Raw genomic sequence first — 71292 nt, 5'->3', positions numbered from 1 at the left:
GGTCGTGGTTTATTAGTCCCCCATTGAATTTGACTGGAGATTTAACTAACAAAATGTTAGTGCATGTCAACAAAAATTATATCGTTGGATTCGTATTTGAACATAGTTTTTGAATGATATAATTTTAGGTGACATGCATCAGCATTTATCGTACTATATATAATGTTAGTTCAATTTTTGGTCGTACTAATCTATAGTAGTAAGGTGCCCATGCGTTGCATCGAAGAGTGAAATGCGTTGATCGGGGAGTTGTTTATTTTGACAAAGGATGTGGGGGTCATCTCATGTGTAACGGGTATCGATAGGTTTCTTCGGATATTATTTCATCTCTAGAGCTCACAAACATCCAGGTGAAATAGATAAAAAGGTATCTTTTGCAAACAAAAGCGTTCAACTGTTCAACCTGCATCCAAAACTTGTGAAGAAATAACACTTATTGTGCTTTGCAAGAAATGATCTTTAAGAATTAGTTTTTGAGTATCGATTGTTATACATGTTGGCTACAGATGACATGGCACTTTCTTATAGTCAACAGTTGTCTATACTATTAAGTAATATTAACCATGCCCTTATACACCTAGACGGAGGGATTAAATCAGGATGACTTGCAAGCGGGCAAAGGAGATGTAAGAAATGGTTCATCGTAAGTCTTTCACCAGTACTGTAGTAAAAATTCATACATGGAAGATTCTAGACTAAACCATAAACAGATACACTTTTATTCATGCGCGATACTCCAATAGAGCAAGATCCTGCATGGAAGTCTCCACATGCTTAGATAGCGGATTACATTGAGTGAAGACTAATGATCAACATTTAACTTGATAATGTGTATGTCCAGGTGAACCTCCTTGGAGTCCCCGTGCACCGCATCGGCGGGTAAAGGATGCCATGGGTTTTCCAAGTCCACATTGGCGGGATAGTCCCAGCTCCCCAGAGTCCAAGTCCGTTCGATGAGGCCGGTGTCGCTGCCCACGTGACCCGGAGGGGTAGTAACACTGACCATGCACCCGTACATCGACCTCGTGTCAGTGTCAGCATCAGTGGCATCGCCCCTGACGCACATTACAGAGACGGGGCGGCAGCCTGCACGGGCCTCACCGGTGCCCACGATCAAGAGGAAGACACTGCCATCCTCCTCCGAGACTAGCACGCGGCGGTGATCCTCCAGCGACTCCGGCATGGTGAACGGGTAGCACGTCTCGTACTTGATGTTCTCCGCCAAGGGTCAACAGTGACCGCTGCACGCATCCGTGAGGTGATGCACCATGTCCGCCGACGAGCCAGAAAACGGCATTGGGCACTCATAGCAGTGGACGAAGGGCTCCTTGGAGGCATCGACCAGGCCATCCATGAAGCGGGAGTGGCTGTAGGGGACGTTGCGCCAGTTGAATATATGAGCAAGTTACTACGAGATTTAATCCGAATAAGCACAAAATAAATCATGAATTCTACCACGATTTCGAACAGGAAGGACAGAAACACATACGGTGCAACGGGAGCAGCACCGTTGGCGTTGAGGTTGTCGCCCATGTCCAAACACCACGTAGACACGGTCTTTGAGCATGGTTCGTAGTCGTTCCATGCTCGGGCATTGAAGTTTGTAACTATTTTCGATTAGAATATACTACTCCTCTGGTGCTAGTAGTAGAGCAGAGTCCTACTCTACTACTCTACTCAAGCAAGTTAGGGCATAGCACTGTAGGGAGTACCAGTACTGTGATCACTCAAGCAAGTTGTCTGGCATCGACATGACCCTACGCTGCTGGTATGTGTCTCGTAAGTCAAGCGGCATGCTGTAGTCATCATCACCTATCCACTTCCCGCAGCACATATTCGCTTCTCCATCTTTGTCCGCACATAATCTTGTCCAATATTCCATCCCCGCTAAGGCGCCTCCCCCCTCGTCTGAAACCCAAGCACTAACAATGGCAGAGCCGAGCAGCGTCCATCGAAAGAGTGGCTGGAATTCGCTCCCCACAGAGGTAATCAAGCTCATTGTTTCGCGTGTGGACAATCTCAGTACCATGCCGCTCGCCGCGTGCTCGTCGAGGTTGTACCATTTACTCAAAGCCCTCAGGCCGGAGCTTTTTAAGCCAGCTCCTTGCTTGCTGATGCCGCCTGATCTTCAGAAACGGCGTGTCACGCAGCATAACAATCATAGGGTGGCGAGCATCAACCCCCTTGACTACGATCCGATCCCCGTCAGCCTCAACTACATTAACGGTATGTACTAGGTCGGCATGAACACGTCTTGGATGGTGCTCGTCGATGGTCGTGGCAGCTGGATGCTCGTGGAGGTCTACACCCGGTGATTGATCCCCCTTCCTTCGATTAACACTGCACTGCTTTGGCACCGTGACCCAGAATACTCGGAATCTTGTAGTAGCCAACATGATACCAAGTTTAATTTGCTCAAGGTTGTAATCTGCATGTCCATCGCAGGATCATACATCCTCCATGGTTCTCTGATGCCATTGAACACAAGGGCTTCATTTACGCTGTTGACTCCTTCTATGGCTGGACGTATTGCTGGCCTACTCTAGTCATCGCTACAAACGGCTGTTACAGCAGTATGTTACTTTTCTATGATATCATGATGGCTTGCTTATATTACTGTCAACATTTGCTGAAAAAAATATTCATGCTCATAACATGATGTTCTTAAGGTTGACTAAATCAAGAGCCCTTTTTTATTTGACTCCAACTTGATATGATGTTGTAGGCCGCCTGGTGTCCCTACCCTTCCTAATCCCAGAACCTTTCAAAGAAAAGCGGTATGGCAGTTGCAGGTGGTTCCTGGCTCGATCAGACGACGGCGAAAGATTGATGATTGTTCGCACGTACCGGACGTGTTGTTTCACGGAATACAATCATAGTCACTGTAAGGTCTTTGAGCAGGATCCCAGCTTCTCTGGGCCTTCAGGAATTTTTGACTGGAGGCTGGTAAGTAGCCTTGGTACACGCTCTCTGTTTGTCGGACTGAATTATCCGATTAACCAGGAGATAACCGACGGCAAGGATCATGATGGCAGCGCGGTTTTGTTCATCAGGCAAAACTATGTGTACACAGCGTACCATGCGTCTTTGCATGCACCATACCCTGATATGTGCCGCCACGCTCTGCAGCCCAAAGTAGGAGAGAGGGTCACAAGTATCAGACTTCGACCTGCTGGCTGGAGTTTCCCCCGTCAGGCACCCATCTGGTTCAAGCCGTCAGCCAATCTCCACAGCTTAATAAATAATAACGTCTAACTGCGCCAGTTAGTTAGATGCATACACTTGGTGTAGTAGGATCTTTATTTAGTTTGATGCATACACTTGTTCTTTTTTGGTAGCCCTTTTGTAATGATGGCTGATGTTTGGTTTGGAAGAGAGAGCTGCGTCTTCACTCTTCTGGCCTGCTTACTGCTTCTGTTGCACCCCCAGCCCTGGTTGCTGCTGTTGTTTTCAATGTACAATCAGTAGTATATTTCGTTTGTTGGTTGAATAAATGTGTTGTTAGAACAGCAAACACAATGTTTTGGAAGTCGTTGCACGGTTCGATCCTTTAGTGCCCCGTACCATACGTAGCGCATACTATTTTTCATACGGAACATATTTTCCACTTGTTGATAACATGCAGCCCACTGATGAAGGCCCAGTAGAGAAGCCCATAATTAACTGGAAGGGAGGCTCTCACATGAATCCAGCCCAGGTACATGCACATGGTCCCCTAAACATAAATAAGTAAATAAATAAATAAAGCTAAATGCTCATGCACCAGTTCTTTGGGAAAATAGGTAGCCCAGTATTTCTTTTTGAAGAATACCCAAGCTAGGCCTATTTGTTTTCTCCGAATTACTGGGCTGCAAATCTTTCAAGACAAGGAGGGATGCATTCTGGCCTGGCTTAAGAGTATGGTCAATGTCTGTTAAAAATAATATCAAAAGGGGTTGAAAATTCCAAAAAAATATAGCAAATGGGATATAAGTTTCTTTTTTTGTTTTTGTTGTTCACTGATATCTTATACGTATTTCATTGGATTTAACATGGCATAGTACTAATTTATTTTTAAATTTGTTTTAGTATGTCTATTAATGTTTGGATTAAGAATACTTCGTTCCCCAGCAAAAATTGCGAATTTTCAAAATTTCCCACATATTTAGTTAATTTTTTGACCCTCGTACTGACGAGAAAATGGCCAGCAATTCTAAAAATGGAAAATGGGCTGCAATAAATTCCATATGAATTAAAAAATGAGTAAAAATTATAAAAATAATAGCAAATGGGCTGTACACGCCACAGATTTCGAGGCTGACTTGTTTACGCAAGGCTTTGTCAGTGAACACACGATTCTAGCAGCAGTGACTGTTGGATGTCCATCCAACGGCCGACGTGCTTCTTCAATCTCTGATCTTCCTGCTCCAGCCGCCTAAACTAGCGCCGGTGGGACTGCCTGCTCCTTCCTCTTGTGGCCCGTTGTGATGCCGCGCAGGCTTCCCCGGCCCACCCTACTCCCTCCGCTGGCCTGGCCGCACGCAATCAACTGCCTCCTTATTACGCGAAAAAATAATTCCTTCCACTGACATCTGGGGCGCACCGGTTGGGAGGTTGACCTGTGGGCCTAATAAGTTGACGCGTACGCAGGGCTTGTCAACTTAGTCAACAAACGATTCTAGCAGCAGTAACCGTTGGATTTGAATCGAACGGTCCTGGTGCTTCTTCAATCGCTGCTCTTCTTACACCAGCTGCCCAAACCAGCGCCGGGGAGACCGCCTGCTCCTGCCTCCGGTGGCCGGCTGTGCTACCGTTGAGGCCTCATCGCCCCCTACTACTCCCACCGCTAGCCAGGCCCTGCGGCGATGGCAACCTCACACCACAGCCGAACCAGTGAACCCTCGTACTCCTCTTCGCATGGGCATCCACTGTCGCGTCTTCCCCGGCTCCGCGTCGTCCCCTTCCTAGGCCTCGCCGTCGTCCACCGCCTTGGTGCTCTCGGTGCGGCGTGGTCAACGTGGTCAACGACATTCCATCGGAAGAGTACTGTACATGGAGAGGCTGGCAGCTGGGTCCACGACCACAACCCGGTTTTTTTGTGATTTGCCAAGTAAGTCGCTTTGTCAGGCCTGTTGGGCTGCAAATCTTTCAAGACGAGGAGAGCTTTCATTCGGCTGGCCGAGAAAATGGCCCATCAGTAATGAGAAATGGGATGTACATTTTTAAAACACATCAAACCGGCAATTAGTTTCAAATATCTTTTTTTTTCATTTTGAGATTTTAAATTACATTAATTGTTATGCGTGGAGAATTTGTTGGATTTTATATTGATATACATTTATTTTTAAAATCAGTTTGAATGTGAGTCGAAATTTCGGGATTAAAAACAGTTCGGACCGCACCGAAATATGCAAAATTTCGTATAATTTTTTAACCGTGGCCACAATATGGGCTGTAATGCTAACAAAAAGAATATGGGCTCCAAAAAACCTTAATAATTAGAAAATGGGCTATAAATTATTAGAAATAATGGCAGATGGGTTGTATGTTGTTTTCCACAGATTTGACGCTTTCCTAAAAAAAGGTTGACGCACAAGCAGTGACTGTTGGATGGCCATCCAACGGTCGTCGTGCTTCTTCAATCTCTGCTCTTCCTGCTCCAGCCGCTCAAACAAGCGCCGGCGAGACTGTCTGCTCCCTCCTCCCTGCGGCCGGCTCTGCTGCCGTGCAAGCCTCACCGCCCCACCGTACTCCCATCGCTGGCCTAGCCATCCCTCTACTCACCCACACCTGCTGTTATTCTCCGGCGACGGCAGAGGAACTAGTAAACCCTCGTACAGTTGTACTCCCCTCCGCGTGGGAAACAACTGCCGAGTCTTCCCTGCCTCTGTGTCATTCCCTTCCTAGGCCTCGCCGTCGTCCACCACCCTGGTGCTCTCGGCGCAGCCTGGTCAACATGGTCAACGACCGACATGCATCTGAAGTGGACTGTACGTGGAGAGGCCGACAGCTGGGTCCATGGCTGCACGCAAGGAAATGCCTCCTTATTACGCGCAAAATAATGATTCCTCCACCTGACATCAGGGACCCACCGAAAGGGCCTCTGTATTTCGTGAAAAAAATGTTACCGCCGCTGATAGCTTGGACCCACCAGCTATATCTTCGCACGCAAGGAAGTGTCTCCTTATTACGCACAAAAAAATGAATACTCCCCCTGTTAGCTGGGACCCAGTATAGTGGAAGGCTGACTTGTGGGCCTACTAAGTTGGCGGGGACGGAGGGCTTTGTCAACTTAGTCAATATGCACGATTCTAGCTCCAGTGACCGTACGATGTCCATCCAACCGTCGTAGTGCTTCTTCAACCTCTGGTCTTCTTGGTCCAGCCGCCCAAACTAGCGCCGGTCATGCCTCGTGCTCCTGCCTCCCGTGGCCGGCTGCGATGCGGCGGAGGCCTCACCGTCCCCTACTACTCCCACCGCTGGCCAGGCCATCCCTCTACTCACCCACACCCCCTGTTATTCTGCGGCGACAGCAGCCTCACACCATAGTGAACCAGTGAACCCTCATACTCCTCTACGCGTGGGCATCCACTGACGTGTCTTCCCCGGCTCCGCGTCGTCCCCTTCCTAGCCCTCGATGTCGTCCACCGCCCTGGTGCTCTCGGCGCGGCATGGTCAATGTGGTCAAGGAACGGCTTCCATCGGACGTGGACTGTACGTGGAGAGGCTGACAGCTGGGTCCACGTCCGCAGCAAGGAAGTGCCTCCTTATTACGTGCAAAATAACTATTCCTCCACCTAACAGCGGGGACCCACCGGACGGGCCACCGTATTTCACGAAAAAACGTTTCCCCCTGACTGCTGGGACCCACCTGGTCGAAGCGTACGTAGCGTTGTCATTCTGGTCGCGAACGTGTACGTACATATATACTGGTGGATGTAGAGGCGCGCACGTGTCGCAGGAGAGGCGCGCACGTAGCATGTACACGTACGTACAGCGGGCAGGGCGCAAGAAAGAAAATACGGCCACGTATGTGTACATACGGGTGGGGTCTCGAACGCCTACTCGCGCATACGTACGGCCAGGGCTCGTGTACATGGTTGGGTCGGAACGGAGAAACAGCGTCATCTCGTGTTCTGGGGAGGCAACGGAATGCGTCATGTTCATGGGGAGGCAACGAAATGCGTCGTGTTCATGGGGAGGCAACGGAATGCGTCGTGTTCATCGGGAGGCAACGGAACGCGTGGGAGCCAATCGGCTGGGTCGGAACGGAATGCGTGGTCGTGTTCATCGAGAGGGCTTGGATGGAACAGGCGATGGAAACGAGGCCTGGCGTACCGCAAAACGGAGGAAACGGACCTCCTATGTTCGGAATGGGGTCCTGTTGATCGGGAGGGGTGTGGCGTACCGCAAAACGGAGGAAACGGACTTCCTACGGTCGAAACGGGGGTCCTGTTGATCGGGAGGGGTGTGGCGTACTGCAAAACGGACGAAAAGGACCTCCTACGGTCGAAACAGGGGTCCTGTTGATCGGGAAGGGGTGTGGCGTACCACAAAACGGACGAAACGGACCTCCTACAGTCGAAACGGGGGTCTTGTTCATCGGGAAGGGTGTGGCGTACCGCAAAACAGGACTCCACGGGATACTGTTCATCTCCACCATCGACCTCCTCCAGCCTCCACGGGCTACCGTCGACCTCCTCCAGCCTCCATGAGCTCCTGTTCATCCAGCCTCCACCGTGGGCTACTCCACCGGCTACTGTTCAACCACCCCTCCACGGGCACCCCTCCACCGTCTATTGTTCATCCAGCCCTCCACACCACGGGGTTCTGTTCATCCAGAGGCAGCGCCACCGCTCACTGTTCATCCAACCCCCCCCCCCCCCCGCAACACTCACTGTTCATCCAATCGATCGGCTTCAGTTAGCAGTAGTAGCAAAGGAATCGCTCGATCGGGTTCAGTTAACAGCCATCGATTGATCTCTCGGGTTCAGTAACGCGTAGCCTGCAGTGCAATCGCTCGGGTTCAGTTAGAGCCCAACGCCTCGCTCGGGTTCAGTTAGAGCCAATGCCTCGCACACACACGCGTACGTGTACGAGAGAAACATGCATCGCTCGGCCCCCGACCTCCCACCGTAACCGAGAACTCCCCGAAATTTTCCTCCCCCTCGCTTCTACCATGGTTTTTTCCGTCATGGACGGCCCAAAGAATGTCATGCAGTTGCGTCTCCGGCCCGCCCAGGACGAAAAGCCCATTTTCTGTCATGATTTTTTGTCATAGAAGTAGGAGCCCACCAGATCTATGATGATACCGGGTTTTGTCACAATTATCGTCATAGAAGTGTCATATGTATGACAGGAAAAAAAATTCATTCAGCCCAAAATGTCATGGATGTGTCTTTTTTTGTAGTGTTCGTTTCTCCATGAATTTAATACACTAGATGCATGCTGGATAGCGGTCGGTGTGTGGAGTAATAGTAGTAGATGCAGGCAGGAGTCGGTCTACTAATCTTGGGCGTGATGCCTATATAATGATCATTGCCTGGATGTCGTCATGATTATTCGAAGTTCTATCAATTGCCCAACAGTAATTTTTTTACCCACCGTATGCTATTTTTCTCGAGAGAAGCCACTAGTGAAATCTACGCCCCCCGGGTCTCTTCTTTATTATATTTACCTTCGAGACCTATTTTTATTTGCTTTTATTTTTAGATATATTAATCTAAAAAATACCTTGCTAGAATTTATTGTTATTTATTTTATCTCATGTTCCCGCAAGATCTATTTATCCAATCTACTACAATTTTGCCTATCTTTTTACCCGTGAGGGATTGACAACCCCTTTCTTACGTCGGGTTGCAAGTATTTGTTCTTTGTGTGCTTGAGCCGTTCACGTGGTGTTGTGTGGTTCTTCTACTGGTTCGATAACCTTGGTCTCATCACCGAGGGAAATGCCTACCGTAGCAGTGTTGCATCATCCCTTCCTCTTTGGGGAAATACCGACGTAGCTCAAGCCGCATCAAAAGGAATTTCTTGCACCATTGCCGGGGAGACATCATCAACATCTATCAGGTTCCTAATCAAAAATCTCATATCCTTGCAATTTACATTATTTGCCATTTGCCTCTCTTTTTTATCTCCCCCACTTCACAAAAATTTGCCTTCTTTTTTGTTCGCCTTTTTCTCGTTAGATCTCTTGTTTGCTTGTGTTGGCATGTGTCTTCTATTTGCTTGCATCTTTGCTTGCTAAAAATTATTGATATGGATCCCCATCCACTTGCTAATATTTTCAAAAGATCCAATTATGATGAACCAATTGCTAGTGAATTGAGTTCACTAGATTATCTTTATGAAGTTTTGCTTGAGATTCATGAATCTGAAAATTGTGATGAAGTGTTAAACGGAGAAATTTATAAAGTGATTCATGATAGCTCCTTGAATGAAAAACATGATTGCAATGATGTTATTGTAAATTCTATTAGTGTCAATTTTGTTAGTGATATGCAAAACCCCAAGCTTGGGGATGCTTGTTTTGTTATGTCCACAACTTGTTGCAATGATCATAATTGCGGTGACAATGATTCTTATGATCTTGACAGTTTATTTAAGCCTCATGATGAATATGTTATTTTCAATAATATTAAAAGTGGGTTCCGAAGAGTGTCAACTTTAGGTAAAAATAACCCCACATATTTGGAGAGTGTTCAATCTTATGAAATTTTTGATGAAGGTGGGTTTGGAGAGGTCATGACTTTAGTTGATGTTAATCCCACTATCTTGGAAGATGATAAGACTTTTATGCATGTGGATCATGAGGAGAAATTTTCATATGATAGCTATATTGTTGAACTTGATTATATCATAGACGAAAATATGGTTGTAGAAATTTTCATGTTACTAAATTACCTCTCGTTATGTTGAGATTGCTATTGTTTCTTTCTTCTTCCTTGCATATGCTAGATATTTCTTGTCTTGATAATTTGTTTGCCTACAAAATGCCTATGCATAGAAAGTATGTTAGACTTAAATGTGTTGGTCACGCGTTTTATGATGCTCCCTTTGTGCTTCAATTCTTATCTTCTATGTGAGCATCAATAAAATCTTATGCCTAGCTAGGGGCATAAAACGATAGCGCTTGTTGGGAGGCAACCCAATGAATAAAATTTATTTTTGTATTTTTCTTTCTGTTCCTGAGTGTTTGCACAATTATGCTACTGTTATGATTGTTTTTTATGTTTTAGTTAGTGTTTGTGCGAAGCAAAGCCTTTGGGATCATGTTGGGTGATAGTTGATTTGATCTTGCTGAAAAACAGAAACTTTTGCGCTCACGGAAATAATTCTCATTTTTAACAGAAGAGCGATAAAATACTAATTATTTTTGCAGAATATTAATATACAAATTGCCCACGTTGTCCTAATTTTGTAGAATTGTTGGAGTTACAGAAGTATCGAAAGTTTTCAGATTGCTGCAAACTGTTATGTTTTTGACAGATTCTGTTTTCTTTGCGTTGTGTGCTTATTTCGATGAATCTATGGTTTGTATTGGAGGGTACAAGCTATAGCAAAGTTGGAATACAGTAGATATAATGCAAAAATAAAATATGAATGGGTTTTTAACATTACTTATAGTATTGATTTGCTTTCTTATACTAACAGATCTCACGAAGGTTTTGTTGAGTTTTGTGTGATTGAAGTTTTCAAGTATTGGGTGAGATCACGATGGATGAATGAATAAGGAGTAAGAAGAGCCTAAGATTAGGGATGCCCATGGCATCCCAAGCTATTATCTAAAAGAGAAGCAAGCAATTAAGCTTGGGGACGACCATCGGTATTTCACTTGGAGCTATATTTTTATTCGTCACATATCATGAGTTTTGCTTGGAGCGTCTTGTATGATATGAGTCTTTGCTTGTTTTGCTTTTTACTTTTAGTCATGAATCCTTTCTGGAAACACCTATTTGAGAGAGCCAAAATTATGCTATGACTTGTTAGAATTGCTCTCTATGCTTCACTTAAATCTTTTTGAGCTACGGAATTGCTATAGTGCTTCACTTATATCTTTTTGAGCACAATGTGCTTTAGTAGTTTTGAATGAATGCTCTCATGCTTCACTTAGATTTATTTGAGAGTTAGTAAATTTTTTAAGAAATTCTCTCTTGCTTCACTTCAATTATTTTGAGACAAGAAAATTTTTATGCTCATGTTCTTCACTTAGATTTGTTTGAGCTATCAAAAGCAACATGTGAAACTAGTCCCAAAGTGATAGATATTCAAGAGGGATATAATAAAAACTTTCATGAAGATCATTGGACAAAATAAACTTGATTCCTTGTAATAGTTTTGCGATATGATGATATAATATGTGAGTCATGTTGATGAGTAATTATGCTTTAGTAAGAATATTGATGTTAAGGTTTGTGATTCCCTATGCAAGCATGAAAGTCAATAGTTATTCTATGAAATTACATCCTACTTATGGTGCATTATTCGGTGTTAGTTATGCTTAATGCTCGCTTATGAGATTTTTTGTTTCCTGGTTGGATGCTTCTCAATCTTTTGCTAGCCTTCATTTGCACTAAGTATGATCACTACTTGTGCATCCAAAATCCTTAAGCCATTTTTGCCACATGAATCCATTATACCTACCTATATGCGGTATTCTTTTGCCATTCTAAGCAAATTTGTATGTGTCATCTCTAATTTTCAAAAGAAATTTCTCTTTTGTGTGCTCATCCCACTCATGAAACGGTAGGGGGTGGCTGATATATTTCCATGCTAGATGTGTTATTCTCAAGATGAGTGTTTATTCACTTGTCATTGCACGAGAGTACGGCAAAGGTATTAGGGATGCCCAGTCCCGAAATGAAAAATGAATTTACTTTATGTTGTCAAATAATAAATTCCTTGGAAAATGTTGGTATGGAAGGCACCCGTGGATACAGCTAGCCATGGAAAGTGAAAGTATGGTGGAAAAAGGAATAAACTTTATTTTCTGTTTGGGGACCGCCTATGATATATCTAGCATGGAAAGTACTGGGAACTACTCGATCGTTTTCGTTGACAAGAAAATCATGCCACCCAAAATGTTTTTATCTCGATCCTTTTCTCTTTGAGCTCCAGCACCTCTACAAATCCCTACTTCACTATACGAAGGGCCTTTCTTTTACTTTATGCTATTTTTATTTTTTACTTGAGTCTCCATCTTCTCCTATTAAGCACCAACTAAGGGGCACTATGATCATACTTGAGCATTGGGTATAGCTAATATGCGAGTGTGTTTCATGAATGGATTAATGATTGAGCATAATGGGCTAGGGATGATACGTCCATTTTGCATCATGCTTTTATATTGATATTTAATGCATTATGGGCTATTATTACACATTATGTCACAATACTTATGCCTATTCTCTCTTATTTTACAAGGTTTACATGAAGATGGAGAATGCCGGCAGCCGGAATTCTGGACTGGAAAAGGAGCAAATATTAGAGACCTATTTTGCATAACTCCAAAAATCCTGAAACTTCACGGAGATTATTTTTGGAATATATAAAAAATATTGGGTGAAGAAAGAACCAGAGGGGGGCACCAGCTAGCCACAAGGGTGGAGGGCGCGCCCCCTGGCAGGCCTCCGATGCCCATCTTTGGCTATATGGTGTCTTTTACCCTGAAAAATCATAGAGGAGTTTTTGGGGCGAAGCGCCACCGTCTTGAGGCGGAACTTGGGAAGAACCAATCTAGGGCTCCGATGGAGCTATTCTGCCAGGGAAACATCCCTCCGGGAGGGGGAAATCGTCACCATCGTCATCACCATCGATCCTCTCATCGAGGGAGGGTCAATCTCCATCAACATCTTCACCACCACCATCTCCTCTCAAACCCTAGTTCATCTCTTGTATTCGATCTTGGTCCCAAAACCTCAGATTGGTACCTGTGGGTTGCTAGTAGTGTTGATTACTCCTTGTAGTTGATTCTAGTTGGTTTATTTGGTGGAAGATCATATGTTTAGATCCTTAATGATAATTAATACTCCTCTGATTATGATTATGAATATGCTTTGTGAGTAGTTATGTTTGTTCCTGAGGACATGGGAGAAGTCTTGTTATAAGTAATCATGTGAATTTGGTATTCGTTCGATATTTTGATGAGATGTATGTTGTCTCTCCTCTCGTGGTGTTATGTGAACGTCGAGTACATGACACTTCACCATTATTTGGGCCTAGGGGAAGGCATTGGGAATTAATAAGTAGATTATGGGTTGCTAGAGTGACAGAAGCTTAAACCCTAGTTTATGTGTTACTTTGTAAGGGGCTGATTTGGATCCATATGTTTCATGCTATGGTTAGGTTTACCTTAATTCTTCTTTCGTAGTTGCGGATGCTTGCGAGAGGGGTTAATCATAAGTGTGAGGCTTGTACAAGGAAGGGTAGCACCCAAGCACCGGTCACATATCAAATTATCAAAGTAATGAACGCGATCATATGAGCATGATGAAAACTAGCTTGACAGTAATTCCCATGTGTCCTCGGGAGCGCTTTGCTTTATATAGGAGTTTGTCCAGGCTTGTCCTTTGCTACAAAAAGGATTGGGCCACCTAGCTGCACCTTGTTTACTTTATTTGCTTGTTACCCGTTACAATTTATTTTATCACAAAACTATCTGTTACCGATAATTTTAGTGCTTGCAAAGAATACTTTGCTGAAAACCACTTGTCATTTCGTTCTGCTCCTCGCTGGGTTCGACACTGACAACAGGGACCCACCGTACGGACCATCGTATTTCACGAAAAAACGTTTCCCCCTGACTACTAGGACCCACCAGCTACATCTTCGCACGCAAGGAAGTGCGTCCATATTACGGGGGAAAATGATTCCCTCCCTGACTGCTGGGACCCACCAGCTACATCTTCGCACGCAAGGAAGTGCCTGACAGTTGGGACCCACCTGGTCAAAGCGTACGTAGCGTTGTCATTCTGGTCGCGAATGTGTACGTACATACTGGTCGATCGGTCTGTCCGCAGGCTGCAGCAATGAACCGTGGCCGTGTAAGGAAGGGCACATGTCGTAGTAGAGGCGCGCACGTAGCATGTCACACAGTCCCGTTAATATTGTGTACATATACATACAGTGGCCAGGGTGCAAGAAAGTAAATACGGCCACGTACGTACATACGGGCGGGGTCTCGAACGCCTACTCGCGCATACGTACGGCCAGGGCTCATGTACATGGCTGGGTCGAAACCCCTCCACGGGCTACTGTTCATCCAGCCCTGCACCGGCTATTGTTCAACAAGCCCTCCACGGGGTCCTGTTCATCCAGCCCTCCATGGGGTCCTGTTCATCCACCCCAACCGGCTCGATCGGGGTCATGTTCATCCAGCGGCAACGGCCACTACTACCACGGGGTTCTGTTCATCCAACCCCCCACCCACCGGGAACTGTTCATCCAGTCCCCCCAACAACGCTCAATGTTCATCAAGAGGCGGCATCAATCGGCTTCAGTTAGCAGCAGTAGCGAATGAATCACTTGAGTTCAGTTAACAGCAAGGAATCGATCAGGGTTCAGTAACGTAGCTAGTGCAATCGCTCGGGTTCAGTTAGAGCCCAATGCCTCACTCGGTTTAGTTAGAGCACAACGCCTCGCACACACACGCGTACATGTATGAGAGAAATGTGCATCGCTTGGCCCCGACCACCCATCGTAACCGGGAACTCCTCGATATTTTCCTCGCCCTCGCTTCTACCACGGTTTTTTCCGTCATGGACGGCCCAAAGAATGTCATGCAGCCGCGTCTCCGGCCCGCCCAGGACAAAAAGGCCATTTTTTGTCATGATTTTTTTCATAGAAATAGGATCCCACCACATCTATGATGATACCGGGTTTTGTCACAATTATCGTCATAGAAGTGTCATAAGCATGACAGAAAAAAATTCGTTCGGCCCAAAATGTCACGGATGTGTCTTTTTTTTGTAGTGGCTCCCCGGGTGATTTTGGTAATTAATGCCAACATATCTTTTGTTGGACTAATATCTTTATCTAGCATATTTCAGAAAGTTCAACAATGGCGTGGCATGGACAAGAGGATGTGGAACCCCTTCAAAATGCTAAGGACAAAGATTGGCAAAGGCTCAAGACTCTTCATTTCTATTTTAGTGATCCAAGATCACATTGAGTCCATAGGAAAAGCCAATACTATTAAAAGGAGATGAGGTGTTGCTTAATGGTCTACTTGCTCAAAGTGCTTAGTGATATCCTCCAAAGCCCTCAACCACTTTCTCAATTCCAAATATGTCCAAAACCTGAAGTAAAACTTGGCCCCACCGATTTGATCTATCCGGCGCCATGGAGTTCCTTTGACATAGCCACTGCCAGAAACCCTAATCAATTCGGTCTCACCGATCGGGATCTCGGTCTCACCGAGATGGCAATGCAAACTCTTTGTTTCCCTTCGTAACGTTTCAGTCTTACCAAAATGAGCGAACGGTCCCACCAAGTTTGCCGGACTAACTCTCTGGTTTGCTCATTGCTGAAATCGGTTTCACCGAGTTCATGCAATCGGTCACACCGAGATGAGGTTTTGCCCTAACCCTAGCACATCGGTCCCATCGAGTTGATCATGTCGGTCCCATCGAGACTCCCAACGTTCACATTTTGAACTGAATCGGTCTCACCGAGTTCTTCTATTCGGTCTCACCGAGTTGGGTCAAATGTGTGTAACAGTTGCATTTTGTGTGGAGTCTATATATACCCTTCCACCCCCTTCTCTATTCAAGAGAGAGCCATCAGAACGTGCCTACACTTCCACTACTCTTTTTCTCAAAGAGAACCACCTACTCATGTGTTGAGACCAAGACATTCCAATCCAACCACAAGAATCTTGATCTCTAGCCTTCCCCAAATTGCTTTCCACTCAAATCATCTTTCCACCATAGCCAAATCTGTGTGAGATAGTTGAGTATTGGGGAGACTATCATTTGAAGCACAAGAGCAACGCGTTCATCATCATCACACCATCTATTACCTTTTGGAGAGTGGTGTCTCCTAGATTGGTTAGGTGCCACTTGGGAGCCTCCGACAAGATTGTGGAGTTGAACCAGGGAGTTTGTAAGGGCAAGGAGATCGCCTACTTCATGAAGATCTACCCAAGTGAGGCAAGTCCTTCGTGGGTGATGGCCATGGTGGGATAGACAAGGTTGCTTCTTCATGGACCCTTCATGGGTGGAGCCCTCCGTGGACTCGCGCAGCCGTTACCCTTCGTGGGTTGAAGTCTCCACCAACGTGAACGTACGATAACACCACCTATCAGAACCACGCCAAAAATCTTCGTGTCTTCATTACGTTTGCACACTCCAATCCCATCCCTTTACTTTCTTGCAAATAGCATGCTTTACTCTTTCTGTTGCTCATACTCTTATCATGCTTGCTTGAAATGTATTGTGAATGCTTAAACTTGTGCTAATACTCCACCTCAACTTGAAGAAATTAAAATCTGCTACTTTTGCTTGCTGAGGGTCTAATCACCCCCCTCTAGACACCTCTTCTCGATCCTTTCAAGTTGCTCCGACGCCAACAGAAGGCCACGTGGGGGATACGGTGCTGGATTTCATTGTCAAGTTGCACGATCCTCCCCGTAATCGCCTGCTGCTCCCTCGCCCCTTTGCCAAGGTGATGGAGGTAAACTATCCGCTCAGGCTGCGGCTGCGCATGAGCGGCTGCTATAATGGCGCTATGTGGGCGAACATCGAGTTCCCCGCACCTCGCGTCATGCTCCTCGGGCGTGGTTGGAAAACCTTCGCCCGTGCCCATTATCTGGTGGAAGGGCACGTCCTCTGCTTCAAGTTGATGGAGCCTGACATGCTCACCATCAGGGTATTTGGGCGCTCAGGTGCTTGCCTTGGGTGCTGCGTAGAAAGCTCGAGTGATGACGAAAGCTCCTCCTCGAGCGATAGTGACGATGAGGACACCGTTGGAGGACACAGTGATAGTGAGTCCCCGGTCGTCAAGCGCGAAGACGACGACTTGGACTCTGGCTGAACACCAGCCGCACCATCACCGTCAGCTAGGCGTTGGCAGCACCATCATCTGCAGCTAGACCCCGAAGAGCAATTTGCTGGGGGTGTTTGGCCAGGATGTCACAGCTTCCTCCAGCTGGACCCCGACAGGCTCGTAGAATCCGGCTTCGGAACAGATCTACATTGGGCATGACTCCAATAAAGTTCTCGCATAAATGTGCAAAAACTGCCATGCACGTTACGACATTTGGGGTGAAGTCAAGCAGCCGAAATCCATAAGTTGACATCAGCTCATAGAAGAAATCTGAGTATGGTGGCACCAATCTGCAATAAAAGTACGCACAGAAGAAGGGGGAGGAGTTGCTCAGGTCCATGGGGCCAAAAGGGGGAACCTTGGGGGCTCCATGACCATCAGTATCTTTCCCCCACATGTAGGCGTACATCTCGATCAAAGTATTGGCGGACAAGGTGGGCGGCGAGAAGACGACGTTCTCATTCCGCATTCTCTCCGGTTCCTCCAACTCCTTCTTCTTCTGCTCCACCTTGGGGTCAAGTGGCTTATCCGCCTTCTTCCCCTTCGCGGCGGCTGCCTTGGGCACCATCCAGGGCTCAGGAAGAAGGAGGGCTTTGAGGTCGAAGCAGATTGGTACGGGCGTCGGCGACGGCGGCGAAGGTGGTTTGTTCATGGCAAGAGGAAGGAGATGAAACAGGGGAGGGCAGAAGTGAATGAGCAATGCCCCTTCGCGGTTACCTTTTTATGGGGAAAACGCGAGGGGGCTAGCTCTTCTCCACCTACCCTAGCCGCTCCCGCCATAGACGCGCCTTGTTGGCTAACTACGACGGCGCCCATGCTCCCAGCCTCGCGATTAATGCGCGGAATGGACGTGCGATGACAAGAACTGTCATGATGACGGATCACAACAAGGGATCAAGTCAGTTTCTCTCCGCCACGTGTCTCCATGAACATTGTTGGGCCTAACCCAACGATGCCTTGGATGTGCATATGGTCTAGGCCCGGGGCTCCTGTTGGTGCACTAGGAACGGGGTCCCTAGTACTCCTGACTTGTGCACAGACAGTTGCAGCCTTCTTGGCGGGAGGCCTTGACGGGGACTGATGATGAGCCAGAAAAACCGCTCTTCGTGAGATCAAGCAGCGCATTAAGAAGACCAAAGTGACAAGTGCATCCCCCAGGAAGGTCTCCCTTGCCGGGCAGGCAAGACCAGCAGGGTCGAGACTACACCTGGGGCCAAATTGAGACCACCCCGGCAAGGTTCCCGGGGCCGCCAAGACAGAGCCCGGCAGGCCCCGTGTCGGCAAGCTTCCACCAGGACGCCACTGCTCCACTTCATCATACACCAGTCACTAATCAGTGCAGCGTCGAGCTCTCAAGTGACTAGGTGGATCCTGTCGGGTACGTGGTAGCCTGCTGGAGCACAGATTAACTTTATTGACACCCGTCTTGATGGTGTGTCACGCTAATAAGAGGTAGATGGATAGGCGGTGCGGCAGTCTTGTCGGGCTTCAACCTCCGAATGACACCTAGTAGTGCATTTAATGCACCTTGTCCTAACTGCCAGAGTTAGGTATATAACACTATTAGCTATCTAATCGTGTTGTAATGACTATTTTGCCACTATGGTCGCCCCTTAAGCTATAATAGGAGGCACGAGGCAACTGGCAAAGGGTTCGAACATTTGATCCCTCAACACTTGTACGCGTGTAGCTGCTCTCCCCGAGGTACACTTGCCGGGCTTGAGCGCTCCGTGTCTTCGCGTTCCTCCAATTCAATCCGCCAAAGCAGGAGTAGGGTATTATGCCGTAAAGCGGCCCGAACCTGGGTAAAAGAGAGTTGTCCATCGCCGTTGCCCTATTGTTTCTGCTCTTTGTGCAATGTGATCATCCCCTCGCCGAACCACAAAGGGGCAACCCTGCCCCATAGGTGATCGTGCTCCCCCACGGCATCTTTGGGAGGAGGATAATGCAAGCCCATGCACTTGATCCCTGATAACCTTTCCTTATCTAAGACGATAAGGACATCAAAGAGAGATAAGTTCACTTCATTACATCCCATCATCCCATGTTATGCTTATGTATGAGAAACTTGCACGTAAGGAAACCTTGCCGCCTCTGGTATTCGCGCTCCTATCCTTGACTTGAGTCCACTCGACAAGGATGGTTGTAGCTGCATTTGGAGAGATTGGCGAGGGACCGGCCTTTGTTCGCGCTTCCAACCCATTTTCGATCTCACTAAACAAGGTTGGGTAGCATCTGCGCTAAAGACCGGCAAGAGGCCTTGCCGGGAAACTTTACTTACAAAAAGTATTGAATGCTCATCCTTCAGTATGTTTAAATATATGTACAAGTATCCGGCAAACTCTTTTTTCAAATTTACGTGGACAAACAAGTACAAATCATACGAGTACTAATATGGATGAAGTATTACATAATTTTGATTCAAATTTGGCAAGCGCCTGCATTTTCTTGATTTAAAAAGAGAAGTGCCCCGTAATGCCTTTCTTGTCCCTCTCCTCCTAGGAGTTACATTAAGAAGGAAAGAAGGAAAAAGGAGTGCCTGGGCAAAATCCCAGCCTGACCCCGTCAGGACCAGCGGGATGCATCCTAACAAGATCGGGAGGGCGCCTCCTCGGCAAGGAAGAAGAGGCCGTAGATGGAGAGAGCGGCTAGGCGATGCCCTAGTAACCCCCACCACGACCAGAGGGACGCGGATCAGCAGGGACACCGGCAGGGAAGACGAAGCCGAAGTCCACGAGCCTGTCGGGGTCCAACTGGAGGAAGCGGTGACATCCATGCCAAACACCCCCGGCAAATCGCTCTGCCGGGGTCCAGCTACACATGATGGTGTTGCCGGTGCCTAGCTGATGGTGATGGTGCGTCCGGCATTCAGCCGGAGTCTGAGTCGTCGTCTTCGCGCTTGACAACTGGGGACTCTCTGTCGCTGTCTCCTCCATCGGTGTCCTCCTCATCGCTATCGCCCGAGGAGGAGCTTTCATCATCACTCGAGCTTTCCGCGCAGCACCCAAGGCGACCACCTGAGCGCCTGAAGACCTTGATGGTGAGCATGTCAGCCTCCATCAACTTGAAGCAGAGGACGTGCCCTTCCGCCAGATAATGGGCACGGGCGAAGGTTTCCCAACCACACCTAAGGAGCATGATGCGAGGTGTGGGGAACTCGACGTTCGCCTACACAGCGCCATTACAGCAGCCGCTCATGCGTAGCCGCAACCTGAGTGGCTGGTCAACCTCCATCACCGTGACAAAGGGGTGAGGGAGCCGCATGCGACTGCGGGGAGGATCACACAACTTGGCGATGAACTCCAACGTTGTATCCCCCACGTGGCCTTCTGTTGGCGTCGGAGGAGTTGGAGGAGGAGCGGCGAGTACACCACTTCGCCCACCTTGGCCGCGGGTGCTGCGTCGACCCCTACCGCGCCCTGCAGCTCCACCTTGTGCACTAGATCCAACCTCTGCAACTACAACGGAGGCAGGAGCGAGGTTTCGAGAAGAATTTCTCGTTGCTACCGTCGGAGCACGAGCTCGGCCCCTTCCCTTCGCCATGGTGGAGGCGGAACCAAGGAAGAAGAAGGAAGAGATGGTGGACGAGCATCGCCACCCCCTCATGTCTCCTTTTATAGCGGAATAAGAGGGGGGGCTGGCTCTTCACTACTCTGGGGGCAACTGCCCCACTTCTCCAATCCAGCCCTCTGCGTCCCGGATGGCGTCCTGATTCATTGGTCGTCCCACTATGCCAATCTGAGGTGCCGCGTATTCTGCCAAGGCACACGTCCCCTTGCCCTGCGCATCCACCACCACCTCGCGCAATGCATGCAGCACGCATGGCAGAAACGGCAGGCGTGGTGGGTGAGTTAAAGGTAAAAGTGGCAGTTACCCCAATCCACGCGCGGACGCCCGAATGGAGTCCTGTGGACGCGGGTGTCCTTGGTTTACAACATGAACAACACACACCGTGTGGTTATGAAGGCACCATGGGACCCTTGAGAGCTGACTCAAGTCCAGGTTAATGAAGAAGTAGAGAAGATCTCAGAAACACAACGCCCAACCCCGACAAGGTTAACATGTACGCCCGCGCATTTGTTGGGCCTACCCCAACGATGCCCGGTGGCATGTATGGACCAAGCCCGGGGGCTCCTGTCGGGCCATCAAACATTTGCGTTTGCTGCTCGGACTAGTGCACGGGCGTACGACGGATCATACCTCAAGTACCAATACTTGACACAAGATAAGCCAGAGAAACCACTCTTCGTGAGATCAAGGAGCGCATTAAGAAGACCAAAATGACCAGTGCATCCCCAGGAAGGTCTCCCTTGCCGGGTAGGCGAGCCAAGCAAGGTCAAGACTATGCCTGGGGCCAAATCCAGACCACCCCGGCAAGGTTCCCGGGGCCGCCAAGACAGAGCCTGACAGGGCTGCCCCTCTGTGGTTCGGCAAGGTTCCCGGACTCTGTCTTGGTGGCCTCGGGAACCTTTAGGGGTGGTCTGGATTTGGCCCCAGGCGTAGTCTCGACCTTGCTTGGCTCGCCTGCTCGGCAAGGGAGACCTTCCTGGGGGATGCACTGGTCATTTTGGTCTTCTTAATTCGCTCCTTGATCTCACAAAGAGTGGTTTCTTTGGCTTATCTTGTGTCAAGTATTGGTACTTGAGGTATGATCCGTCGTATGCCCGTGCACTAGTCCGGGCAGCAAACGCAAATGTTTGATGCACCGACAATAACTTCTTATATGTCTGCTCATTTCTCTTTGAGAATGCTAACTCCGATATAATGAAGAAGTCTCCTGAAGATAGCGAGACAAATCCATTGCTTGCCACTCTAACATATATTGTAGCGAAGAAGGCAAGCATATTGAAGATAACGAGACAATCCCAAAGTCATGTCTTGACGTAGTGTTCAAGATACCCGCCACTAGCAGTGCAACAAACTTGCTGAAGTCGCCTCCTAAATCAGTTCAACTTTCCCAGTCTCAACTACAAGCGGAAAGACATGGTTTGACTCTACTTCGACCTGAAGTCCAATCTCCAAGGAAGATTGCGTAGAACTGGAATGCACACATTATTGATAAGCGATTAGGGCTTTAGAATATGAGGGTTACACAAGGACAATCTAGTAACAAAAGATATAGACCTCAGACGATTCGAAGAGATTGAACTTAGTGGTTCCGAACGCACAAAGTGACCTGTCCACATAGTCTTGGTGGCTTCGGAGGAAATATATCGGAGGGTCCGAATGAAACTTAGTTTGGGTAGTTCACCAATCCCATCTAGGAGGATCTGGCCGCTCACCATCAAAGGGTCGACGCTATACTGGGATCCTAGGATTTTCGTACCGGATGTTCGTAGAATGTCCACATGAGTGTCACTCGGAGGGTTCGAATGAGGCTTTGATTACAAATCTAATAAACTCAGAGCTACCAGATAGCTATCACTCAAGGGCACCGAACGTGAGCAACAATCTTATGCATATCATATATATACTGAATCACTCACTCAGAGGGTCTGAGCTGCACGCAATGCAACCAGCTAACTATCCTTGAAATTCTTGGAGGCTCCAGACAGAGACCATTCGAATGTTGAACGTATGAATTCATGCCAAATAGCATGAACAAATCTCGGTTTCGTGGTGCGATTGCCCGTTCCTGTATGATTCTTTTTGCAAGAGTTTTCGTCAGAAAAAAACTCCAAACGCAATTATAGGTGCGTCCTAATTGTTCTTTTCAAAATGAAGGCTGATTAAAGGACAATGTTTCCGTTAACCCCATAAGTAAACCTAGTTAATTCCCCCCAAAAAAAGTAAACCTAGTTAATCACACTAAACGGACGCGAGAGACAGTACCTAGTTACCTATATACACGAGGGACTGACCACCGAGCGGCCTTAACGCACACGCAAAATCGAAATCAAACCCCAACTAACCACCGAAGAAAAAGTTCCACAAGAAGAAAACAAACACCGAAGAAAAAGAACAAAACAAAGGATGAGCTGCTGAAACCAAAGCACATTCCAGCACGAGGGGGAGAAGGGAGAGGGGAGCGGCAAGAAAACCCAAACCAAAAGCCCCCACTGCTCCGGATCCACCTCCCACATTGCTTCCAGGCCGCCAGATTCGTCCGAATCCGGCGCTTGCCCCGCCGGAGGGCTCGATCTGGCCCCGGATCGACCGGCATTCCGGCCCCGTGCACGCTCCAGTCCCGGCGGTGAGGCATGGGGACCTTCGGTGGCCAGTTCGAGGACTTCCATGCGGGTGAGCCCGTCGATCTGAGCCTTCCCTTTTCTGTTCGCCGTGGGAGAATGGCTCAGTTCAAGCTGCCGTGCTCAAAGCTTGGTTCTTTTAAGAGTCCTCTTTCACGCACCATTCGTGTGTGTATGTTTGCTGAAACCTCAAACTGGGGAGATTCAGTTCTTGTTGAGCTCCTGGTCAGGCCCAGTGTTTGGGGCGTTGAGGTTTCTTGCTGCCTATTTTGGCAGTGCAAAACGACGCACCTGTTTCTCTTTAGCACCCGGCTTTGCTTAATTTTTGTCCGGATACCGTCGTTTTCTTACTGTATCAAATTGAATTTGGGAGCTCAAGGTTTCGATTTTGACACATCGTACCCATTTCTCACGCTTTGTTTGTTTCGGCGATGCAAACATTTCCAGACGACCGGCGTGCGGAGGTGATAGATTGGCTCGGCGGGCTGCTGCCGGAGTTCGATTTGCCGCTGGATTCTTCAGACGAGGAGCTGCGGGAGTACCTTATTGACGGAACGGCGCTGTGCTACACTGCGGACAAGCTCATGCCTGGTGTTCTGGAGGTGGCTAATCGATCTCAGAGATGGTGGATGCTTTCTGTCTGTTCCCCTTGCTGTGCTGATATAGCTTCTTCGTCTGTAGGGGGTTTGGGGTGGTTATGCATCAGACCATCGGTCAAATGTGAAGAAGTTCCTCTCTGTTATCGCGGAGATGGGGCTGCCAGGATTCAGCGTCAAGGATCTTGAGGAGGTAAGCTTGCTCCTGTCATGTGAAGCTGTTATATACTGGAATTATTATGATGCTATTATGTGTTCCAACTGAATGCTGCTCTTTCTCCTGTCAAGCTGCAGGCTAATATGTTAGGGCAGTTCGTATTTACTGCTTACTTACTTGGACCTTTTTGGCATTAAGGATTCTAATCTTGTAGACACAGAGTAGCAGTTGTGTGGTTACGATTTATATATGGCATGGGACATACCATTAACTTTGCCCTTGTTATTAGTAAGGCTGGAAGGGGTTTATTGATGTGGAACCAGAGTGGTCTTACTTAGATGTTCATATGCTGCTGTAGAATTCTGTCGAACAATGGAAGCAAGTTCATTGAAAGTATTGACTAAATGTGCCTCATTCCTTAGATGCTTACTCGTAACACTTATGGTTATGGATCTGTTCAGATGTTCTTAAGAGGCAGATACAATAAAGCTAGATACCTTCAGATCACTTTTGAGCTGCCAAATGAATTTGTAGTTCTGTGTTTCTGTCCATATCCTTTTATGTTCTCATATTTCCTAATTAACTCCTGTCGGTTCTATGATTACAGGGATCAATGTCGTCTATAGTAGAGTGTCTCTTGGCTCTAAGAGATAATGTGTCAGCAGGATTGGGTGAAAATATGTCTAACTATCCTGCTAAGACTCCTGCAAGGCCTGTGGCTCCAGTTTCCACACCAGGAAGGAGATCTCCTGGGGAGGATAGAAGAAGGGGTCTTTGGGACGCCAAATCCCCACAAAGAAGTCCACTTCTTTCAGGTGTGCCCGTCTTCTCGATTCTCTTGCATGAAGTGCCATATCTCGGGACCATCAAACACTGTAATTACTTTCTATTTGAAAGTTCAAACAAGAATACTCAGTATTTGGCTGCATAGCACTGATGATTAGCATTGGCTAGATGTAGCACATCCTGTGAATTGTAGAGTTCTACAAATTGCCACAGTGACAAAAATTTATATGACCCAGCATTGTTACTTCAGCGCGGCTTTTGTATATTGGTAACGTTGATTACGAGTGTGTTAATCAATTATTATGTTTCCCATCCAGCATTGTTAGTTCAGCAAGTAACATTTATAACTTCCAGGTTCTGTTGCTTATCCCCTCCAATTTTGACTTAGGGTGTTAATCAATGATTATGTTTTCCATCCTTTGCAGGACAGAAGGCCAATGAGGTTTTCCAATTTAAGCGCGGACAATACACAGATCTTCCTGCTGCTAAGATTTCAGAGATGATCCAGTCAAACAGTTTAGATGTAACATCTTTAGTGTCACATTCCATACCAACTTAATACTTATTCGTCTCACCCTTTTCCTAATGATAGCCATCTTTTTTTCAGAATGCCCCTACTCAATCACTTCTTAGAGTTGTTAACGGCATTCTGGATGAAAGTATTGAGAGAAAAAGAGGAGAAATACCACATGTATGCCTACTTGCCTAGTTCTGGTGACTTTGAATAAATGAATTTTATGGAACACTGATGTTTATTTCTTTTATCCTTCGTTATTGATGACTAACTTTTTCCTACTTGTCTCAGCGAGTTGTTTATTTACTAAGGAACGTTGTTCAAGAGATTGAGCACCGCATTTCTATTCAAGCAGAACACATTAGAAATGTAAGGATACAGTTTGTTTCGAAATTGCCCCTTTTCCATGTGAATTGAATTCCTTAATCAGATGGTAACTTATTTTTCAGCAAAATAGCATCATCAAAACACGCGAGGATAAGTACCGTTCAAAAATTAAAGCACTCGAGACATTAGTAAATGGAACAAATGAAGAAAACGAGGTAAGCCTGAAATTATCGATGGTTAGAAAATGTCTACAAGGCGCTGTAATACTGACAACACATGCTTATCTTTTCAGATGGCAATAAACCGTCTTGAGCTAGTTAAGGTATTCAATAAATCCTCATATATTTCTATTAGTCTCATGTGTTTTTCCATGTATTTTACTTGCTTTTACAACAACAACAACAACAACAAAGCCTAGCAGTCCCAAACTAGTTGGGGTAGGCTAGAGTTGAAACCCATAAGATATCGAAACCAAGTCATGGTTCTGGCACATGGATAGCTAACTTCAACGCACTCCTATCCCTGTCCAATGCATTTTCTTGCTTTGCTATCTAGAAAACTTTTATTTTTTAGAAATGCTGGAAACTCTATTTTGGACTATATGAATTTGAGGTTACATATTAGTTATGTACTGTATGCATATGCAGTGTCAACTAATTGTGATAAAAATAGTACACATGTGTTTTTCTTATAGGTAGAGAAGTCAAAAATTGATGAGAGAAGAAAGATAGGCGAGCAAGACATGGTCCGGCTGATGCGTGAAAAGGAAAATGCAGAGAATACAGTTACTAACCTTCAGCAGGAAATTCAAGTCATGAGTAGGATGTTCGAAGAATACAGGGAGCAGATGGAGGAAAAAACAAGCCAAATGGAGGAACACTTGACTCTAAGAGCTAAGGAGGCAGAGTTTCTTCTTATGCAATCGAAAAAGAGAGTTGAAGAAGTTGAAACTGCTTCTGAACTACAATCGCAACTCTGGAGCAAGAAGGCAAATACTTTTCGAAGTTTTATGGATAACCAAAAACTGTCTATTAAGGTTAGTGTAGTGTATCTTTGTGTTATTAAGTTCTTTCAGATTTTAGTTTATAGTTTTCTGACTATTCAACTCTTTCAGGATATAAGGATATCGTCTCAGTCAATTAAGCAGGAAATGTTTGCCCTTCAAATGAAATGGAGGGATGAAATATCTAACATCGGTATGTAGACTATTGCTCATGACGTGTGTATTTGCATTGTCCTTATCCACAAATCGTGTTTTGTTACTTCACTATTTTGGTTTGCTAGACCTAAAAGGTACGTTCATAATTGTGTAGGACTTGACCTAAAAGGTTTGGTAGATGCTGCTGAAAATTACCATGGCGTTCTTGCTGAAAATCAGAAGTTATTTAATGAAGTGCAAGAACTAAAAGGTAATTCTTGCGCTGTTTACTGTTGGAGCACACTTTGCGACTGTAACTAATTTGTTAATATATTGCTTCTTATCAGGTAATATAAGAGTATACTGTCGTGTCAGACCATTTCTTCCTGGTCAAGACGGGAAATCAACCGCAGTTGATTATATTGGTGAGAATGGTGAAATTCTCATTTCAAACCCCTCCAAGCAAGGAAAGGATGGCTATCGGATGTTCAAGTTTAACAAGATCTTTAATACACATGTTTCTCAAGGTATAACTAAGTAATTGATCGAAAAACAACTAATTTGGTGTATATTTGAATATTGATCATTAACGAGTTATGTAATACCTTACAGCTGAAGTTTTCTCCGATATCCAGCCTTTGATTAGATCTGTTCTTGATGGATTCAATGTGTGCATTTTTGCATACGGCCAAACTGGATCTGGCAAAACATACACAATGGTATTACCTAATCTTTGACTTGTTCAGGAAAACAAACTTGATTAATATACTTTCTTGGGGATATTGCTAATTAGGAAATAATGTGCTTTGTATGGGTTAGAGCACATGATTTAATAGTCACACCTTTGCATTTCAATTGAACCCCAAACAAAATAAATCACATATGTGCAACAGTAATTTTGTGAGTGAAGACAGGACGAAATGTGCATTGTACAAAAGAGACCATATGCACAGCTTATTTCTCAAACAGTAAAGTTGCACTCTTGTCCTTTTTGTATACTTCATATGTTAATGTTAGTATATTTTTTAGCAAACTTTTGCAGATGTACATGTTTTGTGTACCCACCACCAATACAAGTGAAGGAACAATATTCATTACTAACTGTATGTGTCGCCATCTTTTGTTTTAGAGCGGCCCCGGCAAATCAAAAGAAGATTGGGGTGTTAACTATCGAGCTTTAAATGACTTGTTTGATATCTCGTTAAAAAGGAGAAACACTTTCTCATATGAGGTGGAAGTGCAAATGGTTGAGATATACAATGAACAAGTCCGGGATCTTCTATCAAATGATATTGCACAAAAGAGATATCCTTTATTAAACATCTATTTTCTTTCTGTTATCATGTCTTTCTTTGTTCTGCTATTCGTATAACATGTTATTCTTGACATAAAGAAACACTCGGTATTTGGAGTACTTCTCAACCTAATGGACTTGTCGTACCCGATGCGAGTTTAATTCCTGTCAAATCAACATCGGATGTATTAGACTTAATGGAAATTGGACAAGCAAATAGAGCAGTTGGATCAACAGCGCTGAATGAAAGGAGTAGTAGGTCCCATAGGTATGTAGATTTGACTACTAAGTGAAGTTATCCCATAAAAATCTTGTGAGAGGACAAGCAAATAGAGCAGTTCTAAAAGCTTTGTTTGCATGCAGCATTTTAACCGTGCATGTGAGAGGTCTGGACGTGAAGAATGGATCTACTTCTCGAGGATGTCTACATCTGATTGATCTTGCTGGGAGTGAGAGAGTAGAGCGATCTGAAGCAACCGGAGATAGATTAAAGGAAGCACAACATATTAACAAATCTCTTTCTGCTCTTGGAGATGTCATCTTTGCTTTGGCCCAGAAGAATGCTCATGTGCCCTACAGAAACAGCAAACTGACTCAAGTTCTTCAGAGCTCTTTAGGTAAACATAAGGTTGCCAGTAATTGTGTATGTGGACAAACTTTCTTGTTTTTACAAAATTTACCTTTTCATGTAGGTGGGCAAGCAAAGACGCTAATGTTTGTTCAGATAAACCCTGATGTGGAATCATGTTCAGAAACCATAAGTACTTTGAAATTTGCTGAAAGAGTTTCTGGGGTTGAGTTAGGTGCTGCAAGGAGCAACAAAGAGGGCAAGGATATAAAAGATCTGCTAGAACAGGTTTTTTTTGCCCTCCATCTCTGATGAACTTCAAATTACTTGTTTTGATTTGAACTGTAAACATTGGTGAGCAAGCTTTATGTAGAGTTCATATGGCCAGTTTATATGCTATTTTCCTTGTTGTATCTCCTCAAGTAAAACCCTTGTCTGCAGGGAAACTCAAGTTAACTATTGAATGGAAAACTAAAAAAGAAGATACATTGTCTAGCTAACTGGAGTAAATACATTTATATATCTTAGCCTGTTGTTTATTAATATTGTCTGCTGATGCTTTGCGGTATACTCTTATCATATAGTTTCCACTTTCAGTCATGAATATTCTTTCTATATCGGTTTCTCAAGTGTCATCCTCATTGTATCCAGGTTGCGTCTTTGAAAGACACAATATCGCGAAAGGATATGGAAATCGAACAGCTTCAAGTCAACAAAGTCAAATCTCCCAGTTCATTAACAGATAAAAGTGGCAGTAGCTTGCTAAAACAGTCCTCTACGGCAAGCCAACAGAACCAACTAATATCAGGTAAAAGACCGCTGAAGTCTCAAAACTATACAGCGGTCAACAGAGGCAAGAAATAACCTTTGCTTCCCACTCACCAATATGTATATGCAGGGTCCATTGGATCAGGTGAAACTGAATACGAAGATAATGCATCCGACGATGGTTGCTCGGTAGGTGAAACCGAGTATTCTGTCGGCAGCGCTTCAGAGTCAGCAGCAGATCGAATGTACGTGCCCATTCTGCTTTCTTTTCTATTATCTCTCGTATGAAACCATCATGCACCACACCAGCGCCGGAATTTATTTTACTTCCCCGCAAAAGATGACTTAAAACACCGCACTCTGAACTCAGAAGGGTTTCCCATCAGTTCTGTTGGCCTCACGTCACAGAAAACGCCTCTCAGCCGGATGTGTAACAACATTCTCTACAATTACAGGCAGAAGGGTCCATCAAGACTGACCAGATTTTTCCTGACGAAGAATGGGCAGCCAGCGGCTTCCAGACCAAAACCAAAGGAACCTGTCCCAAAGTCAACGACCATAGGTACGCAGCCGCAAGCAACCTGGCATTTCTATCATATGCTAGGCCACTGGTGCCTGGTATTTACCTGAACATTCTTTCGCGAATGCTCTCGGCTCTCTGACAGTATGCAAATTCAGTGAATGGCATGCCTGAGCATGGCATTGCCCAACCAGAAATTACTGTACTGACTGAAGCTACTGTATTTGTAAACCAGGTCGCCGGAACTCGATAGCCAGCCAGGTCCCGACCGCGGCATCTTCGATCAAGCCCCCCAAGAAACGGGTGGTCCAGTAGACGATGACGATGATGGGACAGCTGCAATGGTGTCTTTGCATCTGTCACGAGACTTGGAATGTTGTTGCCCTGTAAACCTGTAGCACGAGGCGCGGGTTAGGATTGTTGTACCTTATGTATCGATTTCGCTGGGCAGGCAGCCATGTACCTGTAACACAACTCCGAATGATCTGAACTAAGGATGATGAGCAGCCGAGCTACGCTTGCTGGCCGCTGTGATGAGATATGATGAGTACGTGGGTTTATTGGCCTCCTGTTTGTAAAACCTGCTGCATCTGCATGCATCCTGATGCAAAATGTGCCGGCCTGCTGCCGCTTTTGCCACCGGAGACCGGTTGTGCAGGCTGCGCTGTCCCTGGCACTGGCTATGGTAATTGATGTAGCACAAAGGAGAGGGACATGTATACCTTCAGAATACTCATATTTTCAAAATTGGAATACTTAATCCAATGCAAAATTATGCTTCACGACTCTACTCATAATCCAATTTTTATTTTGGATGCAATTTAAATTAGTCTTTGGATACAAATCGCCAGAATGTATATTCTTCCTGCATATGCTGTTGAGTGGAAAAGGATTTAATCCTTTATAAGAACTAAAGTTTTCATCAGAATATAAAAATTAAAAACTTAAGGATGCCTTAAGTATATCATTTCAAATTCAGTTATTAAAGCCGCCACATGTTTTCATTTTGTGGGATGGTTTTCCAGAATCTATAGCATCGAAATGCTGATCGCCAGTAGGCGAAAAAAAGTTGCCTTGCGGTGAGCGTGGATCGAACACGCGACCTTCAGATCTTCAGTCTGACGCTCTCCCAACTGAGCTATCCCCGCTGTTGACGCTTCTGTTCAAACAAGGTTATTTAACAATACAACACTTCATGAACTGAGTTGCCAACATCGTTGATTTTTGCTTAATAAAAAGAACGAAAGAAATACCACGAACCAAATAATGCTGTAACGACTAAAGTTGGTTGGAACGAAACACTTCAACCCATTGTTATATGCAAGCTGCTCGTGCGTACTCAACCACTGGCATTGATAGGCTAAATTTCATGTTTTGACCCTTTTTTAAAACCTATTCGAGATTTGACCCTAATTTAAATTTTTTTTGAGATCTGACCCTTTTGCTACCGCCAGGGATCATGACGGTAGGGTATAACAGCCTACCGTCAAGGTCTCTGGCGGTAGGGTTGCATGCCTACCATCAAAAACCTTTTAAGTATTGAACACTGTGCGTGCTCATGTCTACCGCCAAGCACCTTGGCGGTAGGGTTGTGCGGACTATCACCAGCCCAGTTGGCGGTAGCGATGTTTCCTACCGCCAAAGTCCCTGGCGGTAGGCTGTTAGACCCTACCGCCATGGACTCTGGCGATAGCAAAAGGGTCAGATCTCGAAAATTTTTTAAACTAGGGTCAAATCTTGAATAGGTTTCAGAAAAATGTCAAAACACGAAAATTTGCCGCACTGATACAACACAGCAAAAGCTTGCGAATAAAGAACTTGACTGAAACGTCGCAGACAACAGGACGCTGAGCAGGCCTTCATTTAAAGCAGTTCAATTGTTCAAAGAGAGCAAAGCACTTTGTCGTCCGAGGAACATCTTTAACAGAACGCGGAAGGATATTTAGACAGCACAGACTGTTCCCTAGTATGGCTCATCTGACACAATGATGCAGCATCATTGCACCATCTTCTCTTTCGAGCTGGCAATCTGCCACAGAGAAAAGGAAGCTTCACACTCTGTCCCTACAACAAAGCCAGGACGGAAGAGCTCGAGCTGGGCACTTGTACAAATATGGCGCAATGTATTTCTCCATGGCATTGCCAATCCAAGAAGCATATATACATTGATTGACCACCTGGTCACTGCATCCGTCGCTACTGGAGTACCTATCTTGAGCTGCCTAGAGGGCTCCGGGTGCGATGGCTGCTGCATCCTTCGTTACGTACCTCGAGACGCCTAGAGAGTTCCGGCTGCTGGGGTTCCGGGCGCCGCCGCCGTCTCCGGTCACCGGCGTTGTGACAAACGGTGGCTCTGGATCACCTGAGTACGGTGAGTGCCCCGACGGCAACGAAGATGACGAGGTCGGCAGGTTCCTGCGTCGCTCCGCCAAGGTCCCGGTGCTGCGGCTGCCGGAGAGGGCCATCCCGCGGAAGAAGAAGAAGAGTGATAAGGCGGCGTGGGCTCCCCCAGTCATCGACATGCGCCTGCTGGACACGCCGGATGGCAGTGGTCCGGTGGTGGAGGCTCTGAGGTCGGCGGCCGTCGCGTTTGGCTGCTTCCAGGTGGTTGGCCATGGGGTCAATTTGTGCCTGGTCTCTGCTGCGGCGGGGAGGGCGAGTTCGCCTACGCCGGAGGAGGCCGGTGGAGAAGATGGTGAGGAGCTGTGGTGGTCACCGAGCGAAGGAGACCAGTTGAGGTGCGAACTTGCCCATTTCGTCGGAAGGCAACTAATCAAAGGACTCTATATGATGCTAACCCCTGGTTTTGCCGTGTCCAGGAACGGGGCAGCCGATCTGTTCACCCAGCTGGAGCAAACCGCAGCCAAACTGGTGGATGCCTTGCAGCGGGACAGCGTTGGCGCCACCATGGTCAGAGCTGACAGGAACGGCTCGCAACTCTGCATCCGCACGCACCACGGCCGGCAGTGCGATATCGGCCCTATCACTATCAGCCAGGACGACATCCTGAGGATGCTGATCAAGAGCTCGCGCTGCCCGCGTGCTCTCGCTCTCCACCTCTGCCCCGGCGCCTCCACGTTCCACGTCTTCTCCCGGCAGCGGGGATGGTCCAGGTTCCGCCCCCTCGGTGGCGCCGTCGTGGTCACCGTCGGAGACCAGCTTCAGGTGACGCACCAGTCTCTTGAGCGTGACCCTTTTTTCAGACGAAATCTGGCCGATCTTGCAAATGCACGCTGCATCATCATCACAATGCAGGCATGGAGCAGTGGACTCTACAAGAGCGTGGCCGGGAAACCGGCTTACAGCGACAGCGATCTCCGAGCAGAACGCGGCTGCGACGTCGTCTCGGCGGAGTACCTCCACACCTGCTCTTCGGCTAGCATGGAGAGCGAGCCCCTGGACGCGGATGCCGGGAAGACCATTCAGTTGAATGTGCAGATCATTGTAGCAGCTTGCCTTGTGCTCCTTTACTACTTTCTCCTGTCATGCTTGTATACGATTTGGTCTTGAGAAGCTGCAGCAGGACTTGTTGCCCTGAAAATGCAGCTCGGTTTTTATTTCAAGTTCAGCTCGGCTTTTGGAAATGGAATTGGTGTGTCAGTTTTGGCGAGAATATTACTCCCTCTATAAACTAATATAAGAGCGTTTAGATTACTACTTTAGTATTCTAAACGCTCTTATATTAGTTTACGGAGGGAGTATTTAGCACGGGACCAAAAGGATAGGGTAGGAAGCAAGAACCTCTTTGGGGCTCTCACACGACCACACGACCAGACAGAAGCACGAAACATTTAAGTCAGGTGTTTAAACATCTAAGTATCACCTTACACTACAGTCAAGAGTCGTCTGCTACACAAAGATTAACACGACTACAAAACATTTACTACTGTACACTATGTTCTATAATTAACAGCGACAAGCAGAAACATCTTCACAAGAACACGCTAGGCCGCATTCAGAACTTTGCCCACAAACACGAAACTACCACTGAGCTGGATCAAAAAGATGAGGCAAACCCGCACTTCAGCCCTCATGGCAAAAGATTTCTACGATACGGTACGCCCATAACATACTGAAGCAAGGTAGAGATTCTTGGACCATTTCTCCTGCAATGACACAAAAGGGCACAATTTGTCACAACAATTTCACAAGATAAGAATTACAGACGTTATCAGTAAGTAGTGCAAGTGTGGACCTTCACATGCTGACTGGGGAAAGCAGATGTTCTCAGCGTCTCTTGGGTTTCATCGGTAGGCTTCCTTCTTGGTACACTTAAGATCAATGCAGTCTGATCCCAAGTCGCAGCAACTGCTGTTATCCGGTAACCACAGTCCCACCTCTTATGGACTCCCTCACTAGGGTACAAGAAGTCCAGCTCAACAACCTGGAAAATAAATGCATGACAAACAAGGAATGCAAAATAAATAAATAAAATGAACTTAGCTTGGCAGTGTCCAAGTAAAGACAAACACAACCGGTGCAAATGGTGATTACCTGTTCGGAAAACCCTGCATTGCGAGACATAACAATCGCCCACTTATTCCCCGCAGTTGCCATGGAAGTCACATAGAAACCATCACGCCATTTCTTGTTTATCCACTTAAAGGGAAAGGTATCACTTACTTTGTAGGACTGCTGAGTATACAGTGTTCCTGGATAGAAGAGCCGGATAGTCAAAATGATATTTCTATTGTATAAGATAGAAAGGGCCTTAAACTGCCAGCTTGTTACCTTTGGACATCACTACCAGGGAACTCCCATTGTTTGCTCCAGCAAGTGCAGTTATATAGTAGTTCCTATCCCATTGGTCCATTATCCATTCCTTCAAATAACCAGAAATCACGACATATAAATAGGTAATGTTGAAAAATATTATATATGTAATCTTGCCTCGAAAGGTTAAGGGGTTATTTTGCCATGAAAGAAACAGACTGCAGTTACTAACTTTGTGAAGAAAATGTGGTGAAAGTTCATAAACTTGAGAAGAGAACCCAGTGCCAGCATCCATGATTAGTGCCCACAGATTTGCACAAGATGATATGCAACTAATAAACAGTCCATCTTCATTCCCTTTGTCAATGTGTTGTACAAGCCTTGAATCTGCAACATTGTAGTGATACCTGCAACATCCAGAACAGTTATGTTGACAGTGTTATACGTACAGTTGCTCAACAAAAAGAAAAAGGTGCACCATGCTGTTAACCAGAGTCAAAATCTTCGGCCTTATAAGAGATGGTACCTTTGTTTCATAGGCCGCCTTGCATTATAAACACTTATCCACTGTGTTGCAGGCATTCCCATCCTGATCTTCTTCTTTGGTTGCTCATCTGTCTCTCCTTCCAACGATATGCGCCCTCTCTTTTGGCCAACTTGGTGTATAAGCTATATAGAAGTTGCAAGAGAGATTAGAAGAACTGAAGCAATGTTTTCAAATAGCAAACTACAAAATAAGACTACCTTCTGAGCACCATCTGTGTTAATTGGCCTGATATCTGGATTTGGGCCCACTATACTATCAAAAAGGGAGATACACTTGGCATAGTTGGGTTCTTCATCAAACTTCAAGTTGACCACATATTCTACAAACTCCTTAAAGGGCTGAGGGCAGAAGCTACAGAGAGATTCTGGAGAGGTGCACATTTTCTTTTTGCAAACAAGAAAACCCTTGTTTTCACCCTGCAGGCAAAAACAATTACCAGTTTACATGTAGACATCACTAGAATCAACATAACTGGAAAGGTGAGTCCCACAAATTACCTGGTAGCCTTGCCAAGGTAGACGTCCCCGTAGAAGAAAGACTAGTGTATAGGCCAGAGATTCTAAATCATCCCTCCTGCTGCCTATCCTCCCCAGATGTGCATGAACACTAGCATAACGAACTGTTCCCCTGAAACAACAGCCATGATAAAACAATAAGACAACCAGACCAGTATAGACGTATGAATGATCTAGCTATGTGTGCAAGCAAGCCTAAGATGCACAGAGGCATGGCAGGTCTACTGATTACTATTACATGAAGTTAAATTTGACATCTCAATGATTTGACAAAAAACGGACTGTATTTCCTAGTCAGAGCGGGCAGCTATCAACATACTCCCTCCTTTCAGGTATGTGTCACACACACACACCCAATTAGCTGCACGAGAGCACGCGCAACACCTACATGGCAAGTAAGAGCATGGCTAATAGAAAAGCCTGCTGCTGGCTCTATGATTGTGCCATGTCACTTAAAGCCTTCACACAAGTAGACTCATATAATAGGATGGATGTACATTAGCTATTAGATTGCCTATAGCACTGCATCACATGATTGGGAGGGAGGAAGAACCGCTAGCCAAAAGCTCTCACACCAGCTGCATGTGGTGCCTTTTTTCTCGTTTCCTGTGCTGCAGCCCGCTGTAGAACTAGCGCCCGCTTCGTTCTCTCTCTTCCCTTCTCACTCCACAATCCACACAGGATTTTGCTGACATGGAGCATGTAGTCTGCTGACTAGAACCTATTATACTTGCTCTAAATAACCACGGCTCCGCAAATAATTGGCTCACTCATTTACCATTGGCTGCATGCCTGCATGGTGTACAAGCAACAGCTTGCATGCAGCATTTAGTTAGTTCTCTCATGGGAGAGGTAATCTACCGGCCTAACAAATACAAAAGATCTAAAAAATCTGAGCAGCCTAAAGATACCCGAACAGAAGGCGTGTCAGTCAGGATCTGTTGAATGATACCAACTCAAATCTGGTATATTTGGCGATGTTAAGAAGAACATAAAAGCTAGTGGTTTCGCAAGATATCGGAACAGAAAATGAGGAAAAAGTACAAACGGGAAGTACAAAAATGGCTGGCCAGTAACCGAAAAAAAGGACGGCTTCTGGTGTAACAGCTGGTTGATGGATTTCTCGAAAAACAGGACACAGAGCGCATAGAGGCAATACGGCAGAATATTCAACATTCAGAAAGTGTTAGCCACAATGCAAATGATGCAGGCCAGTTATCATAAAGGAGTCATCTAGTCACCTGAAAATATCAGGTCGCTGATCATACTCAACATGATGGCCTGTCGATCTATCCTTCCACTTGGTGGCTGTCATTAATGAAAAAACACCCAATTAATTCAGACTCCTAAATGTATCTCTAACCTAAAGAAGAGCTGAATACACAGGATTGTCGCGATGTTGGTAACTTGAGGAGCAAGTAAAATTAATTACCTAAGCCAAGGTCGACAAGAAACAGTTTTTTCTCTTCAGGAGTTCCAGGAGGTCCTAGCAAGAAATTCTCGGGTTTCACATCCCCGTGGACATATCTGCAATTGTTTACAAATATATGAGACGAAGGGGAAGGGTCGATGACTAAGAGTTAGGGATGCCAACTCACCCTTTTGAGTGCACTTTCTCAAGTATGGAGATAGCTTCGATAGCAATGCAAGCAACCATCTCAACTGACATTCTGCGAAATAAATAGTAATATTAATGGTCAGGTAAGAGCCTAAACGACTATGGAAATTTAGGGTTAATCTGATAACTCACGTGTGGGAATTATTACTACATGCATCCCACAGACTGAGACCTAGCATATCCATAACCTGCATTTTTAAGCAATTTGAGAAAAAACTAGAAATGAGCAAAATGAAATAAGCTTATGTTAGTCCAAAGCAAGTGCCATTACCATAATGAAGTAATCCCCTTGGCGGCCTTTGTAGTGGACTCGAGGAACCCCATGAATGCCACCGAGGATACTATACATGTTGTAGGCATGAAAATTAGTCAGCAGCACTCAGCAGCAATATCTGAGAATTACAGGAAAGCATTTATTTTACTAGTACCCAAAAGTCACAAGGTCATGAATCCACTTACTCATAAACCTGCCACTCATAAGGAGGCCCATGGTTACATCCTTTGCTGTTCTTATGCTCAAACTTTAACGCCACCTATCACACAAAAGCAGAAATCTTATTTGCCACTGCCAATATTATCTCCACTGTTACACAGGTCAGAAGCCAACTATTCCAGCTTTTTTAGCAGGTTGGTGGTCAGATCATCAATTACCTCAACTGCGCCTGGAGCATTAGCTGAAATGCGGCGGCCAACGTATACTTGGCCAAATCCTCCTTTCCCAAGCTTCCTTTCAACTTTATACCTAGGTGAACTGGCCACCTGGACCTGTATAGAACGACCAGACACAGATTAAACGAGAAAAAAAGGATTATCTGGAACAGTTAGAGGCAAAATGCAAGCTAGGGCAAGCAAGCTAACGCATTTGCGGGTAGAATAAACAGCACAGAACAGGACCATGCGAGCTAAAACACATATATCAACAATCTATGGAGTAACCTCGGGATAGTTTAAACGTTCGCAACCAATAACCTGCTTATAGCCTTATAAAATTCCATAAAAAAACACATTAACAAAGTGAACCTCAGGGTAGCAAGTATGGGTGGATCGAAACATAGTAGGAACAGCTCACCGTCTCGGGGATTGGAGAGGCATCCTCGCCGGCCTGTTTGTCGGCGCTGTCCTGGTCATCCATCGGCTCCTCACCGGCGCGTTCCCCTGAGACCTCCGCGGGCGCGATCTCCTCCGCCGCCGCCCTCTCTTCCTCCGGTACCGCGGCCTCACGGACGCCTCCCGCCTTCTGCCTTCTCGCCGCCCTGCGCCTCCTCGTCGCCGGTGGCACAACCGGTGCCTCCGCCGCCGCCGCCGCCGCCGGATTCTCCTGCGCCTCACGGGCCCTCCGAGCCGCACTACGCAGCACAGGCATCGTCAGCGATTGAGCCCCATGGCCCGCGCCCCGCCGCTGTCGATCCCTCAGATTCCGCCGGCAAACAGCAGTAACGGCGCCGATCTCGAAGGGGAGGGGGCGGTGCGGCAAGGTTCCGGTGGCGGCGTGCGGTGGCGAGTGCGGGGAGCGGGACGGGAGCGGTGGTGCCGGCGCAGATTTGAGGGAAGGAAATGGGAGCGAGGGCCGAGGGTGGAGGGCTGGAGGCGGTGGTGCTGATGTATACAAATCGGCTAGACGCGGAGTGTGTTCGCTGCGAGAGGAAGGAAGCGAAGGAAAGGATTAGCACAGCACCGCGTGTACCTCCGCCCAAACATTACAAACTTGCAGCACGGGACGGCGTAATGAGGTCTAGATTTTTGCTTCCAGGACCTCACAAGCTACACACAAACTTGGAATGATCATCTAAAAAAAGACCTATAAAATCGACCTATACCTCTTTACTATCCAAATTCCTTTTCTGTGCAGCTGCCAACTTTTGTCCGACTAGGTCCAACCCTCCCGCCATCCGTTTATGTTTTGTTCTTACGTCGTCTTTCGACGCCGCACAAAGTATCAGCGAAAAATTCGGCCGGGCTAATCCCACGTGCGCACATCTTATAATTCCCGCCCTTCTCCCCTCCCTCCTTCTGGATCGCCGTCGGAGCGCGCCGCCCCTAACTCCCACCTCTTCACGATTGTCGTGTGCTAACCCTAACCCTATCCATGGGCACGCCGCCGCCTTCAATCTCTAGGGCGAAGTCATCTCAGGATGACTATGGGTATTAGGGATGCACAACGTTGCACTGAATCACTCTCAAGGGAGGTAGGCATGATGGTGCTTATGCCCATGGGGAATGGGACGGGCGACCGGTTGGAGGAGGCGATGGGCGTCAAAGCATGATAACGACCTACCGGGAGGCCTTGGGGCTCCAGATCAGGGTCGGCAGTGCAATTACATGTTGCTAGTAGCGCAACAATGGTGTAAATTCATTGCCTCCACTGACCATAGTCGGCGAGGCATGGCCACGTGATGGGCATGTGGGCGCTGCTCAACCTGGCGCCTAGGTGGGAAGGATTCCACTTAAACTGGTGCAGATGCCCAAATGGGCTAGCCTGCTATTGAAAAATGGGGCACTCAACGTACTGTCCATTGTGTTGAGAAGATGGAGTTTCACTAACCTACTGGGTCACGTTGATAGGTAAGTAGGTGATCTGAGTTTTCATTATAAGTTTGTGGTTTGTCTTTGGGACGCGAGATGCAATGTTTACCTAGAGTTATTAATGTTGGTTACGCATGGCGGGTTCCAAATCAATGGGGAGTGACTGGTTATTCGAGCACGGATCTCTGATTATGACGTCGTCCTGAATATATACTGAGATATAACGGAAAAGAGTGCAGGTGAGACAACGTCAGAGAGTGTTGTAGGGAGCTATGTAGGTGAGTCGGGGTGATGACATGGAGCGCTCTAAAGGCCACAACGGAGATTGCTAGGGCTTCTACAACGTAAAGAAATATTTCACCTTACTAGTGAAATTGTTTTGGTATTTGTGTTATCATATTAGCATTCAAAGTTCAACCATATTTTGTTGACTTTGTTGATTTCAATCATATTTATTGTGTGTTGCATAAGTTATGGAATTCTAAAGTTTTTTTAGTGAATATTTATACATATGTCTCTCGCCTAACATGTTTGCACACATAGGGGGAGAGGAGTTGGTTGCAGGATACTAAATCTTTCTTGGTTGCCAAAGTTCCGTGATTGATCTGCTGGACAATAGCACATTTTTTATAAACGGGAAAGCAATTAATCATTTACCCTTGTATTTCTTAAGATGATTTAGGTACCCTCCTCATGGGTCGGCTTGCGATGCCTATAACTTCACTAAAGTTTACCTCATGTTATCATGTTTAATATTGAATATCTGCTATATCATATGTTGAGCAACACTAAAATTTTCTATGTTGTTGGGTATCTGGTAAGCAAAGTTGGCCTCCTCTACTGACCATAGTTGGCGAGGCATGGCCATGTGGTGGGCATGTGGGCGCTGCTCAACCTGGCGCCTAGGTGGGAAGTATTCCACTTAAACTAGTACAGATGCCCAGAGGGGCTAGCTTGCTATTGAAAATGGGGGCACTCAATGTACTATCCATTGTGTTGAAAAGATGGAGTTTCACTAACCTATTGGGTCACGTTGATAGGTAAGTAGGCGATCTGAGTTTTCATTATAAGTTTTTGGTTTGCCTTTGGGATGCGGGATGCAATGTTTGCCTAGAGTTATTAGTGTTGGTTACGCGGTGGGTTCCAAATCAATGGGGAATGGCTGGTTATTCGATCACGGATCTCTGATTATGACGTCGTCCTGGAGATATACTAAGATACAAAGGAAAAGAGTGCATGTGATGTGAGACAACGCCAGAGAGTTTTGTAGGGAGCTATGTAGGTGAGTCGGGGTGATGACATGAAGCGCTCTAAAGGCCACAATGGAGATTTCTAGGGCTTCTACAACGTAAAGAAATATTTCACCTTACTAGTGAAATTGTTTTCATATTTGTGTTATCATATTAGCATTCAAAGTTCAACCATATTTTGTTGACTTTGTTGATTTCAATCATATTTATTGTGTGTTGCATAAGTTATGGAATTCTAAAGTTTTTGAGGGAAGGGAATGGGAGCGAGGGCCGAGGGCGGAGGCGGTGGTGCTGATGTATACAAATCGGCTAGACGCGGAGTGTGTTTGCTGTGAGAGGAAGGAAGCGAAGGAAAGGATTAGCACAGCACCGCGTGTACCTCCGCCCAAACATTACAAACTTGCAACACGTGACGGCATAATGAGATCTAGATTTTTGCTTCCAGGACCTCACAAGCTACACAGAGACTTGGAATGATCATCTAAAAAAAGACCTACAAAATCGATCTATACCTCTTTACTATCCAAAATTCCTTTTCTGTGCAGCTGCCAACTTTTGTCCGACTACGTCCAACCCTCCCGCCATCCGTTTATGTTTTGTTCTTACATCGTCTTTCGACACTACACGAAGTATCAGCGAAAGCTTCGGCCGGGCTAATCCCACATGCGCACATCTTATAATTCCCACCCTTCTCCCCTACCTTCTTCTGTATCGCCGTCGAAGCGCCCCGCCCCTAACTCCCACCTCTTCACGCTTGTCGTGTGCTAACCCTAACCCTATCCATGGGCACGCCGCCACCTTCAATCTCTAGGGCGAAGTCATCTCAGGATGAATATGGGTGTTAGGGATGCACAACGTTGCACTGAATCACTCTCAAGGGAGGTAGGCATGATGGTGCTTATGCCCATGGGGAATGGGACGGGCGACCGGTTGGAGGAGGCGATGGGCGTCAAAGCATGATAACGACCTACCGGGAGGCCTTGGGGCTCCAGATCAGGGTCGACAGTGCAATTACATGTTGCTAGTAGCACAACAATGGTGTAAATTCATTGCCTCCTCCACTGACCATAGTCGGCGAGGCATGGACATGTGATGGGCATGTGGGCGCTGCTCAACCTGGCGCCTAGGTGGGAAAGATTCCACTTAAACTGGTGCAGATGCTTAAGGGGGCTAGCCTGCTATTGAAAAATTGGGGCATTCAACGTACTGTCCATTGTGTTGAGAAGATGGAGTTTCACTAACCTACTGGGTCACGTTCATAGGTAAGTAGGCGATTTGAGTTTTCATTATAAGTTTGTGGTTTGCCTTTGGGACGCGAGATGCAATGTTTACCTAGAGTTATTAATGTTGGTTACGCATGGCGGGTTCCAAATCAATGGGAGTGGCTGGTTATTCGAGCACGGATCTCTGATTATGACGTCGTCCTGGATATATACTGAGATACAATGGAAAAGAGTGCAGGTGAGACAACGTCAGAGAGTGTTGTAGGGAGCTATGTAGGTGAGTCGGAGTGATGACATGGAGCGCTCTAAAGGCCACAACAGAGATTGCTAGGGCTTCTACAACGTAAAGAAATATTTCACCTTACTAGTGAAATTGTTTTGGTATTTGTGTTATCATATTAGCATTCAAAGTTCAACCGTATTTTGTTGACTTTGTTGATTTCAATCATATTTATTGTGTTTTGCATAAGTTATGGAATTCTAAAGTTTTTTTAGTGAATATTTATGCATATGTCTCTCGCCTAACGTGTTTGCACACATAGGGGGAGAGGAGTTGGTTGCAGGATACTAAATCTTTCTTGGTTGCCAAAGTTCCGTGATTGATCTGCTGGACAATAGCACATTTTTTATAAATGGGAAAGCAATTAATCATTTACCCTTGTATTTCTTAAGATGATTTAGGTACCCACCTCATGGGTCGGTTTGCGATGCATATAATTTCACTAAAGTTTACCTCATGTTATCATGTTTAATGTTGAATATCTGCTATATCATATGTTGAGCAACACTAAAATTTTCTATGTCGTTGGGTATCTGGTAAGCAAAGTTGGCCTCCTCTACTGACCATAGTTGGCAAGGCATGGCCACGTGGTGGGCATGTGGGCGCTGCTCAACCCGGCGCCTAGGTGGGAAGTATTCCACTTAAACTAGTACAGATGCCCAAAGGGGCTAGCTTGCTATTGAAAAATGGGGGCCCTCAACGTACTATCCATTGTGTTGAAAAGATGGAGTTTCACTAACCTATTGGGTCACGTTGATAGGTAAGTAGACGATCTGAGTTTTCATTATAAGTTTTTGGTTTGCCTTTGGGACGCGGGATGCAATGTTTGCCTAGAGTTATTAGTGTTGGTTACGCGGTGGGTTACAAATCAATGGGGAATCGCTGGTTATTCGATCACGGATCTCTGATTATGACATCGTCCTGGAGATATACTAAGATACAACGGAAAAGAGTGCATGTGATGTGAGACAACGCCGGAGAGTTTTGTAGGGAGCTATGTAGGTGAGTCGGGGTGATGACATGGAGCGCTCTAAAGGCCACAATGGAGATTTCTAGGGCTTCTACAACGTAAAGAAATATTTCACCTTACTAGTGAAATTGTTTTCGTATTTGTGTTATCATATTAGCATTCAAAGTTCAACCATATTTTGTTGACTTTGTTGATTTCAATCATCGATCATATTTATTGTGTGTTGCATAAGTTATGGAATTCTAAAGTTTTTGAGGGAAGGGAATGGGAGCGAGGGCCGAGGGTGGAGGGCTGGAGGCAGTGGTGCTGATGTATACAAATCGGCTAGACGCGGAGTGTGTTCGCTGCGAGAGGAAGGAAGCGAAGGAAAGGATTAGCACAACACCGCGTGTACCTCCACCCAAACATTACAAACTTGCAACACGTGACGGCATAATGAGGTCTAGATTTTTGCTTCCAGGACCTCACAAGCTACACAGAGACTTAGAATGATCATCTAAAAAAAGACCTACAAAATCGATCTATACCTCTTTACTATCCAAAATTCCTTTTCTGTGCAGCTGCCAACTTTTGTCCGACTACGTCCAACCCTCCCGCCATCCGTTTATGTTTTGTTCTTACGACGTCTTTCGACACCACACGAAGTATCAGCGAAAGGTTCGGCCGGGCTAATCCCACATGCGCACATCTTATAATTCCCGCCCTTCTCCCCTCCCTTCTTCTGGATCGCCGTCGGAGCGCGCCGCCCCTAACTCCCACCTCTTCACGATTGTCGTGTGCTAACCCTAACCCTATCCATGGGCATGCCGCCGCCTTCAATCTCTAGGGCGAAGTCATCTCAGGATGACTATGGGTATTAGGGATGCACAACGTTGCACTGAATCACTCTCAAGGGAGGTAGGCATGATGGTGCTTATGCCCATGGGGGATGGGACGGGCGACCGGTTGGAGGAGGCGATGGGCGTCAAAGCATGATAACGACCTACCGGGAGGCCTTGGGGCTCCAGATCAGTGTCGGCAGTGCAATTACATGTTGCTAGTAGCGCAACAATGGTGTAAATTCATTGCCTCATCCACTAACCATAGTCGGCGAGGCATGGCCACGTGATGGGCATGTGGGCGCTGCTCAACCTGGTGCCTAGGTGGGAAAGATTCCACTTAAACTGGTGCAGATGCTTAAGGGGGCTAGCCTGCTATTGAAAAATTGGGGCACTCAACGTACTGTCCATTGTGTTGAGAAGATGGAGTTTCACTAACCTACTGGGTCACGTTGATAGGTAAGTAGGCGATCTGAGTTTTCATTATAAGTTTGTGGTTTGCCTTTGGGACGCGAGATGCAATGTTTACCTAGAGTTATTAATGTTGGTTACGCATGGCGGGTTCCAAATCAATGGGGAGTGGCTGGTTATTCGAGCACGGATCTCTGATTATGACGTCGTCCTGGATATATACTGAGATACAACGGAAAAGAGTGCAGGTGAGACAACGTCAGAGAGTGTTGTAGGGAGCTATGTAGGTGAGTCGGAGTGATGACATGGAGCGCTCTAAAGGCCACAACGGAGATTGCTAGGGCTTCTACAACGTAAAGAAATATTTCACCTTACTAGTGAAATTGTTTTGGTATTTGTGTTATCATATTAGCATTCAAAGTTCAGCCGTATTTTGTTGACTTTGTTGATTTCAATCATACTTATTTTGTGTTGCATAAGTTATGGAATTCTAAAGTTTTTTAGTGAATATTTATACATATGTCTCTCGCCTAACGTGTTTGCACACATAGTTAATGCACTACGCCCAAAAGTTTTGGGATTACTATTTGGTTTTCGTTACGTGATTAATGCACCAGTACGGAGGTGGTACAATAGTAGTCTTTGATTGCAATTTTTTGTTGGTAGCTTACAAAGCTGAGCGCTGTGTGAGTATAATAGTAGTCTGATTGATGAGACTTCGGATTTGAGCCATCTACCGAAGGAATAAAACAATACACGATGTATTTATTTACAGAGGGATTAGTACATTTTTTGTGACATGCATTACTAGATATTGCTAGTCAAATACTAAATCCAGATGGATGTGGTAGTACTACTAAATCTAGATGGTGGTGCTAGTACTAGTAGTAGTACTACCAATGTAGTAGCACTGTACTACCCGTTTGTCAAATTATTATGTGCTGCTCGTCGCACTGAAGTGACAAGAACCTGCGCCAGAGATGACACCTGAGTATAGGCATCGTGTTTGGCATAACACACAAGTCAGCCTCACCGCCTGCAGTCACTATCATCATGGCTATAGAGCTAGCCTGCTTACAACTAGCCGTGTTCGACATAATTTCCCGTGCGTAGATGCACGTGCATTGGACGGAACACCAAGATTGGGGGTGGACGGTGCCGACAACGGCAATCGCGCCAGATTTTTCCATGGCCTCCTAGATGTGGTGGGAGGAGATAAGGCTGACTGTGAGAGACAAGGAGTTGTTTGTAAATAGGGAACAAGTGCGGGCATCTTTTTGCAAAACTGGAGAAGTTTGGTTTGTATGCGTCAGATTTAGATCCGATGGCTATTGGTTGAAGATGGCAGGCACAACATCATTGTCGGCGTTCTGGGAACGGGGGTCCCCAGACTTGCCTGCATGCGGCCCACGGCGTGGCTTTGCTAGCAGGCCTGTACGGCCCATCTTCATCAACAAGGAATCAAGACCCTCTCGAGGGGCCTAGCCTCGCGAGGCGGACGACACAAGACCTCCTCAGGAGCAGCCTCATCAGGCCGGCTCGTGAGGGGCGGAGAGTTCAAGGTTGGGCAAACCTCGTGAAGTTTCCGTGACGTGAGCCATGACGATCGAGGCTAGGCGGGCGCCAACGCACGCATCATCCTTGTTTCCTCTTTAGTGCTAAGGGGGCAAGCGCAGGCGCGGAGTACCGAGGCATCAAGCAAAGGTTTCCATATTGGTGCAACGAGACCAAGACCAGAAGGATGGCAAGACGGAGGTCACCATGGAGCCCAGGACGATGTCACCACCAGAACCTTTGGCAGGCGAAGACCACCTTTTGTCAGGATAGCTTGTACCGGTTGTCCCCTTTCAAATTGGCCATTGTTGGCTCCCTTCCCGCTCAATATTTGGGGAGAGGACCAGGGCCTCTATAAATAGGACTAGCCACCACCATAGGCGGTAGGACAATCCAAGGTCACCCCTAGCCACACAAGTGCACCAAGCACAAGAACACCTCAACATGAGGAGGCTGTTCTTCCCCTTGTACTGTTCATCCTCAGCCCAAGAGGCAATCCACCACTGCCACACTGGAGTAGGGTATTACACCACAATGGTGGCCCGAACCAGTATAAATCTCGTGTTCTTTGTGTTGCGAGTTCATCAAGTTAGTTCGTGAGATCTAGGCTAAGTTAGGACGCGGATCGATAGGGGGGAGATCTTCGCGCGCACCCCAGTGTTCGAACCTTAAGGGTTTTGCGGGAACCCGTGATCCGACATTTGGCGCTCTAGGTAGGGGTGCACCGAAGCTTCCCTTTCATCGCTCCGTGTAGCGTCGCTTCATCGTCTCCATGGCGGACGCGCGTCGTGCCTGTGCCGAGTGCCGGGTTGCCCTCGCCACCCGTGTCGCTCAAACGGCCCCTGTCGGCGAGCCACCCCGTCGCTCTCCGCCGCCTGCTGCCAACGCCGCCACCGGCCCGGCGGGGAACAAGCAGCAAACATCCTCGCTGCACCCCTCGGTGCGACAGGACGGCCGCACCGCCACTCCGTCGCTGACTCCCGCTGGTTCGTCGTCTCACGCTCGTTGCGTTCCCACGGACGCATGGGCCGCGCTCCTCATGGCGCGTGAGCTCCTGCGCTACCGCCCGGTCGACAAACTCTATGAGGATTGGTTTGACCGCATCGCCGAGTTTGTCCGCATTGCAGGGGGCTCCCCTGCGCCGTCCCACTCTCTACCTCGCCCTCCGCCAGCCATGGGCGACGCAGCTCATGAAGCACATCCACCACCTCTTCCCCAAGACGGCACCCTGGCGCCAAGGCATGCGGCTCCGTGGCGCGACCCACCACGTCCGGCGCCCGCGCGTGAGGAAAGAAGCTGTCAAGAAGTCCTTCGACTGCAGGCGAACGCTTTGCCACTCCTCGCTCCGCCGCGCCAGGATCGTTTGTTGTGGCAAGGCCCCGCGCCGCTGGCTGTAGCAGCACACGGGCGCCAAGGCCAAGCTCCACCTCCAAGGCGGGCCCCGATGACCACGGCCGGCTGCCGCACCTTCACTCCTGAGCTGGGTAGCGTCACCTGGCCAGGCAAGTTCAAGCCAGATCCGCCCCCTCGCTACGACGGCACCCCCGACCCCGCGGAGTTCCTGCAGCTCTACGAGCTGAGCATCGAGGCGGCCAACAGCGACGAGAAAGTCATGGCGACCTGGTTTCCTATGTCTCTCAAGGATGGCCCCCGCTCCTGGCTCCTGAACCTGCCTCCAAGCTCAATTTCCTCCTGGGACGAGATGCGCAATCGCTTCATGCCAACTTCCAGGGCACTCGCAACCCCCCCAAGTCGCGGGTGACCTGCGCCGCATCAAGCAACAACCAGGAGAGACCCTGCAAAAGTACATTCAGCGCTTCAATAGTGCGCGCATCAAAATCTCCAAGGTGACCGACGAGGCCATCATCTCAGCGTTCTCCGACGGTGTCCGCGACATCCAGATGAAGGAGGAGCTCGCCATCCATGAAGAGATGTGCACGACCCTAGAGCTGTTCAACATCGCGACCAAGTGTGCAAGAGCTGAGGAGGGGCGCCTCTCCCTCCTCGAGCTCCCTGCTGTGGACCCATAGGAGAAAAAGACCAAGGCTAAGGACGTGAAGCGCAAGGGAGCAGCCGTGCTCGCGGCGGAGCCAGACACCAAGTGTGGCAAAGACCAGTCCGAGTCATCCAAGGGCAGCCGACTGTTCTGTGCCTTCCACAACCTGCATACCCACAACACCAGCGACTGTCAAGAGCTCAGAGCCATTCGAGAAGGACGCTTCGGTCGACGCCCCGAGCGCCGCGACCGAGGCTATGGCCGAGGAGGAGGACATGGCGGCGGACGCTGGGACGACCGTAGCCCGCGCCAGGAGTGGCACGACCGACCTCGTGATGACCGCTGGCAGGATCAGCCTCGCGAGGGCGCCTGGAGGGACCAACCTCGTGAGGCTCGTCCTCAAGGCAAGGCAGGCCTTCCTCCATTACCACCACCACCCAGAAGGAATGACGACCACCATCAAGACGAGGGGGCTGGGGGCTTCCAGGAGCCACGCGCTGTCGCCTGCATCTTGGGCGGAGCTCAAGCCCCAGCCTCGCAGCATATCTTCAAACAGTTTGCCCATGAAGTGAATGCAGTCCTCCCCAAGCTCGAGGCCACACGCCCACTCAGATGGTCTAGGTGCCCCATCACGTTCAGTTCGGCAGATTAGCTCAAGTGCGCGGCCACTGCTGGCGTCCTCCCAATGCTCTGTTTGCCAGTCATCAACAACGTACAAGTTACCAAGACCCTCATCGACGGCGGCGCAGGGCTCAATGTCCTGTATGTCGACACGTTCAACAACCTCCAAGTGCCATATGATTAGCTTTAGCCTACCAAGCCTTTCTCAGGAGTGACCGACGGCTCTACTACCCCGATCGTGCAGGTCCACCTCCCCGTTACCTTCGGAGAATGCAACAACTACCGCACTGAACTCATCAACTTCGACGTCGCCTACATCCACCTGCCATACAACGCCATCCTCGGGTATCCAGTGAAGGAAATATGCCCTAGAGGCAATAATAAAGTTATTATTTATTTCCTTAAATCATGATAAGTGTTTATTATTCATGCTAGAATTGTATTAACCGGAAACATAATACATGTATGAATACATAGACAAACAGAGTGTCACTAGTATGCCTCTACTAGACTAGCTCGTTAATCAAAGATGGTTATGTTTCCTAACCATGAACAAAGAGTTGTTATTTGATTAACGAGGTCACATCATTAGTTGAATGATCTGATTGACATGACCCATTATATTAGCTTAGCACCCGATCGTTTAGTATGTTGCTATTGCTTTATCCATGAATTATACATGTTCCTATGACTATGAGATTATGCAACTCCCGTTTGCCGGAGGAACACTTTGGGTACTACCAAACGTCACAACGTAACTGGGTGATTATAAAGGAGTACTACAGGTGGCTCCAAAGGTAGATGTTGGGTTGGCGTATTTCGAGATTAGGATTTGTCACTCCGATTGTCGGAGAGGTATCTCTGGGCCCTCTCGGTAATGCACATCACTTAAAGCCTTGCAAGCATTGCAACTAATGAGTTAGTTGCAGGATGATGTATTACGGAACGAGTAAAGAGACTTGCTGGTAACGAGATTGAACTAGGTATTGGATACCGACGATCGAATCTCGGGCAAGTAACATACCGATGACAAAGGGAACAACGTATGTTGTTATGCGGTCTGACCGATAAAGATCTTCGTAGAATATGTGGGAGCCAATATGGGCATCCAGGTCCCGCTATTGGTTATTGACCGGAGATGTGTCTCGGTCATGTCTACATTGTTCTCGAACCGTAGGGTCCGCACGCTTAACGTTACGATGACAGTTATTATGAGTTTATGCATTTTGATGTACCGAAGGTTGTTCGGAGTCCCGGATGTGATCACGGACATGACGAGGAGTCTCGAAATGGTCGAGACGTAAAGATTGATATATTGGAAGCCTATGTTTGGACATCGGAAGTGTTCCGGGTGAAATCGGGATTTTACCGGATTACCGGGAGGGTTACCGGAACCCCCCGGGAGCCAAATGGGCTAACATGGGCCTTAGTGGAAAGGTGAGAAGGCAGCCCACATAGGGCTGCGCCTCCCCCCCTCTCCCTAGTCCTATTAGGACTAGGAGAGGGGCCGGCCACCTCTCTCTCCCTCTCCCCTTTAAGGAATCCTATTAGGAATAGGATTGAGGGGGGGAGTCCTACTCCCGGTAGGAGTAGGACTCCTCCTGCGCCTCCCTCCTTGGCCGGCCAGCCTCCCCCCCTTCATCCTTTATATACGGGGGCAGGGGACACCCCAAGACACACAAGTTGATCCTTGAGATCGTTCCTTAGCCGTGTGCGGTGCCCCCTGCCACCAAATTCCACCTCGATCATACCGTTACAGTGCTTAGGCGAAGCCCTGCGTCGGTAGTACATCAAGATCGTCACCACGCCGTCGTGCTGACGGAACTCTTCCTCGACGCTTTGCTGGATCGGAGCCCGAGGATCGTCATCGAGCTGAACGTGTGCTAAGAACTCGGAGGTGCCGGAGTAACGGTGCTTGGATCGGTCGGATCGGGAAGAAGACGTACGACTACTTCCTCTACGTTGTGTCAATGCTTCCGTTGCGATCTACAAGGGTACGTAGATCATACTCTCCCCTCGTTGCTATGCATCACCATGATCTTGCGTGTGCGTAGGAATTTTTTTGAAATTACTACGTTCCCCAACATCCAGCCCCGGCCAAGTTCATGGCGGTGACCATCACGGCTACAATGTCCTCAAGATGCCGGGAAGCGGCGGAATCATCACATTCCAGTGTGAAGAAAGAGACGCGGTGTGCTCCCTCGAGCGTTCCTTCCAAGTTGCAGCAATCGATGACCCCGACAGTCAGGGCGAGTGCCCTCCTGAGGCCACCCCCAAGAAGAAGAAGCAGCTGCGTCATGCAGGGCCTCAGGCAAGCGGCGCCTCGTCAGGATCGGCGTCCGCGCCTGGGGCGCCTCCCTCCATCACATAGGGAAGTGCGCCCAGCGCCCCTCTCGGGCAGGGCTCGGGGGCTCTCTTTTGGAGGGCCTCAGAGTTTGCCAACATCACGAGGGAGGCGCTTGGGAACCACTTGGAGGCATGCTTCGCGGCACATTTCCCTCAGGAGAACACAGGGCAAGGAGTGCCCACCGTTCATGAGTTCATCACCAAGAACACTCAGGAACTGCAAGACGTGAGGGCCATGCGTGGCAGCCGCCGCTCACCAGGCGCAGCTCCCCATCCAGGCGAGGATGCCGGGCTGCGCGTCTGCATCGACGTTCCAGGGCTCAATCGGGCCGCCTCTTAGGAGCTTCTCTGGCCTTCGCGCATGGGACGTTGCGAGGGCCCACCTCATAGTTATGTTCGCATGCCCTTTGGTCTGCCAAGCGTGGCGGCCGCCTATCAGCGCAACCTGTGGAGCATCCTGGTGGCTCAGGAGGCCAGGCACCATGCGGTGCTAACGGAGATGAAGACGGTCCTTGAGGAACCCCCTGGACCCCCAGAGCCTCCCGAGGCTCAGGGCCCCGGTGGCTCATGAGGGGCAGCCCTCTCGCTGCACACCTTCAGCTACCTCAACTCTCCTTCATCAACAGAGCCATGTGATATTTTCCAAAGTTCATTCAGCTGGGAGCACCCCCAGGGCTGCATCATTCCCGGGCCGCGTGGGTCCGTCCTTGTGGCGTGTATCTTTCCTTTTATGTCTTTAGCTTACCCTGATGGGGGCGCCCCTCAGGCTGCATCATCCCCAAGCCGCTCGGGCCGGACCCGGTGGCATGCATCTTCCCTGCACTTACCTGAGCTAGGTTGCTTTCCATGCTTAATCTATATATGACTATCGCCTGCTTGATTGTCACCCACCCTGGGAGCCGCGCGCCGGCCGACTTTCTTCAGGACCCTTCGCGTTGTCTAACCATTTCGCAGGACCAGGACAATGAACAAGAATTAAGACCAGGCGCAACCCGCCTTGAGGTAGGGCCTCGTGAGTCCCGCCACTACAAAAAAAGACACATCCGTGACATTTTGGGCCGAACAATTTTTTTTTTCTGTCATACTTATGACACTTCTATGACGATAATTGTGACAAAACCCGGTATCATCATAGATGTGGTGGGGTCGTACTTCTATGACAAAAAATCATGACACAAAATGGGCTTTTCATCCAGGGCGGGCCGGAGACGCAGCTGCATGACATTCTTTGGGTCGTCCATGATGGAAAAAACCGTGGTAGAAGTGAGGGCGCGGAAAATATCGGGGAGTCCCCGGTTACGGTGGGTGGTCGGGGGCCGAGCGATGCGCGTTTCTCTCATATGTATGCGCGTGTGTGAGGTGTTGGGCTCCAACTAAACCCGAGCAAGGCGTTGGGCTCTAACTGAACCCGAGCGATTGCACTGCAGGCTACGCGCTACTGAACCTGAGCGATCGATCGATGGCTGTTAACTGAACCCGATCGAGTGATTCCTTCACTACTGCTGCTAACTGAAGACGATCGATGCTGCCTCTGGATGAACGGTGAGCATTGTGGGGGGGGGTGAACAGTTCCCGGTGGGGTTGGATGAACAGGACCCCGTGGTGTTGCCTCTGGATGAACAGTACCCCGATCGATCGAGCCGGTTGGGGCTGGAAGAACAGGACCCCGTGGAGGGCTGGATGAACAGGACCACCCCGTGGAGGGCAGGATGAACAGTAGGCGATGGAGGACATGATGAACAGTAGCCCGTGGAGGGGTGGTTGAATAGGAGCCCGTGGAGAGGGCTGGTTGAACAGTAGCTGGTGGAGTAGCGCGCAGTGGAGGCTGGATGAACAGGAGCCCATGGATGAACTGTCGCAGGTGGAGGCTGGAGGAGGTCGACGATGGATGAAAGTAGCCCGTGGAGGCTGGAGGGGGTCGACGGTGGAGATGAACAGTATCCCGTGGAGTCCCGTTTTGCGGTACGCCACACCCCTCCTGATGAACAGGACCCCCGTTTCGACCGTAGCGCTCCAACACAAGTCCGTTTCCTCCGTTTTGCGGCACGCCACACCTCTCCCGATCAACATGACCCCCGTTTCGACCATAGGAGGTACGTTTCCTCCGTTTTGCGGTACGCCAGACCCCTCCCGATGAACAAGATCCCGTTTCGAACATGGCCGGTCGAACACAAGGACATTTCCTCCGTTCTGCGGTACGCCAAGCCTCATTTCCATCGGTTGTTCCGTCCAAGACCTCCTGATGAACACGGCGACGCATTCCGTTTCGACCCAGTCGGTTGGCTCCCCATGAACACGACGACGACGTTGTTTCTCCGTTCCGACCCAGCCATGTACATGAGCCCTGGCCGTACATATGCGCGAGTAGGCATTCGAGACCCTGCCCGTACGTACGTATGTGGCCATATTTTCTTTCTTGCACATTGGCCGCTGTACGTACGTGTACATGCTACATGTTCGCCTCTACATCGACCAGCATGTACGTACACGCTCGCGACCAGAATGACAACGCTACGTATACTTCAACCAGGTGGGTCCCGACTCACAGGCACTTCCTTGCGTGCGAAGATGTAGCTGGTGGGTCCCAGCAGTCAGGGGGCGAATCGTTTTTTTTTGTTTTTGCCCGGACGCACTTCCTTGCGTGTGAAAATGTAGCTGGTGGGTCCCAGCAGTCAGGGGGAAATGTTTTTTCACGAAATACGGTGGCCCGTCCGGTGGGTCCCCACTGTCAGGTGGAGGAATAATTATTTTGCACGTAATAAGGAGGCACTTCCTTGCTGCGGTCGTGGACCCAGCTGTCAGCCTCTCCACGTACAGTCCACGTCCGATGGAAGGCGTTCCTTGACCACATTGACCATGCCGCGCCGAGAGCACTAGGGCAGTGGACGACGGAGAGGCCTAGGAAGGGGACGACGCGGAGCCGGGGAAGACGCGACAGTGGATGCCCATGCGTAGAGGAGTATGAGGGTTCACTGGTTCGCTGCAGTGTGAGGCTGCCGTCGCCGTAGAATAACAGGGGGTGTGGGTGAGTGATAACCCACAAGTATAGTGGATCGCAACAGCTTTCGAGGGTAGAGTATTCAACCCAAATTTATTGATTCGACACAAGGGGAGCCAAAGAATATTCTCAAGTATTAGCAGCTGAGTTGTCAATTCAACCACACCTGGAAACTTAGTATCTGCAACAAAGTGTTTAGTAGCAAAGTAATATGATAGTGATGGTAACGGTAACAAAAGAGTAACGAAAGCAAAATAATGTTTTTGGTATTTTGTAGTGATTGTAACAATAGCAACGGGAAAGTAAATAAGCGTAAACCAGTATATGGAAATCTCGTAGGCATCGGATCAATGATGGATAATTATGCCGGATGCGGTTCATCATGCAACAGTCATAACATAGGGTGACACAGAACTAGCTCCAATTCATCAATGTAATGTAGGCATGTATTCCGAATATAGTCATATGTGCTTATGGAAAAGAACTTGCATGACATCTTTTGTCCTACCCTCCCTGTGGCAGCAGGGTCCTAATGGAAACTAAGGGATATTAAGGCCTCCTTTTAATAGAGTACCGGAACAAAGCATTAGCACATAGTGAATACATGAACTCCTCAAACTACGGTCATCACCGGTAAGTATCCCGATTATTGTCACTTCGGGGTTAACGGATCATAACACAATAGGTGACTATGGACTTGCAAGATAGGATCAAGAACTCTCATATATTGATGAAAACATAATAGGTTCAGATCTGAAATCATGGCACTCGGGCCCTAGTGACAAGCATTAAGCATAGCAAAGTCATAGCAATATCAATCTCAGAACATAGTGGATACTAGGGATCAAACCCTAACAAAACTGACTTGATTACATGATAAATCTCATCCAACCCATCACCGTCCAGCAAGCCTACGATGGAATTACTCACGCACGGCAGTGAGCATCATGAAATTGGTGATGGAGGATGGTTGATGATGACGACGGCGACGGATTCCCCTCTCCGGAGCCCCGAACGGACTCCAGATCAGCCCTCCTGAGAGGTTTTAGGGCTTGGCGGCGGCTCTGTATCGTAAAACGCGATGATTTCTTCTCCCTTATTTTTTTCTCCCCGAAAGCAGATATATAGAGTTGGAGTTGGAGTCGGGAGGTCTCCAGGTGGCCCATGAGGTAGGGGGCGCGCCCTGGCGGGGGGCGCCCCCCACCCTCGTGAGCAGGGTGTGGGCCCCCTGGTCTTCATCTTTGGCGAGGATTTTTTATTATTTATTGTAAGGTATTCTGTGGAGTTTCAGGTCATTCCGAGAACTTTTGTTTTCTGCACATAAAACAACATCATGGCAATTCTGCTGAAAATAGCATTAGTCTGGGTTAGTTCCATTCAAATCATACAAGTTAGAGTCCAAAACAAGGGCAAAAGTGTTTGGAAAAGTAGATACGACGGAGACGTATCAACTCCCCCAAGCTTAAACCCTTGCTTGTCCTCAAGCAATTCAGTTGACAAACTGAAAGAAATAAAGAAAAACTTTTACAAACTCTGTTTGCTCTTGTTGTTGTAAATATGTCAAGCTTAGCATTCAAGTTTTCAGCAAAGATTATAACTAACCACATTTGCAATAATTCTCAGGTCTCATGATTACTCATATCAATAGCATAATCAACTAGCAAGCCATAATAATAAATCTCGGATGACAACACTTTCTCAAAACAATCATAATATGATATAACAAGATGGTATCACGCTAGCCCTTTCTGAGACCGCAAAACATAAATGTAGAGCACCTTTAAAGATCAAGGACTGACTAGACATTGTAATTCATGGTAAAAGAGATCCAATCATAGTCACACCCAATATAAATTAATAGTGATGAATGCAAATGACAGTTGCGCTCTCCAGCTAGTGCTTTTAATAAGAGGGTGATGACTCAACATAAAAGTAAATGGATAGGCCCTTCGCAGAGGGAAGCAGGGATTTGTAGAGGTGCGAGAGCTCGGTTTTGAAATAGAGCTAATTAATATTTTGAGCGGTATACTTTCATTGTCAACATAACAACCAAGAGATGGCGATATCTTCCATGCTACACATATTATAGGCGGTTCCCAAACAGAATGGTAAAGTTTATACTCCCCCTCCACCAACAAACATCAATCCATGGCTTGCTCGAAACAACGAGTGCCTCCAACTATCAACAGTCCCAGGGGGAGATTTGTTTTGCAATTATTTTGATTTAGTTTGCATGAAGCATGGGACTGGGCATCCCGGTGACCAGCCATTTTCTCGTGAGTGAGGAGCGGAGTCCACTCCTCTTGAGAATAACCCGCCTAGCATGGAAGATACAGGCATCCCTAGTTGATCCATGAGCTATTCGAGCATACAAAACAGAATGATTATTTGAAGGTTTAGAGTTTGGCACATACAAATTTACTTGGAACAGCAAGTAGATACCGCATATAGGAAGGTATAGTGGACTCATCTGGAATAATTTTGGGGTTTAAGGGATTGGATGCACAAGCAGTATTCCCGCTTAGTACAGGTGAAGGCTAGCAAAAGACTGGGAAGCGACCAACTAGAGAGCGACAACAGCCATGTACATGCATTAAAATTAATAAACATTGGATGCAAGCATGAGTAGGATATAATCCACCATGAAATAAATATCGTGAAGGCTATGTTGATTTGTTTCAACTACATGCGTGAACATGTGCCAAGTCAAGTCACTTAAATCATTCAAAAGAGGATACCACCCTATCATACCACATCATAACCATCTCAATAGCATGTTGGCACGCAAGGTAAACCATTATAACTCATAGCTAATCAAGCATGGAACAGGAAACTATGATCTCTAATTGTCATTGCAAACATGTTTATTCATAACAAGCTGAATCAAGAACGATGAACTCATCATATTTACAAAAATAAAAGAGGTCGAGTTCATACCAGTTTTTCTCATTTTAGTCAGTCCATCATATATCATCATAATTGCCTTTCACTTGCACGACCGAACGATGTGAATAATAATAAGAGTGCACGTGCATTGGACTAAGCTGGAATCTGTGAGCATTCAATAAACAGGAGAAGACAAGGCAATACGGGCTCTTTTGTCAGATAAACAATAATGCATATAAGAGCCACTTCAACAATTTAATCATGGTCTTCTCCTACTGACCCCCAAAGAAAAGAAAAGAAATAAAACTATTTACACGGAAAAGCTCCCAACAAGCAAAAGAAGAACGGGAAATATTTTTGGGTTTTCTTTTTAATTATTACTACAAGCATGGAAAGTAAATTAATTAAAAGCTAAAACTAATTTGTTTTTGGTTTTTCTTAAGGTTTATTAAACACACAAGAAGAAAGCATAAAAAGGAAAATAAACTAACATGGATGATACAATGAAAAAGTATGAGCACCGACATCTAGCAATGAGTGTGTGAACATGAATGTAATGTTGGTGGGAAATACGTACTCCCCCAAGATTAAGCTTTTGGCCTAAGTTGGTCTATGGCCAGGGCTGGCCTGGCTGATATCCGTAGTAAAAGTTGGGGTCGTACTGAGATGCAGCGGCTATCGCCTCCTGAGCTGCAGTGTGGCGACGAGCGGCCTCCGCTCTCCTCTCGTACTCATCTGCCTCCTCTCTGGTAATAGTGTATCCTCCTCTTGTCTGATAATCAAAGAAAGCAGGAGCAGGGAGAGTAATACGGACAACATGCCATTTGTTAAAGATTAATCAATACTGGAGAGGTGGCTCAGTCCTCTCAACAAACTGGTGAGAAACCATAGAATCAAAATCTAAATAAGCAGGAGGTAATTCAATATCATCTTCATGTACATCTATACCAAGAAAATTAGCTACGCGGGTTGCATAAATTCCTCCAAAGAAATCTCCATTATATCTATTATGATGCAACCTACGAGCTACAATGGCTCCCATATGATAAGATTGGTCTCCTGACACAGCACTCCTGAGAATGCTAAGGTCAGGGACACACATGTGACATGCTTCATCCTTAGCATTTATGCACCTACCTATGAAGAGAGCAAAATAATGTATAGCAGGAAAGTGAATGCTCCCTATGGTAGCTTGCGTTATATCTCTAGATTCCCCTACAGTTATACTAGCAAGAAAGTTTCTAAATTCATATTTAATTAGGGGGATCCCTAACACTACCCCATTGTGGAAGTTTGCATGCAGTGGTAAAATCCTCTAAGTCCATGGTATAAGATTTATCATAAAGATCAAACAGGACAGTTGGAGAATTACGTGAAGTAGAAAATTCAAACCTCCTTACAAAGGAACTAGTGAGGTTATGATACTGACTGCACTTCTCTTCCTCGAATCTCACAAGATCGGCGTTACACAAATATGCGTTGAATTCTTCTTTTATTCCCACTCGATCCATAAAATTTTCAGAAGGCCACTCACAATGACGCACTGGAGCGTCTCTTGGTGGCTCTTCGTCAGCATCACGCATTGCAAGCCTGGGTCCTTGCTTCTTTGAAGAACCACCTTGGAACATTTTCCTAAGCATTTTCTTCCTCTGAAAAATTCTGAATTTTTTTAGTAACTTCAAAATAAAAGTAAACCAAACTCAATAATATTGATAGCAACTACTCCTACAAGTGCCTAGGGCCTATATCATGCATCAAAACTATTTTTGACCATATAAATTTGACATGCAAGCTCAAGAACAGGGTCACCTAAGCAGCAAAAATTTGCAATGAATAAAGCACTAGAACAAAAACTAATTGGACCAATGGAGGAGTCACATACCAAGGAACAATCTCCCCAAGCAGTTTTGTGAGAGGTGCTTTGAGCAAGGAGATCGAAAATGGCAGCAAAGTGAGTTGGAACTCGTGCTTGAGTTGGTTTTTCGTGTATGTGGGAGGAAGAAGAAGAGGATGGGTGCAGGAATAAGTGGAGGAGGGCCACCGTGGGCCCACGAGGCAGGGGGCGCACCCAGGGGGGGTAGGGCGCGCCCTCCACCCTTGTGACCAGGTGGCAGCTCCCCCCGCGGTAATGTTTGCACCATAAATCCTCAAATATTCCCGAAAAAATCATATTAAATTGGCATGTCATTCTGAGGACTTTTATTTTTGGGATATTTTTATATTGCATGGATAAATCAGGAAATAGACAGACAAAATACTATTTTTACTTTATTTCAACTAAATAACAGAAAGTATAGAGAGGGTACAGAAGGTTGTGCTTCTAGTTTCATCCATCTCATGCTCATCAAAAGGAATCCACTAACAAGGTTGATCAAGTCTTGTTAACAAACTCATTCCGATTAACATGAAACCAGAGAAATTTCGAATAACACTAGGTTACCTCAACGGAGATATGCACATCCCCAACAATAAGTATATCATATTTCTTCTTGACAGTAGGAAGAGGAAATTCAAAACCTCCAAATATAATCGATGGAATTTTTCCGATAGAATTGATACTATGAACTTGAGGTTGCTTCCTCGGAAAGTGTACTGTATGCTCATTACCATTAACATGAAAAGTGACATTGCCTTTGTTGCAATCAATAACATCCCGTGCAGTATTAAGAAAAGGTCTTCCAAGAATAATAGACATACTATCGTCCTCGGGAATATCAAGAATAACAAAGTCCGTTAAAATAGTAACGTTTGCAACCACAACAGGCACATCCTCACAAATACCGACAGGTATAGCAGTTGATTTATCAGCCATTTGCAAAGATATTTCAGTAGGTGTCAACTTATTCAAGTCAAGTCTATGATATAAAGAGAGAGGCATAACACTAACACCGGCTCCAAGATCACATAAAGCAGTTTTAACATAGTTTCTTTTAATGGAGCATGGTATAATAGGTACTCCGGGATCTCCAAGTTTCTTTGGTATTCCACCCTTAAAAGTATAATTAGCAAGTATGGTGGAAATTTCAGCTTCCAGTGTCTTTCTTTTATTTGTAACAATATCTTTCATGTACTTAGCATAAGGATTCATTTTGAGCATATCAGTCAATCGCATACGTAAAAAGATAGGTCTAATCATTTCAGCAAAGCGCTCAAAATCCTCATCATCCTTTTTCTTGGATGGTTTGGGAGGAAAAGGCATGGGTTTCTGAACCCAAGGTTCTCTTTCTTTACCGTGTTTTCTAGCAACAAAGTCTCTCTTATCATAACGTTGATTCTTTGATTGTGGGTTATCAAGATCAACAGCAGGTTCAATTTCTACATCATTATCATTACTAGGTTGAGCATCATTATGAGCATCCTCATTGGCATTTTTACTAGATTCATGTTCATCACCAGATTGTGTTTCAGCATCAGACATAGAGATATCATTTGGATTATCAGGTGGTTCAGCAATAGGTTCACTAGAAGTTTGCATAGTTCTATCATTTTTCTTTTTCTTCTTTTTAGAAGAACTAGGTGCATCAATTTTATTTCTCTTAGAATCCTGCTCAATTCTCTTAGGATGGCCTTCAGGATACAAAGGTTCCTGAGTCATTCTACCAGTTCTAGTAGCCACTTTAACAACATAATCATTTTTCTTACTGTTCATTTCATCGAGCAATTCTTTTTGAGCTTTAAGTACTTGTTCTACTTGAGTGGTAACCATAGAAGCATGTTTGCTAACAAGTTTAAGTTCACCTTTAATATTAGCCATATAATCACCCAAGTATTTAATCATATCAGCATCTTATTTTAATTATCTACCAAAATAAGCATTGAAGTCTTCTTGCTTAAACATAAAATTATCAAACTCATCCAAGCAATGACTAGCAATTTTAGTAGGAGGGATTTTAGCTTTATCATATCTATAGAGAGAATTTACCTTTACTACTTGTGTCGGGTTACTGGGATCAGGAGGTTCTTCAATAAATAATGGATCAAGATCATATGTTTCTTCGACAGGCGGTAAATTAAGACCATGTGTTTCTTCAATAGGAGGTAAATTCTTAACATCTTCAGCTTTAATACCTTTTTCTTTCATAGATTTCTTTGCCTCTTGCATATATTTGGGACTGAGAAATAGAACACCTCTCTTCTTCGGAGTTGGTTTAGGAATAGGCTCATTAATTGGAGCAGGAGCTGGCTCAGGAGGTGCCCAATTATTTTCATTTGTCAACATATTGTTCAATAGGATTTCAGCTTCATCCGGTGTTCTTTCCCTGAAAAGAGAACCAGCACAACTATCCAGGTAATCTCTGAAAGCATCGGTTAGTCCATTATAAAAGATATCAAGTATTTCATTTTTCTTAAGAGGATGATCAGGCAAAGCATTAAGTAACTTGAGAAGCCTCCCCCAAGCTTGTGGGAGACTCTCTTCTTTAATTTGCACAAAGTTGTATATTTCCTTTAAAGCGGCTTGTTTCTTATGAGCAGGGAAATATTTAGCAGAGAAGTAATAAATCATATCCTGGGGGCTACGCACACAACCAGGATCAAGATAATTAAACCATATCTTATCATCACCCTTTAATGAGAACGGAAATATTTTGAGGATATAAAAGTAGCGAGATCTCTCATCATTAGTGAACAGGGTGGCTATATCATTTAATTTAGTAAGATGTGCCACAACAGTTTCAGATTCATAGCCATGAAAAGGATCAGATTCAACCAAAGTAATTATATTAGGGTCAACATAGAATTCATAATCCTTATCAGTAACACAGATAGGTGAAGTAGCAAAAGCAGGGTCAGGTTTCATTCTAGCATTTAGAGATTGCTTACTCCATTTAGCTAATAATCTTTTAAGTTCAGTTCTATTTCTGCAAGCTAAAATAGCAAAAGAAGCTTCTTGATCAAATAAATAACCCTCAGGAATAACAAGTGATTCTTCATCATCACTTTCATCATTATAATCAGAGTCCATATTTTCAATTTCTCTAGCCCTAGCAAGTTGTTCATTGAGAAAATCACTAAGTGGCATAGTAGTATCAGGCATAGAGGTAGTTTCATCATAAGTATCATGCATAGCAGAAGTGGCATCATCAATAACATGTGACATATCAGAAGAATAGCAGAAGCAGGTGTAGGTGTCGCAAATTTACTCATAACAGAAGGTGAATCAAGTGTGGAGCTAGATGGCAGTTCCTTACCTCCCCTCGTAGTTGAGGGATAGATCTTGGTTTTTGGATCTCTCAAGTTCTTCATAGTGTCCAGCAGATAAAAATCCCAAGTGACTCAAAGAATAGAGCCTGAAGGAAATATGCCCTAGAGGCAATAATAAAGTTATTATTTATTTCCTTATTTCATGATAAATGTTTATTATTCATGCTAGAATTGTATTAATCGGAAACATAATACATGTGTGAATACATAGACAAACAGAGTGTCACTAGTATGCCTCTACTTGACTAGCTCGTTAATCAAAGATGGTTATGTTTCCTAACCATGAACAAAGTGTTGTTATTTGATTAACGAGGTCACATCATTAGTTGAATGATCTGATTGACATGACCCATTCCATTAGCTTAGCACCCGATCGTTTAGTATGTTGCTATTGCTTCCTTCATGACTTATACATGTTCCTATGACTATGAGATTATGTTGGAAATATGCCCTAGAGGCAATAATAAATTGGTTATTATTATATTTCCTTGTTCATGATAATCGTTTATTATCCATGCTATAATTGTATTGATAGGAAACTCAGATACATGTGTGGATACATAGACAACACCATGTCCCTAGTGAGCCTCTAGTTGACTAGCTCGTTGATCAATAGATGGTTATGGTTTCCTAACCATGGACATTTGGATGTCGTTGATAACGGGATCACATCATTAGGAGAATGATGTGATGGACAAGACCCAACCCTAAGCCTAGCACAAAGATCGTGTAGTTCGTATACTAAAGCTTTTCTAATGTCAAGTATCATTTCCTTAGACCATGAGATTGTGCAACTCCCGGATACCGTAGGAGTGCTTTGGGTGTATCAAACGTCACAACGTAACTGGGTGACTATAAAGGTGCATTACAGGTATCTCCGAAAGTATCTGTTGGGTTGGCACGAATCGAGACTGGGATTTGTCACTCCGTGTAAACGGAGAGGTATCTCTGGGCCCACTCGGTAGGACATCATCATATGCGCAATGTGACCAAGGAGTTGATCACGGGATGATGTGTTATGGAACGAGTAAAGAGACTTGCCGGTAACGAGATTGAACAAGGTATAAGGATACCGACGATCGAATCTCGGGCAAGTAACATACCGATAGACAAAGGGAATTGTATACGGGATTGATTAAGTCTTGACATCGTGGTTCATCCGATGAGATCATCGTGGAACATGTGGGAGTCATCATGGGTATCTAGATCCCGCTGTTGGTTATTGACCGGAGAACGTCTCGGTCATGTCTGCATGTCTCCCGAACCCGTAGGGTCTACACACTTAAGGTTCGGTGACGCTAGGGTTATAGAGATATTAGTATGCGGTAATCCGAAAGTTGTTCGGAGTCCCGGATGAGATCCCGGACGTCACGAGGAGTTCCGGAATGGTCCGGAGGTAAAGAATTATATATAGGAAGTGCTATTTCGGCCATCGGGACAAGTTTCGGGGTCATCGGTATTGTACCGGGACCACCGGAAGGGTCCCGGGGGCCCACCGGGTGGGGCCACCTGCCCCGGGGGGCCACATGGGCTGTAGGGGGTGTGCCTTGGCCTATATGGGCCAAGGGCACCAGCCCCAAGAGGCCCATGCGCCAAGAGATGGGAAAAAGAGGAGAGTCCTAAAAGGGGAAGGCACCTCCGAGGTGCCTTGGGGAGGATGGACTCCTCCCCACCCTTGGCCGCACCCTTCCTTGGAGGAAGGGGCAAGGGCTGCGCCTCCCCCTCTCCCTTGGCCCTATATATAGTGGGGAAAAAGGAGGAGCAAACCAATCTAAGGCCTGGCGCCTCCCTCTCCCTCCCGTGACACATCTTCTTCCTCCCGCAGCGCTTAGCGAAGCCCTGTTGGAATCCCGCTACTTCCACCACGCCGTCGTGCTGTTGGATCTCCATCAACCTCTCCCTCTCTCCTTGCTGGATCAAGGCGTGGGAGACGTCATCGGGCTGTACGTGTGTTGAACGCGGAGGTGCCGTGCGTTCGGCACTTGATCATCGGTGATTTGAATCACGACGAGTACGACTCCATCAACCCCGTTCACTTGAACGCTTCCGCTTAGCGATCTACAAGGGTATGTAGATGCACTCTCCCTCCCCTCGTTGCTAGTCTCTCCATAGATAGATCTTGGTGATACGTAGGAAAATTTTGAATTTCTGCTACGTTCCCCAACAGATTATGCAACTCCCGTTTGCCGGAGGAACAATTTGGGTACTACCAAACGTCACAACGTAACTGGGTGATTATAAAGGAGTACTACAGGTGTCTCCAATGGTAGATGTTGGGTTGGTGTATTTCGAGATTAGGATTTGTCACTCCGATCGTCGGAGAGGTATCTCTGGGCCCTCTCGGTAATGCACATCACTTAAGCCTTGCAAGCATGGCAACTAATGAGTTAGTTGCGGGATGATGTATTACGGAACGAGTAAAGAGACTTGCCGGTAACGAGATTGAACTAAGTATTGGATACTGACGATCGAATCTCGGGCAAGTAACATGCCGATGACAAAGGGAACAACGTATGTTGTTATGCGGTCTGACCGATAAAGATCTTCGTAGAATATGTAGGAACCAATATGGGCATCCAGGTCCCGCTATTGGTTATTGACTGGAGACGTGTCTCGGTCATGTCTACATTGTTCTCGAACCGTAGGGTCCGCACGCTTAACGTTACGATGACAGTTATTATGAGTTTATGCATTTTGATGTACCGAAGGTTGTTCGGAGTCCCGGATGTGATCACGGACATGACGAGGAGTCTCGAAATGGTCGAGACGTAAAGATTGATATATTGGAAGACTATGTTTGGACATCGGAAGTGTTCCGGGTGAAATGGGGATTTTACCGGAATACCGGGAGGGTTACCGGAACCCCCCGGGAGCCAAATGGGCCAACATGGGCCTTGGTGGAAAGGTGAAAGGGCTGCCCCATGGGCTGCACACCTCCCCCCTTCTCCTAGTCCTATTAGACCTAGGGAAGGTGGCCGGCCAACCCCTCTCTCTTTCCCCACTTGGGGAGTCCTATTTGGAATAGGATTGGAGGGGAGTCCTACTCCCGGCGGGAGTAGGACTCCTCCTATGGCTGCCGCACCCCTCCCCCTTTGCCCCTTTATATACGGGGGCAGGGGGCACCTTTAGACACACAATTGATCATTGAGATCGTTCCTTAGCCGTGTGCGGTGCCCCCTGCCACCAAATTCCACCTCGGTCATATCGTTGTAGTGCTTAGGCGAAGCCCTGCGTCGGTAGTACATCAAGATCGTCACCACGCCGTCGTGCTGACGGAACTCTTCCTCGACGCTTTGCTGGATCGAAGCCCGAGGATCGTCATCGAGCTGAACGTGTGCTAAGAACTCGGAGGTGCCGGAGTAACGGTGCTTGGATCGGTCGGATCGGGAAGAAGACGTACGACTACTTCCTCAACGTTGTGTCAACGCTTCCGTTGCGATCTACAAGGGTACGTAGATCATACTCTCCCCTCGTTGCTATGCATCACCATGATCTTGCGTGTGCGTAGGAAAATTTTGAAATTACTACGTTCCCCAACAGAGCCATGTTCCCCGGAAACGGCACCAGAAATTAGTCTTGATAACCCACAAGTATAGGTGATCGCAACAGCTTTCGATGGTAGAGTATTCAACCCAAATTTATTGATTCGACACAAGGGGAGCCAAAGAATATTCTCAAGTATTAGCAGTTGAGTTGTCAATTCAACCACACCTGGAAACTTAGTATCTACAGCAAAGTGTTTAGTAGCAAAGTAATATGATAGTGATGGTAACGGTAACAAAAGAGTAACCAAAGCAAAGTAATGTTTTTGGTATTTTGTAGTGATTGTAACAATAGCAACGGGAAAGCAAAAAAGCGTAAACCAGTATATGGAAAGCTCGTAGGCATCGGATCAATGATGGATAATTATGTCGGATGCGGTTCATCATGTAACAGTCATAACATAGGGTGACACAGAACTAGCTCCAATTCATCAATGTAATGTAGGCATGTATTCCGAATATAGTCATACGTGCTTATGAAAAAGAACTTGCATGGCATCTTTTATCCTACCCTCCCATGGCAGCGGGGTCCTAATGGAAACCAAGGGATATTAATGCATCCTTTTAATAGAGTACCGGAACAAAGCATTAGCACATAGTGAATATATGAACTCCTCAAACTACAGTCATCACAGGAAAGTATCCCGATTATTGTCACTTCGAGGTTAACGGATCATAACACATAATAGGTGACTATAGACTTGCAAGATAGGATCAAGAACTTTCATATATTGATGAAAACATAATAGGTTCAGATCTGAAATCATGGCACTCGGGCCCTAGTGACAAGCATTAAGCATAGCAAAGTCATAGCAACATCAATCTCAGAACATAGTGGATACTAGGGATCAAACCCTAACAAAACTGACTCGATTATATGATAAATCTCATCCAACCCATCACCGTCCAGCAAGCCTACGATGGAATTACTCACGCACGGCGGTGAGCATCATGAAATTGGTGATGGAGGATGGTTGATGATGACGACGGCGACGGATTCCCCTCTCCGGAGCCCCGAACGGACTCCAGATCAGCCCTCCTGAGAGGTTTTAGGGCTTGGCGGCGGCTCCGTATCATAAAATGCGATGATTTCTTCTCCCTTATTTTTTCTCCCCGAAAGCAGATATATAGAGTTGGAGTTGGAGTCGCGAGGTCTCCAAGGGGCCGACGAGGTAGGGGGGCGCGCCCTAGGGGGCGCCCCCCACCCTCGTGAGCAGGGTGTGGGCCCCCTTGTCTTCATCTTTGGCGAGGATTTTTCATTATTTATTGTAAGGTATTCCGTGGAGTTTCGGGTCATTCCGAGAACTTTTGTTTTCTGCACATAAAACAACATCATGGCAATTCTGCTGAAAACAACGTCAGTACGGGTTAGTTCCATTCAAATCATACAAGTTAGAGTCCAATACAAGGGCAAAAGTGTTTGGAAAAGTAGATACGATGGAGACGTATCAATGAGTAGAGGGATGGCCTGGCCAGCGGTGGGAGTAGTAGGGGGCGGTGAGGCCTCCGCCGCATCGCAGCCGGCCATGGGAGGCAGGAGCAGGAGGCACGACCGGCGCTGGTTTGGGCGGATGGAGCAAGAAGACCAGAGGTTGAAGAAGCACTACGGCCGTTGGATGGACATCGTATAGTCAGTGGATCTAGAATCGTGCATATTGACTAAGTTGACAAAGCCCTCCGTCCCCATCAACTTAGTAGGCCCACAAGTTAGCTTGCCACTATACTGGGTCCCAGCTAGCAGGGGTATTCATTTTTTTGTGCGTAATAAGGAGGCACTTCCTTGCATGCGAAGATATAGCTGGTGGGTCCAAGCTGTCAGCGGCGGTAACGTTTTTTCACAAAATACAGAGGCCCTTTCGGTGGGTCCCAAATGTCAGGTGGAGGAATCATTATTTTGCGCGTAATAAGAAGGCATTTCCTTGTATGCGGCCATGGACTCAGCTGTCAGTCTCTCCACGTACAGTCCACTTCAGATGCATGTCGATCGTTGACCACGTTGACCAGGCCGCGCCGAGAGCACCAGGGTGGTGGACGACGGCGAAGCCTAGGAAGGGAACAACACAGAGGCAGGGAAGACTCGGCAGTTGTTACCCACGCGGAGGGGAGTACGAATGTACGAGGGTTTAATGGTTCGTCTGTCATCGCCGGAGAATAACAACAGGTGTGGGTGAGTAGAGGGATGGCTAGGCCAGCGATGGGATTACGGTGGGGCGGTGAGGCCTGCACGACAGCACAGCCGGCCGCGGGGAGGAGGGAGCAGGCATTCCCGTCGGCGCTTGTTTGAGCGGCTGGAGCAGGAAGAGCAGAGATTGAAGAAGCACGACGGCCGTTGGATGGAAATCCAACAGTCAGTGCTTGTGCGTCAACCTTTTTTTTAGGAAAGCCTCAAATATGTGGAAAACAGCATACAACCCATCTACCATTATTTCTAATAATTTACAGCCCAATTGCTAATTCTTATGGTTTTTTGGAGCCCATATTCTTTTTGTTAGCATTACAGCCCATATTGTGGCCACGGTTAAAAAATTATATGAAATTTTGCATATTTCGGTGTGGTCCGGACTGTTTTTAATCCCGAAATTTCGAGTCACATTCAAACTGATTTTAAAAATAAATGTATATCAATATAAAATCCAACAAATTGTCCACGCATAAAAATCAATGCAATTTAAAATCTTGAAATGAAAAAAAAAGAAATTTGAAACTAATTGACAGTTTGATGTGTTTTAAAAATGTACAGCCCATTTCTCACTACTGATAGGACATTTTCTCGGTCGGCCGAATGAAGCTCTCCTCGTCTTGAAAGATTTGCAGCCCAACAGGCCTGACTAAGCGACTTACTTGGCAAATCACAAAAAAACTAGGCTGTGGCCGTGGACCCAGCTGCGGCCGTGGACCCAGCTGTCAGCCTCTCCACGTACAGTACTCTTCCGATGGAAGTCGGTCGTTGACCACATTGACCACGCCGCGCCGAGAGCACCAAGGCAGTGGACGACGGTGAGGCCTAGGAAGGGGACGACACGGAGCCGAGGAAGACGTGGTAGTGGATGCCCACACGGAGAGGAGTACGAGGGTTCACTGGTTCGGCTGCGGTGTGAGGCTGCCATCGCAGCAGAATAACAGGGGGTGTGGGTGAGTGGAGGGATGGCCTGGCCAGCGGTGGGAGTAGTATGGGGGCGGTGAGGCCTCCGCGGCAGCACAGCCGACCACGGGAGGCAGGAGCAGGCGGCACGACCAGCGCTGCTTTGGGCAGCTGGAGCAAGAAGACCAGAGGTTGAAGAAGCACTATGGCCATTGGATGGACATCGTATGATCACTGGAGCTAGAATCGTTCATATTGACTGAGTTGACAAAGCCCTCTGTCCCCGTCAACTTAGTAGGCCCACAAGTCAGCCACCCACTATGGTGGGTCCCAGCTAGTAAGGGGTATTCATCTTTTTGTACGTCATAAGGAGGCACTTCATTGCATGCGAAGATATAGCTGGTGGGTCTGACCTGTCAGCGGGGGGAATGTTTTTTCCGTGAAATACAGAAGCCCTTCCCGTGGGTCCTAGCTGTCAGGTGGAGGAATCATTATTTTGCACGTAATAAGGAGGCATTTCCTTGCGTGCGGCCGTGGACCCAGTTGTCAGCCTCTCCACGTACAGTCCAGTTCTGATGGATCTCGTTCATTGACCACGTTGACCAGGCCGCGCCGAGAGCACCAGGGCGGTGGACGACGACGAGGCCCAGGAAGGGAACGACACTGAGGCAGGGAAGACTCGGCAGTTGTTTCTCATGCGGAGGGGAGTACGACTGTACGAGGGTTTACTGGTTCGTCTGCCATCGCCGAAGATTAACAGCAGGTGTGGGTGACTAGAGGGATGGCTAGGCCAGTGATGGGAGTACGGTGGGGCCGTGAGGCCTGTGGGGCAGCATAGCCGGCCGTGGTAGGAGGGAGCAGGTAGTCCCACCAGCGCTTGTTTGAGCGGCTGGAACAAGAAAAGCAGAGATTGAAGAAGCACGACAGTCGTTGGATGGACATCCAATAGTCACTGCTATTGTGTGCATTAATCTAATAATGTACAACCCATTTGCTAATTCTTAAGAATTTTTTTGGAGCCCATCTTCTTTTTGTTAGCATTACACCCCATATTGTGGCCACGATTAAAATGTATACGAATTTTTTGCATATTTCGGTGCGGTCAACTATTTTTAATCCCGAAATATCGATTCACATTCAAACTATTTTGAAAAATAATTTATATAAACATAAAATCCAAATAATTGTCCATGCATAAAAATCAATGGAATTTAAAATCTTGTAATGAAAAAAAATGAAACTAATTCCCGGTTTGATGTGTTTTAAAAATATACAACCCATTTCTGGGCAAACCGAATGAAACTCTCCTCGTCTTGAAAGATTTGCAGCCCAGCAGGGCTGATAAAGCAAGTAGGCCTCGTTTGGGTATTTCTTTTAAAAAATAGAACTGGGCTAGCCATTTTCAGCAAGAAAAAAACACAACTGGGCTCATCATGTGGTAAACATAAATAAAACTCTGGCTAGACGGGGCACAGCCCTGTTGTTACCCTGATCCGTCGCTAAAACTAGTATAAATAACAACTGCTTGTTCCTCAAAAAAACTACGCGACCTGTTGGGTCCCTGGTGTCAGCCGCTCATAGTGTAATTATCTCGTTTATTGACTACGTTGACAATGGCGTGAGCCCCAGATGTCCAACCATTAGGAGGAACCATATTTTTGGGCTTGTAATATAGAGGCACTTGCTTGTGTACTGCCATGACGCTGGTGGGTCCCTACTGTCATCCTCTCCACGTACAGTCATCTCCTTGTTCCTCTCGGTTGTTGACGACGTTGACAACGCAAGAGGGCGGCGCACCGCGCACGGCGAGCGAACCAAGGCCGCAAGGCGGAGGGCGACGGTGGGGACTCAGATGGAACGAACAGGAGCCGTGGAATATGCGTCGGTCCAGTCGCAGGCGGAGGGGAGTACGAGGATTGACTGGTTCGGGTGCGGGTGCGGGTGCGTGTTGGGGTGACGTCACTGGAGAATAACAGGACATGTGGGGGAATAGAGGGAGGGACCGGCCAACGTTGGAGGGTACGTACGGTAGGGCGGCGGAGGCACAACCAGCCATGGGAGGTGGGAGCAGGCGGAGCCGACGGGGTTGTTTGGTTTGGGTGGCTAGAGGAAGAAGAAGACAAGAGATAGAAGATACACGACAGATGTTGGATGTCAATCCAACGGCTGGTAGGCAGAATCGTTTGTTGACTGGCTAGTAAGTCGACACCACCTTGGATAGGCTATTTCCTCGCAGGTCCCAAATGTCAGAATCCAAATCTGTCACGGTCAGCAGCCCTTCCTATGAAAATTTACAGCCCATTTGATGTGCTAGTT

General features: G+C 46.8%; 3 protein-coding genes and 1 non-coding gene across 4 annotated transcripts; 2 read left to right on the top strand and 2 right to left on the bottom strand.

Annotated features, from left to right (window-relative positions):
* Positions 1-22930: 22930 nt before the first annotated feature.
* On the top strand, positions 22931-30447 carry LOC125544625 (kinesin-like protein KIN-14C). Its single transcript, XM_048708366.1, has 22 exons — positions 22931-23265; positions 23661-23815; positions 23895-24002; positions 24574-24781; positions 25178-25275; positions 25360-25443; positions 25558-25635; positions 25716-25808; positions 25886-25915; positions 26288-26629; positions 26708-26789; positions 26907-27002; positions 27079-27258; positions 27344-27450; positions 27861-28036; positions 28129-28293; positions 28389-28642; positions 28718-28881; positions 29245-29401; positions 29492-29606; positions 29817-29923; positions 30117-30447. The coding sequence occupies exons 1-22, from the start codon at positions 23226-23228 to the stop codon at positions 30194-30196; spliced, it is 2919 nt and encodes a 972-aa protein (XP_048564323.1). The 5' UTR covers positions 22931-23225; the 3' UTR covers positions 30197-30447.
* Positions 30448-30956: 509 nt separating this feature from the next.
* Positions 30957-31029, bottom strand: TRNAF-GAA. The gene has a single exon. It is a non-coding gene; the product is annotated as a tRNA-Phe (tRNA).
* A 1093-nt stretch (positions 31030-32122) lies between these two features.
* Positions 32123-33470, top strand: LOC125546906. The gene is made up of 3 exons (XM_048711003.1): positions 32123-32619; positions 32701-33046; positions 33137-33470. The coding sequence occupies exons 1-3, from the start codon at positions 32123-32125 to the stop codon at positions 33389-33391; spliced, it is 1098 nt and encodes a 365-aa protein (XP_048566960.1). The 3' UTR covers positions 33392-33470.
* A 188-nt stretch (positions 33471-33658) lies between these two features.
* On the bottom strand, positions 33659-41380 carry LOC125544627 (casein kinase 1-like protein HD16). The gene is made up of 17 exons (XM_048708367.1): positions 41306-41380; positions 38344-38828; positions 37926-38039; positions 37734-37807; positions 37546-37615; positions 37407-37462; positions 37255-37326; positions 37089-37183; positions 36898-36964; positions 35639-35768; positions 35339-35557; positions 35121-35263; positions 34827-35001; positions 34613-34703; positions 34376-34533; positions 34077-34265; positions 33659-33987 (listed from the first exon to the last, which is right to left on the bottom strand). Exons 2-17 carry the CDS (start codon positions 38635-38637, stop codon positions 33928-33930), a joined length of 2007 nt encoding a protein of 668 aa, XP_048564324.1. The 5' UTR covers positions 38638-38828; positions 41306-41380; the 3' UTR covers positions 33659-33927.
* Between the last annotated feature and the right edge of the window lie 29912 nt (positions 41381-71292).

The sequence above is a fragment of the Triticum urartu genome, chromosome 3 (genome assembly GCF_003073215.2).
Source record: "Triticum urartu cultivar G1812 chromosome 3, Tu2.1, whole genome shotgun sequence".
Lineage (NCBI taxonomy): Eukaryota > Viridiplantae > Streptophyta > Magnoliopsida > Poales > Poaceae > Triticum > Triticum urartu.
This window is presented reverse-complemented; position numbering and strand designations above follow the sequence as displayed.

Bases quoted from the DNA above. Each gene is read 5' to 3' on its own strand.
- LOC125544625 (XM_048708366.1), top strand. From the start codon at position 23,226: ATGGGGACCTTCGGTGGCCAGTTCGAGGACTTCCATGCGG. The intron at 23,266-23,660 runs GTGAGCCCGTCG...AAACATTTCCAG, and splicing joins GTTCGAGGACTTCCATGCGG to ACGACCGGCGTGCGGAGGTG. The intron at 23,816-23,894 runs GTGGCTAATCGA...CTTCGTCTGTAG, and splicing joins TCATGCCTGGTGTTCTGGAG to GGGGTTTGGGGTGGTTATGC.
- LOC125546906 (XM_048711003.1), top strand. From the start codon at position 32,123: ATGGCTGCTGCATCCTTCGTTACGTACCTCGAGACGCCTAGAGAGTTC. The intron at 32,620-32,700 runs GTGCGAACTTGC...TGCCGTGTCCAG, and splicing joins AGCGAAGGAGACCAGTTGAG to GAACGGGGCAGCCGATCTGT. The intron at 33,047-33,136 runs GTGACGCACCAG...ATCACAATGCAG, and splicing joins CCGTCGGAGACCAGCTTCAG to GCATGGAGCAGTGGACTCTA.
- LOC125544627 (XM_048708367.1), bottom strand. From the start codon at position 38,637: ATGCCTGTGCTGCGTAGTGCGGCTCGGAGGGCCCGTGAGGCGCAGGAG. The intron at 37,616-37,733 runs GTAAGTGGATTC...CAACATGTATAG, and splicing joins TATGAGTGGCAGGTTTATGA to TATCCTCGGTGGCATTCATG. The intron at 34,266-34,375 runs GTAATCACCATT...TTTATTTTCCAG, and splicing joins ATGCAGGGTTTTCCGAACAG to GTTGTTGAGCTGGACTTCTT.